Here is a 62344-nt window from a genome sequence, read left to right as displayed (position 1 = left end):
GGAAAGGGCACAGATCTGCAGACTCAAGCCTGTCTGACTTCAAAGCCAGTGCACTTTCCAGTATAATATCCTCTAGTCTTAGAGACACAGGGAACACTCTACCCCCAACCCTTTTGTGTGTGTGTGTGTGTGTAAAATGGGACTGATCCCACTGAGCCTTTGTCTGAGAATGCTAATCACCCATGAGGCTACCTGTGCAACCCTGAGACTGAACGAGGCAAATACTTGCTAGAGTGGGAAGGAGACCTCAAACTTTGGGGTTGTTGTTTATTTATTTTTATTTTATTGGAGGCAAATTACCTTACATTAATATATTGATTGGTTTTGCCATACATTGACATGAATCCGCCACGGGTGTACATGTGTTCTCTTTCTTGAACCCCCTTCCCACCTCCCTCTTCCCCATATCCTCCCTCCATGTCATCCCCGTGCACCAGCCCCAAGCATCCTGTATCATGCGTCGAACCTGGACTGGTAAGTTATGATAATATACATGCTACAATGCCGTTCTCCCCCATCATCCCACCTTCACCCTCTCCCACAGAGTCCCAAAGACTGTTCTATATGCCTATCAATACAGTATACTAACGCATATATATGGAATTTAGAAAGATGGTAACCTGAACCCGGTATACGAGACTGCAAAAGAGACATAGGCATATAGAACAGTCTTTGGGGTTGTTGTTTAGTCGCTAGGTCTTGTTCAACTCTTGTGACCCCCATGGACTGTAGCCCGCCAGAGGCTTGAAGAGGAAGATAATGCGCAGTACCGCCACTCACCAGCAGGGGGCAGGCGAGTCTGCTCTTGTTCTTGTGTAGGATGTAGGACCACTAGAACGTTTTCAGGAACTCTTCAGTTCAGTTCAGTTCAGTCGCTCAGTCGTGTCCGACTCTCTGCGACCCCATGAATCACAGCACGCCAGGTCTCCCTGTCCATCACCAACTCCCGGAGTTCACTCAAACTCATGTCCATCGAGTCGGTGATGCCATCCAGCCATCTCATCCTCTGTCGTCCCCTTCTCCTCCTGCCCCCAACCCCTCCCAGCATCAGAGTCTTTTCCAATGAGTCAACTCGTCGCATGAGGTGGCCGAAGTATTGGCCTTTCAGCTTTAGCATCAGTCCTTCCAAAGAACACCCAGGATTGATCTCCTTTAGAATGGACTAGTTGGATCCCCATCATTTAGGTAGGTTGAAATCATGAAGCATCAACCATGATCTTCTTCCTTCTAGACAGGGATTTAGAGCTGTGAGATCCACAGTGGCCATGTGAAGTGGACTTTGTTGCCCTATTTTACAGAGACTGAGATAGGTTGAGTGGTCTGTCCAAGGTCACATAGCCTTGCATATCCTGGGTCCCCAAATCGAATTAATTTTGCTGCACATCTTGGGCTGTTTCTGGCACATCATAATGGCTCTTTGGTAGATCCGACAATTTTACAAATGTGTATATGACATTTCCACATACAGGTGATGCTGGTGGTAAAGAACTGGTCTGCTAATGTAGGAGACGTAAAGAGCTATGGGTTTGATCCCGGTTAGGAAGATCCCCTGAAGTAGGAAATGGCAACCCACTCCAGTATTCTTGCCTGGGAAATCCCATGGATAGAGGAGTCTGGCGGGCTACAGTCCATGGGGTCACAAAGCGTCGGACACGACTTACTCATTTACCTGTCCAATCCACCAAAGAACTGGCCCTATTTGACATTCCCAGTGATCAGGAGCTTATTACCTCCAAATGCTTTCTTCAGTAGCAGAGGGAACAGTTTTGTAGGGAACTTTCTGGTGTTGCTTCTCCTGAAGGCTGTGGAATTTAGGGAAGATTTTATTTATTCATTTATCAAATAATACGAGATATTTACTAAGTAGTTACAAAGTCCATGTCTTAGTCAATTTGGGCTGTCATAACAAAATACTGCAGACTGGGTGACTTAGCCAATAGATTTTTTTTTTTTTCCTCACAGTTTTGGAGGCTGGAAGTCTGAGATAGTGGTGCTGTTGCAGGAGTGGGGACCCCTTCCCGGGCTCAAGAGTGGGCTAACACTCAAAAATGAATTGTCCAAGGAGACAGACTTTATTGGGAAGGGGTGCCCAGGTGGAGGTGCAGTAGGGTAAAGGAACCCAGAAGGACTGTTCTGCCACATGGCTCACAGTCTTGGGTTTTGTGGTGCTGGGATTCGTTTCCAGTTGTCTTTAGCCAATCATTCTGACTCAGAGGCCTTCCTGATGGTGCACGGATTGCTCAGCCAACATGGATGCCAGCGAGAAGGATTCTGGGAGGTGGTTGGACACATGCTGTCTCCTTTTGACCTTTTCTGAACTCTTCTGGTTAGTGGTGGCTTATTAGTTCTGTGTTCCTTACCAGGACCTCCTGTTGTAAAATAACTCACGTAAGTGGTCACTATTGTGCCTGGCCAGGGTGGGCGGGTTTTGGTCAGTGTGCTTCCCCTAACAGTGCTGCCACGATCAGGTTCTGGGGAGAACTCTCTTCCTGGCTTTCAGCCAGCTACCTTCTTGCTGTGTTCTCTCATGATAGAGAGAGGGAGAGAGAGCCCACCTTTTCTTATAAGGGCACTAATCCCATCACAAAGGCCCTGTCCTCATCCCCTCATCTAAACTTGATTATTTCCTGAAGGCCCCATCTCCAAGTACTGTCACATTGGGAGTTAGGGCTTCAACATTTGAATTTGGAGAGGAGGACTTAATTAAGTCCACAGCTGTTCAGATACCCATTAGTATAATGTTATATTCTGTAACATTGTGATTTATAAGATATATGTGTTTGTTCTTCATTTCTGATTCTGACATAGAGCTCCTAAAAGCTTCGGAATTTCCTGTGATGAGAGCTTTAAACGTATTTTTGCTGTATTAATTAGGGGACTTGCAGAAAGCACCTAAGGTTGGGGGTTGCTTGCCAGTGAAGCAAACCATGTGATTAGAGAGTTAAAACTTTCAGTGCTGCCCCCATCTCTAGGGAGGGTAGAAGGGCTGGAAAATGAGTTCAGTCACCAATGGCCAATGTTTAATCAATCAAGCCTGTGTAATAAAGCCTCCATTGCACAACTGATATTTCTAAAAATAGAACTACCATAAGATCCACTGATCTCACTTCTGAGTATATATCCAGAGAAAACATAATTCAGAAAGATACATGCACTCTGATGCATGCACATCACTATTTACAATAGCCAAGACATGGAAGTAACCTAAATGTCCACTGACAGCAAAATGGATAAAGATGTGGTACATATATACAATGGAATATTCAGTTCAGTTCAGTCGCTCAGTCATGTCCAACTCTTTGCGACCCCTATATATAAAATAGATAACCTCCCAGGGCATATTGTATAGCACAGGGAATTCTCCTCAGTATTCTATAATAACCATATGACTAAAGAATCTGAAAAAGAATGACTATATGTATACGTATCACTGAATCACTTTGTTGTACACCTGAAAACACCACAGCACAGTAAATCAACTGCTGTTTTTGAGTTGATAAGTCCCGTCTGACTCTTTTGCAACCCCATGTACTGTATAGCCCACCAGGCTCCTCTGTCATGGGATTTCCTAGGAAGAATACTGGTTGTCGTTGCTCAGTTGTGTCCAACTCTTTACGACCCTATGGACTGCAGCACGCTAGGTTTTCTTGTCCTCCACCATCTCTTGGAGCTTGCTCAAACTCATGTCCATTGAGTCCGTGGTGGCATCCAACCATCTCATCCTCTGTTGTCCTCTTCTTCTACAACCTTCAATCTTTCCCAGCATCAGGGTCTTTTCTAATGCGTCAGCTGTTTGCATTACGCCTCCAAAGTATTGGAGGTTCAGCATCAGAATCAGTCCTTCCAATGAACATTTAGGGTTGATTTCCTTTCGGATCTCCTTGCAGTCCAAGGTACTCTCAAGAGTCTTCTTCAACAGCGCAGTTCAAAAGCATTAAATTTTTGACGCTCAGCCTTCTTTATGGTACAACTCTCACATCCATACATGACCAATGGAAAAACCATAGCTTTGACTGTGTGGACCTTCGGCAGCAAAGTAATGTCTCTGCTTTTTAATATGCTGTCTAGGTTTGTCACAGCTTTTCTTCCAAGGAGCAAGCATCTTTTAATTTCATAGCTGCAGTCACCATCTGCAGCAATTTGGGAGTCCAAGAAAATAAAGTCTGTCACTGTTTCCATTGTTTCCCCATCTATTGACTATGAAGTGATAGGACCAGATACCATGATCTTCGTTTTTTGAATGTTGAATTTTAAACCAGCTTTTTCATTTTCCTCTTTCACATTCATCAAGAGGTTATTTAATTCCTCTCCACTTTCTGCCATAAGGGTGGTGTTATCTGCATATCTGAGGCTATTCATATTTCTCCCAGCAATCTTGATTCCAGCTTGTGATTCATCCAGCCCAGAATTTCACATGATGTACACTGCATATAAGTTAAATAAGCAGGGTGACAGTATACAGCCTTGATGTACTCCTTTCCCAATTTGGAACCAGTGTGTTGTTCCATGTCTTGTTCTAACTGTTTCTTCTTGACCTGCACACAGCTTTCTCAGGAGCCAGGTAAGGTGGTCTGGTATTCCCATCTCTTGGAGAATTTCCCACAGTTTGTTGTGGTCCACACAGTCAAAGGCTTTGGCATAGTCAATGAAGCAGAAGTAGATATTTTTCTGGAATTCCCTTGCTTTTTCTATGATCCAACAGATGTTGGGAATTTGATCTCTGGTTCCACTTGCCTTTTCTAAATCCAGCTTGAACATCTGGGAGTTTTCCATTCACATACTGCTGAATCCTGGTTTGGAGAATTTTGAGCATTACTTTGCTAGCATGTGAAATGAGTGCAATTGTGTGGTAGTTTAAACAGTCTTTGTCACTGCTCTTCTTTGGGATGAAATGAAGACTGACCTTTTCCAGTCCTGTGGCCACTGCTGAGTTTTTCAAATTTGCTGACATAGTTAATGCAGCACTTTAACAGCATCATCTTTTAGGATTTGGAATAGCTCAACTGGAATTCCATCACCTCCACTAGGTTTGTTCGTAATGATGTTTCCTAAGGCCCACTTGCCTTCGCCCTCTGAAATGTCTGGCTCTAGGTGAATCATTGCACCATTGTGGTTATCTGGGTCATTAAGATCCTTTTGTATAGTTCTTTTGTGTATTCTTGCCACCTCTTCTTTATATCTTCTGCTTTTGTTAGGCCCATATCGTTTCTGTCCTTTATTGTGCCAATCTTTGCATGAAATATTCCCTTGGTATCTCTAATTTTCTTGAAGAGATTTCTAGTTTTTCCCATTCTAAGAATACTGGAGTGGGTTGCCGTTTCCTTCTCAAGGTGATCTTTCTGACCCAGGGGTCGAACCCATCTCTCCTGCATTGCCAGGTAGATTCTTTATCACTGAGCCATCAGGGAAGTAAATCAACTACACTCTAATAAAATAAAATGCCCAGAAGTACTGGCTTTTGGAGAACTTCTGGGTTGGTGAACATGTGGGGATTTCAGAGAGTGGCACACTGGAAAGGGCATGGTAGCTCTGTACCCTTTCCCCATACCTTGCCTTGTGCATCTCCTCTATCTGGCTCTTCTGAGTTACATCTTTTCAAGTAAACCTGTAATCTAGTAAATAAAATGCTTCTCTGAGTTCTGTGAGCCACTCTAGCAAATTATTAGTAGTTGAATCCTACTGGAGGTCATTTAACTTATACGCAGAGTACACCATGAGAAATGCTGGGCTGGATGAAGCACAAGCTGGAGGAATCAATATTGCCAGGAGAAATATCAGTAACCTCAGATATGCAGATGACACCACCCTTATGGCAGAAAGTGAAGAAGAACTGAAGAGCCTCTTGATGAAAGTGAAAGAGGAGAGTGAAAAAGTTGGCTTAAAGCTCAACATTCAGTAAACTAAGATCATGGCATCCGGTCCCATCACTTTATGGGAAATAGAGGGGGAAACAGTGGAAACAGCAGCTGACTTTATTTTTCTGGGCTCCAAATTCACTGCAGATGGTGACTGCAGCCATGAAATTAAAAGACACTTACTCCTTGGAAGGAAAGTTAGGACCAACCTAGACAGCATATTAAAAAGCAGAGACATTACTTTGTCAACAAAGGTCCGTCTAGTCAAGGCTATGGTTTTTCCCGTGGTCATGTATGGATGTGAGAGTTCGACTGTAAAGAAAGCTGATTGCCGAAGAATTGATGCTTCTGAACTGTGGTGTTGGAGAACACTCTTGAGAATCCCTTGGACTGCAAGGAGATCCAAAAGGAGTCCATCCTAAAGGAGATGAGTACTGGGTGTTCATTGGAAGGACTGGTATTGAAGCTGAAACTCCAATACTTTGGCCACCTGATGCGAAGAGCTGACTCATTGGAGAAGACACTGATGCTGGGAAAGATTGAGGGCAGGAGGAGAAGGTGACGACAGAGGATAAGATGGTTGGATGGCATCACTAACTCAATGGACATGGGTTTGGGTGGACTCCGGGAGTTGCTAATGGACAGGGAGGCCTGGCGTGCTGCGGTTCATGGGGTTGCAAAGAGTTGGACACGACTGAGCGACTGAACTGAACTGAACTGGAGGTCATGGGAACCTCCAATCTATAGCATAGGCAACAATCTGTGTGTGTGATTGGCATCTGAAGTGGTGGTAGTATGTCAGTCTTATAGGGTTGACTGTTAACCAGTGAGCTCTGATGCTATTTCCAGATAGATGATGTCAGAATCTTCCCTGGTGGCTCAGATGGTAAAGAATCTGCCTGCAATGTGGGAGACCTGGGTTCAATCCCTGTGTTGGAAAGATCCCCTGGAGAAGGGAACCGCTATCCACTCCAGTATTCTGGAGTGGAGAATTCCATGGACTGCTTAGTCCATGGGCTTGCAAAAAGTCAGACACAGTTGAGTGACTTTCACACACTCACAGTGTCAGAATTGAGTTGTTAGGATACTCGTCTGGTGTCAGAGAATCACTTGGTGGCGTTGGAAAACTCACACATCAGAACTCATGTCAGATGTTAACTCCCTTCTGTTCTTTATATGAATTTGAACTTTCTACCATATATATTTGGACATTTTCTGCTATGCTGTTGGTTAGAAATTGAATTAGTCAGGATAGACTTCACTAGGTAACAAAGCCCTCCAAATTACAGAGTCTTAAAAAGCAGAGACATTACTTTGCCAACAAAGGTCTGTCTAGTCAAGGCTATGGCAAACCACTCTAGTACTCTTGCCTAGAAAATCCCATGGATGGAGGAGCCTGGTGGGCTGCAGTCTGTGGGGTCGCTAAGGGTCAGACATGACTGAGTGACTTCACTTTCACTTTTCACTTTCACACATTGGAGAAGGAAATGGCAACCCACTCCAGTGTTCTTGCCTGGAGAATCTCAGGGATGGGGGAGCCTGGTGGGCTGCCATCTGTGGGGTCACACAGAATCGGACACGACTGAAGTGACTTAGCAGCAGCAGCAGTCAAGGCTATGGTTTTTCCCATGGTCATGTATGGATGTGAGAGTTGGACTGTGAAGAAAGCTGATCGCCAAAGAATTGATGCTTTTGAACTGTGGTGTTGGAGAAGACTCTTGAGAGTCCCTTGTACTGCAAGGAGATCCAACCAGTCCATTTTAAAGGAGATCAATCCTGGGTGTTCCTTGGAAGGACTGATGCTAAAGCTGAAACTCCAATACTTTGGCTACCTCATGCGACGAGTTGACTCACTAGAAAAGACTCTGATGCCAGGAAAGGTTGGGGGCGGGAGGAGAAGGGGACGACAGAGAATGAGATGACTGGATGGCATCACCGACTCTGTGGACATGAGTTTGAGTGTACTCCGGGAGTTGGTGATGGACAGGGAGGCCTGGTGTGCTGTGATTCATGGGGTCGCGGAGAGTCGGACACGACTGAGCGACTGAACTGAACTGAACTGAACTGAATGCAACAAAGTTTGACTTGTCACTCATGGCAAGTCTGGTATGGGTAAGTGTGGACTCTTACTATTCTGTCAGTCAGGGTTATTCTAAGTGATAATCGAACACTAGTATGTGACTAGTGAATAAAACAAACGTATCAATAGGCAAGTAATGCAGACTGGTAAGTGCTAGCATAGAGGTATATGAAGCCCTAAGGTAACATAGGCGAGGGATTGGGGTGTTGAGAAAGTCAACCTAGAAGAATAGGAAGTAACTAGGCGAAGGATCCTGGTGGGCTGCAGTCCATGGGGTCGCTAGAATTCGGACACGACTGAGTGACTTCACTTTCACTTTCATGCATTGGAGAAGGAAATGGCCACCCACTCCACTATTCTTGCCTGGAGAATCCCAGGGACGGGGGAGCCTGGTGGGCTGCGGTCTATGGGGTCTCACAGAGTTGGACACAACTGAAGCGACTTAGCAGCAGCAGGTGAAGGATGAGAAGAGTTCATATGAAACCATCAAGAAAAACCATTGAGTTTCTTGGAATGGGTAGAATTTGACATGATTGGAGCAGAGAGTGAGTAGGATTAGTGTGAGATAGGGCAAGCAGGTGAAAGATGTGGGTGGCCTTCTGAGAGAAGCTAATGAGTTGGGATTAAAGGAAGGGATAGCTCACAATAGAAGTCAAAACACATGTTTAAACTCTTTTGATAAATTAATATTTTTTGAGCACCAACAATGAGCTGGGCACTACATTATTTCATATCATACTTTCCTCTATATTTGAGTGATTATCTTCATTTTGTGATTGAAAAGGAGCTTTGGGGAAATTAAGTGCAGTTCTCTCATACCACATTCAGAATGCTTTCTGCTGTGTCTCACCCCCTGGCCACCAAGATACAAAACACTAGATTAACCAACATCCCTGCCCTATGAAGGTAAAATCTTAGAACAAGCCTGTCAGAGCTGGAGGCACTCTGAGATAAAGTCAACTGTGTTTTTTTAAAGAACGCACCTTGGATCGTCTGAGTGTGAGAATTAATGAAGAGAAGCTTAAATTAAAATAAAGTTATGAGACTACAATTTGGAGCTCCCAGGCCCTGCAACAGCACTGGCGCCCCACTGGAAAAAGAAAAGCTTTCTCTTCTTGCCTGACACTAGTTCAGCCAATGAGAGACTGTCATAACAGCCAATGAAAAGTCACTATATTTTTAACTCTCAGTTCCTCCAATGGATTCTCTTCTGCTATAGCCCTCCCAATTTCCTCTCCCCCCTCTAGAAAAGCGTTTTCCTCTTCTTGCCGTGTGGGGACATGCACGTAGCTTGCTGTGGTTGCAACCTCCAAATGGCAGTTCTTTGCTGATCCTGAATAAACCAAATTTTCCTGGACAAGTAATTGACTTTCTATTTGTTTTAAGTCAATACATATCAGCAATACTGTGGGTAATCTTTAAAATTCAAATTCCTATGTTCCACTTGAGACTCTCTGAGAGGTAAAGGTTGAAAAATCTGTATTTATTATTATCACTTTGGATAAGTTTTGATGAAGGTAAAAGAGGAGAGTGGAAAAAGCTGGCTTAAAACTCAGCATTCAAAAAACGAAGATCATGGCATCTGGTGCCATCACTTCATGGCAAACAGATGGGGAAACAGTGTCAGACTTTGTTTTTTTGGGCTCTGAAATCACTGCAGATGGTGATTGCATCCATGAAATTAAAAGAAGCTTGCTTCTTGGAAGAAAAGCTATGACAAACCTAGACAGCATATTAGAAAGTAGAGACATTACTTTGCTGACAAAAGTCCTTATAGTCAAAGCTAAGATTTCCAGTAGTCATGTATGGATGTGAGAATTGGATCATAAAGAGAGCTGAGTGCCAAAGAATTGATGCTTTTGAACTGTGGTGTTGGAGAAGGCTCTTGAGAGTCCCTTGGACTGCAAGAAGATCAAACAGTCAATCCTAAAGGAAATCAGCCCAATGAATATTCCAACAAATATTCATTGGAAAGACTGATGCTGAAACTGAAGCACCTATACTTTGGCCACCTGATGGGAAGAGCTGATTCATTAGAAAAGACCCTGATGCTGAGAAAGACTGAAGGCAGGAGGAGAAGGGGATGACAGAGGATAAGATGGTTGGATGGTATCACAACTCAGTGGACATGAGTCTGAGCATACTGGGGAGATGGTGATGGACAGGGAAGCCTGGCATGATGCAGTCTATGGGGTCACAAAGAGTAGGACATGACTGAGTAGCTGAACAACAAAGTTTTATGTGCACACAAAGAGTTAGACGTGCAGATCTAGTTTGTCTCTTCTTTTTTACACTTAAGAAATTTACGTTCAGAGATGATACTGAGTGACTTGTATAAGCACACACAGCTTTTTCTTGAATTTGCATTGGGATTTGGATCTTAAATCATCCAGGCCAGTGCTCTAGGTCCAAATGCAGCCTTGAGGAGTGACCTTCGATAAATGAGTTAAACTACTTTGGACTTCAGTTTCATTTACAAAATGGCAATACTTTCCACTCTGTGTACATCGCAGGAGTCAAAGAAGGATATAGCTGTGAAAGTGCTTTGTATATTTTGCCTTTGTTATTGCATTGTTGTGCATATGAAGTCAGAGCTCTGAATATAGAGCAAAAGACCAGGAGAAGAGTAGCCAAAAAAGTAAAAACATTCATAATAAATAGATCCAGGAAAGAAAAGAAAATGATCAGAAAGGCTAAGCTTTAGCATTATGAATGTGTGTATGACCCTCTTTTAATTGTAGTCAATTAAGTTAGATTTTCCTTTCAGCAGAGAATGGGGGCAAAATAGATGGAGTCAGAGGTCATTGCTTCAGAAGAGATGTGTGGGAGTAGTATTAGCATGTTCTAGTAGTGTTCCAGAAATTTCTAGATGTATAAAAATTCTTATAGTTTATTAAAAGAAGGACCCATAAGTCAATGCATTTTGTAAAGTTAGGTTATTCTTGACATCAAAACCAGAGATACGCAATAAAAAAAAATTGCAAGCCAGTTTCTTTTATGTATCAGTTTGGTTCAGTCGCTCAGTCGTGTCCGACTCTCCGCGACCCCATGAATCACAGCACGCCAGGCCTCCCTGTCCATCACCAACTCCTGGAGTTCACTCAAACTCATGTCCACAGAGTCGGTGATGCCATCCAGCCATCTCATTCTCTGTCGTCCCCTTCTCCTCCCGCCCCCAACCTTTTATGTATACAGATACAAAAATCCTAATGAAAATTATTAGTATTCTAAATGCACAAAAATGATATGCAATAACCTGACTTTCACGCCAGGAATATAAATTCCTGTCCATGAATATAGAGAACTCTTATGATTCAACTAGAAAAAGGCAGTCAACCTAGTAAAAAATGGGAAAAATATATGAATAGGCATTTTGTAAGAGAAAACGTCACTGGCCAATAAATATATGAAAAAACTTAGTCTTATTAGTTATGATGCTGATAATCAGCTAACTATATAATTTGAGACATCTAAAAAGCAACAGCAGAATTAACCTAAATTTAAAACCTTAAGATATGCATAAATTGGACTTCCCAGGTGGTACTTGTGGTAAAGAACCTGCCTGCCAAGGTAGGAGCTGCAGGAGACTTGGGTTTGATCCCTGCGTCAGGAAGATCCCCTGGATGGGGACATGGATACCCACTCCAGTATTCTTGCCTGGAGAATTCCATGGACAGTGGAGCTTGGCAGGCCACGGTCCACAGGATTACAAAGAGTCAGACATGACTAAAGCGACTTAGCATGCATGCCTAAATTAGTAACAGTTAAAATGTCTGACAATATCAAGTATTGATAAGGATGTGGAAGAACTGGAACTCTTAGGGTGCCCTAATGGAGATTTAAATTGTAACAACCACTTTGAAGAACAAGTGGCATTGGCAAGAATAAAGTTGAAGATGTATGTAGCCTAAAATCTGGCAATTCTGCCAATTCTACAGAAACTCTTGCACATATAACAAATAAATATGTAATAAAATGTTACAGCAGCATTCTAAAACTTGAAAATAATTCAGTATCATCAACAGTACCATGAATAAATAAAATATAGTGTGCTGTAGCCAAATGTAGAATACTAAACCCCTGGAGGAGGGCATGGCAGTTCACTCCAGTGTTCTTGCCTGGAGAACCCCCATGGACAGAGGAGCCTGGCAGGCTGCATTCCGTGGGGTTGCAAAGAGTCAGACATGACTGAGTGATTAAGCACAGCACAATACAGGATACTATACAGTGATGAAAATCAATGAAAATTAGTTTAAAGCTTCAAAATTGGTGTATCTCAAAAACTTAATATTGAGTGAAATTAGCATATCATAAAAGATAACAAAGTATGAATCCATTTATATAAACAAAGATGTGGTCAAAATGAAGCATATGATTTAGGTATATATTACACATATTGTTAATATTTACTGAAATGATTTTCATAAATTCAAAGTGAGGTGGAATTAGAGGTTGTTACTGGAAAGGGGTACCCAACAGGTTTCCAAACTACTGGTTATTATCTATTTCTTAAGATGTGTGTTGAGTAGATTTTAATTGTTGAGCTATTTGTTTCATTATTATTTTAAGACAGTAACTACACAATACTACCCCTTGAATATGTGAGATATTTAACAATTCTTAAAAAAGAAAACAAAAATACATATTTTTCCCATAAAAAATAACTATAATGCAAGGAGAACAGCTTCATAAAAGTAAGGTGATCTGCCAGATTGCCTGCCAGAACAAAAATTAACAGTCTTCTAGAGAAAGAAAAACCAGAAGCCCCAACATTACTAGATGTAGCTCCACCCACATCCCCCTAAAAAAGTAGATCAAGAATTAACCAGCAGGTAGAGTTAGCAGACTTTAAAGCAGTTAACAATATGATAAAGAATTGATGGGGAAAAAATGGTCAAAATAGGTTATTAGATGTAAATTCTCAGCAGTAAGATGGACTCCTTACAAAAGAAGCAAATGGACATTCTAAAATAAAAAGTACAATATTTGAAATGAAAAAATCCAGCAGATCAGCTTTACTGAATTCAGCAGGAGAATCAGGGAACTTAAAGATCAATGGCTACTCACTCCAGTATTCTTGCCTTGGAAATTTCATAGGCAGAGGAGCCTGGCAGGCTACAGTCCATGGGGTAGCAAAAAGTCAAACACGACTAAGTGACAAAAAAAAAAAAAAAAAATCAATAGAAATTACTCAAACTGAAATAGATGAAAAAGAGAGAATGAATAAAACATAACAGAATGTTTAAGACCTGTGGGATTAGCCAACAACCCAGAAAGAAGGGAAAAGAGGCAGAGGAGAAGGGGAAGAATAAATCTTTTGGGTGATAGGCTAATAAATATTTAAAAAATAATGAAACACATCAAACCACAGATAAAAGAAACCCAGAGAATGCCAATCAGGACAAATACAAAAGAGATGGTGTTTAGCCTATTTTAGTCAAAATTACTGAAAACCAAAGATGAAAAGACCACATTTTAAAAATCAGTCAGAGAAAAGAAAGGCATTACACTCGGGGGAGCGATCACTGATTCTTTTACTTTGTCATCTCGTTTGTTATTGAGCCTATCCAGTGAGATTTATATTTTTCAATTCTAAAATTCATTCTACAATTGGTTATTATATTTTTTTAGTTCTAAAAATTTCTGTGTATGTGTATGCAGGCATGCTCACTCGTGTCCAATTCTTTGCCACCCTATGGACTGTAGCCCACCAGTCTCCTCGTAGCCCACCAGTCTCCTCTATCCATGGGATTTTCCAGGCAAGAAAACTGGAGTGGGTAGCTATGGCCTCCTCCAGAGGGTCTTCCTGACCCAGGAATCGAACCTGGGTCTCCTGCATTGCAGGTAGAGTCTTTACCACTGAGCCATTGGGTATTATCTATTTCTTTGGCAAGACTTTCCATTTTTTTTTTTATTTGTTTCAAGTGTGTTTGTAATTTCCCATTGAAATATTTTTATAATGTAGTCTTTAAAAATCCCTGTCAGATAATCCCTCAATTGGTACCATTTCAGTCTTAGTATCAATAGTATCTTTTCTTGTTCAGGTTGAGCTTTTCCTAGCTCTTGGTATGATGAGTCAGTTTTTATTGTGTGCTAGATATTTTTGGCATTGTGCTATAAGACTCTGGATCTTATTCAAATCTTCTGTTATAGCATGGCTTCCTCTGCTAATACTGTACCACTGAGTTATGGGGGAGTGTTATTTCCTTGCTACTAGGTACAGTTTAAAGTCTAATATTCCCAATCTTTTTCTTCTGAGATGGTTGGTTAAAGTAGGGTGGATATTGTCAAAAAAGAATTTTGCTTTGTGAGAGGTCACCTCTTCTTCAGTCCTTTGAATGGAGAAATCAGATTTTCTTGGGGTTATTTTCTGCCTGCATCTGTTGGCATTTCTTGGTTGCAGACTTTCTAGACCAGTCCCCACCTCCCCAATCAGGAACTTACCACAGTACGAGTCCTAAAGTTCTGAGGAGTCTAGCTACTCTGCCTTCTTCTCTCTACCTTTCAGACTCTGCTTATATTTGGGTTCTATATTGTGCCTAGATATTTTAGTTATGCTAAGTAGGAGCAATAGGGTGAAATGCATCTACTCTATCTCTACAAAACTAAAAGTCCTACTTTCATGAAAATAAAAATAATACAGTAGATGGACTCTAAGACCTTTAAAGTTGCTCCCTCTTTTGATTTCTGTAAGTTATTGTTTTAAAATGATAAAGGTGATGGTGACTTGTCAGGGGACGTTCAGCTTTATCCAACATGTTATTCTTTTCTTTTGTGTGCCGTTTCTCAAGGATTCTCTATTCCTTATCAGTTCCTGGTAAACAGGAACGAGCAGAGCTGCACGCAGCTCTCAGGACTGAGATCATGAGAAAGGGCACCTGCTTGGATTCCTTTCAGTGACTCCCTTAAGTGACCTTACTTAAATGTAATCTATTCAGTTATGCCCCTCTTACTCAGGATATGGAATTCTTTCTGGCCCTTTGAAGACTGCTATTTGCTTGGCTTTGTTTATGCTCAGTTTTTTTACTATCTAAAGCTGCCTTGTATGAAGAAATAGAAACATGCGTTTCTGCAAACAAAGCACCCTTGTTTCACTCGAGACTCGGGTCCCCTGTGTCCTTCTTCTCGTCAACTCCAGTTCCCAGGTCCTGGTCTACAAAGACCGTGACAGTGACTCTATAAATAGAAGAGTTGAAGAGGGATAATTTGTCTTTTTTTTCCCTAGCAGTGACTGGGTAGGGAGGATACCTTGGCTTTTTGAGGCAGCAGGTAGTTGCTTTGAGTAAATCAGTGTTAGCTTTTGCCTTGAGCTCATAGACTTAGGATATGAAATAGGGCCTGAGTTCCTGACCAGACTGATGTTTTACATCTCTTTTGAGGGCTATACAATTAACAGAGCAACAGTCGTTTCTCCCTTGTTAATGGGAATGTACCCTGTGCTTCCTCATGACCTCTCTGGTGCTGGTATTTAACATCTCACACGCTCACACTCTATTTTCTTAAGTTGGCTAAAGCTCTACGAGAGCAAGAAATAGCTCCTCTACTTCTTGTGGTCCCTGCAGGTGCTTAGTAAAAGGTCTCACTCACTGTAGAGGCTCACAGATATCTGATAGGACTACTTTTCCTTCTGTGAGTCGGGGTGACTTGAGTTGCTTCTAATGTGCAGCCACCTACTTTTAGACCTTGAAGACTAGACTACAGATGATGAGAGACAACATCTTCCCAGGGTAGTCTTGTCTTTAAAATTTTTTTTAAATTGGAATATAGTTTGTGTACAATGTTGTATTAGTTTCAGGTGTATAGCAAAGCGATTCAGTTATATGTATATATATACACATTCATTTTTAGATTATTTTCCATTATAGGTTATTGCAAGATATTGAATCTAGTTCCCTGTGCTATACAGTAGGTCCTTGCTGGTTGTCTATTCCATATATAGTAGTGTATATATATTTTAATCCCAAATTACTGATTTATCTCCCTCTTTCCCCTTTGGTAACCATAAGTTTGTTTTCTATGTCTGTGAGTCTATTTCTGTTTTGTAAATAAGTTCATTTGTATCATTTTTAAAGGTTCCATATATAGGTGATATCATATATTTGTCTTTCTCTGCCTGGCTTATTTCACTTAGTATGATAATCTCTAGGTTCATCCATGTTGCTATAAATGGCATCATTTCATTCATTTTGTGGCTGAGTAATATTCCATTGAGTATATATACTACCGGAGAAGGCAATGGCAAGCCACTCCAGTACTATTGCCTAGAAAATCCCATGGATGGAGGAGCCTGGTTGGCTGCAGTCCGTGGGGTCGCTAAGGGTTGGACACGACTGAGTGACTTCAGTTTCTCTTTTCACTTTCACACATTGGAGAAGGAAATGGCAACCCACTCCAGTGTTCTTGCCTGGAGAATCCCAGGGACGGGGGAGCCTGGTGGGCTTCCGTCTATGGGGTCACACAGAGTCGGACACGACTGAAGTGACTTAGCAGCAGCATATATACCACATCTTCTTTATCTATTCATCTGTCAAGGGACACTTAGGCTTCTTCCAAGTCTTAGTTAATGTAAATAGTGCTGCTTTGAACATTAGGATGCGTGTATCTTTTCAAATTATAGTTTTCTCTGGATATATGCCCAGGAATGGGATCCTTGGATCATGCAGTAGTTCCATTTTTACTTTTTTAAGGAACCTCCATACTGTTCTCCATAGTGGCTGTACCAATTTACCTTCCCACCAACACTGTAAAAAGGTTCCTTTTTCCTCACTGACCCCAGCATTTATTTTTTGTAGAATTTTTGATTATGGCCATTCTGATTGGTATGAGGTGGTACCTCCTGGTAGTTTTATTTGTTTTTCTTTAATAATTAGTGATGCTGAGCACCTTTTCATGTGCCTGTTGATCATCAGTATGCCTGCTTGGGAGGCATAGATTAGATCTATGCCTGATTAGATCTTCCGTCCATTTTTTGATTGGGCTGGTTTTTTTTTTTGATATTGAGCTGTATGAACTGTTTGTATATTTGGAAATTAATCCCTTGTTGGTCGCATAGTTTGCAAATACTTCCTCACAGTCTGTAGGTTATTTTTTGTTTTGTTTATGCTTTCTTTTGCTGTGCAAAAGCTTTTAAGTTCAATTAGGTCCCATTTGTTTACATTTGTTTTTATTTCCATTACTCTGCTGCTGCTAAGTTACTTCAGTCATGTCCGACTCTGTGTGACCCCATAGACGGAAGCCCACCAGGCTCTCCCGTCCCTGGGATTCTCCAGGCAAGAACACCTGAGTGTGTTGCCACCTCCTTCTCCAATGTGTGAAAGTGAAAGTCAAGTCGCTCAGTCGTATCCGACCCTTAGCGACCCCACAGACTGCAGCCCACCAGGCTCCTCCATCCATGGGATTTTCTAGGCAAGAGTACTGGAGTGGCTTGCCATTGCCTTCTCCGTCCGTTACTCTAGGAGACGGTTAAAATCCAACATTAAAAAAACTAAGATCATGGCATCCAGTCCCATCACTTCATGGCAAATATATGGGGAAACAATGGAATCAGTGACAGACTATTTTCTCGGGCTCCAAAAGTCACTGCAGATGGTGACTGCAGCCATGAAATTAAAAGACGCTTGCTCCTTGGGAGAAAACTTATGACCAACCTAGACAGCATGTTAAAAAACAGAGACATTACTTTGCCGACAAAGGTCTGTCTAGTCAAAGCTATGATTTTTCCAATAGTCATGTATGAATGTGAGAGTTGGACCATAAAGAAAGCTGAGCGCCACAGAATTGATACCTTTGAACTGTGGTGTTGGAGAGTCTCTTGGACAGCAAGGAGATCGAACCAGTCAATCCTAAAGGAAGTCAGTCCTGAATATTCATTGGAAGGACTGATGCTGAAGCTGAAACTCCAATACTTTGGCTACCTGATGCGAAGAACTGACTCACTGGAAAAGACCCTGATGCTGGGAAAGACTGAAGGCAGGATGAGAAGGAGACGACAGAGGATGAGATGGTTGGATGACATCACTGATTTGATGGACATAAGTTTGAGCAAGCTCTCGGAGTTGATGATGGACAGAGAAGCCTGGCGTGCTGCAGTCCATGGGGGTCACAAAGCATTGGACACAACTGAGCAACTGAATTGAACTGAGGAAATGGTTCCAAGAAAAGATTATTACGATTTATGTCAAAGAGGGTTCTGCCTATATTTTCCTAGGAGCTTTAGACTACCCAGTCTTGCATTTAGATCTTTAATCAATTTTGAGTTTATTTTTGTATATGATGTTAGAGAATGTTCTAGTTTCATTATTTCACACACAGCTGTCCAGTTTTCCCAGCACCACACTTGTTGAAGAGACTGTCTCTTCTCCACTGTATATTCTTCCCTCCATTGTGTAGATTGTGTGCATGCTCAATGTAAATGGAATTATTTTATTCTTTTCTATGGCTGAGTAATATTCCATATATATGTGAGATATATATGTAAGATATATATGTGATATATATATGATATATATATATATATATATATATATATATTACATCTTCTTTATCCATTCATCTGTCAATGGACACTTAGGTTGCTTCCAAATCTTGGCTATTGTAAATAGTGTGACTCTTTGCAACCCTTTAGACTGTGACCTGCCAGGCTCCTCTGTCCATGGGATTTTTCATGTTAAATTTTATCAAAAGCCTTTTTCTGTATCTATTGAGATGATCATATGGTTTTTATTCTTCAATTTGTTAATGTGGTGTATCACATTGTTTGACTTATAGATACTGAAAAATTCTTGCATTCCTGAGATAAATCCCACTTGATTGTGGCATATGGTCCTTTTAATATATTGTTGGAGTTGGTTTGCTAGTATTTTGTTGAGGAATTTTGCATCTATGTTCATTAGTGATACTGATCTATACTTTTTTTTGGTGATATCTTTGTTTGGTTTTGATATTAGGGTGATGGTGGCTTCAGAGAAGCAGTTCGGAAGTATACTTTCCTCTGCAGTTTTTTGGAATAGTTTGGCTTCCCTTGTGGTGCAGGTGGTAAAGAATCTGCCTGCAATGCGGGAGACCTGGGTTCAACCCCTGGGTTGGAAAGATCCCCTGGAGAAGGGAATGGCTATCCACTCCAGTATTCTGGCTTGGAGAATTCTATGGACTGTATAGTCCATGGGGTTACAAAGAGTCAGACACAACCGAGCAATTTTCACTTTTCAGAGGAATAGGTGTTAACTCTTCTCTGAATGTTTTGTAGAATTCATCTGTGAAGATATCTGGTCCTAGACTTCTGTTTGTCGGGAGTTTTAAAATTACTGGTAATTGGTCCGTTGATATTTTCTACTTCTTCTTGGTTCAGTCTTCAGAGATTATACCTTTGTCCAGTTCCCTTGAGGTTGTCCATTTTTATTGGCATATCATTACCCATAGTAGTCTCTTACTTAAAAGAGCATTTATTTGGCTGCATTTGGTCTTCAACTGTGGCACATGTTGCATGAGGGATCTACCAGGGATGGGACCCGAGTCCCTTGCATTGCAAGGCAGTCTTAACCACTGGACCACTAGGAAGTCCCTCCTGTGATGTCTTGTATTTCTGTGGTGTCAGTTGTAACTTCTCCTTTTTCGTTTCTGATTATATTGACTTGGGCTCTCTCTTTTTTATTCTTGGTGAGTTTGGTTAAAGGTTTATGAATTTTGTTCTTTTCAAAGAACCAGTTTTTAGTTACATTGATCTTTTCTTTCTTTCTTTTAGTTTTTATTTATTTCTGCTCTGATCTGTATAATTTCTTTCCTTCTATCTTAGGATTTTCGTTGTTCTTTCTCTAGTTGCTTTGGGAATAGGGCAGCCTCGTCTTAAAAAAAAAAAATCACTGAGCTCAAGGAAGAGACCCATGATTGTTACTGAACCTACCGGGGACTGTTTACTGAAGTCTCTTCCCAGGATTTTTGTGCTTTGGGATCACCTCATGATTTTAAGCCATAAATCAGATAATTCATGTCTTTGGTCCTTGGTTCCCAGCCATTCCTCCCTCCCCTGCTGACTCTCATCTAACCACCCACTCTCCCCCAACAGAATAAATATTGTTGCATGAATGTCCCTGAGGATGAATGGATGGAGAAAAGGAGAAGAATGGGATGGAACGAATGAACTAAGAAGCTGCAAAGATGTCTGGGAACGCAGAAATTCTCATGAATTGCAAATTTATTGACTGAGAAGGTACTGGAATTGGGAGGTAGTTGTATAGAAACCAGGGAGGGAAAACTGCAGAACAAGACGCAGCTTCAGAGCTCAGTGGCTTCTTCTGGTGGATTCAGATGTGAAGGGCTGAGAAACCTCAGGGCAATATCATGAGAGCGGTAAGCCCATCGACGCCCACGGAGAACACCTCCAGCTTCTTCGTCTCCGTGGTGTCCAGGGGGGCCTTACTTGCATGGCCAGGTAGGCGCCTGCTTCTGCTGGGTCTGGTGGCAGACTGGGACGCCCTTGCCGCCCCCGGAACCACCCCCGGAGGAGCCGCCGCCGCAGCCGGAACCGCTGCCGCCCCCGCCGCTAGAGAAGCAGCCGCCGCCCCCGGAGGAGCCTCCCACGCAGGCGGATCCACCGCCGCCCCCACCGCTGGAAAAGCAGCCGCCGCCCCCGGAGGACCCGCCGCCGCAGCCGGCGCCGGATGAGCCCCCTCCGTAGCTCTGCTGGGGCAAGCACGGGGTCTGGGAGGTCTGGGAGGACGAGAAGTATCCGGAGCCGCCCCCGGAGGAGATGCCGCCGCAGCCGGAGCCGCCCCCGGAGGAGATGCCCCCGCAGGCGCTCCCGGAGGAGATGCAGCCGGAGCCGCCCCCGGAGGAGATGCAGCCGGAGCCGCCCCCACTAGAGACGCCGCCGTAGCTCTGGCTCTGGACCTGCTGGCCGGAGGAGCCGCCGCCGCTGGAGTAGCAGCCGCCCCCGGAGGAGCCGCCGCCGCTGGAGTAGCAGCCGCCCCCGGAGGAGCCGCCGCCGCTGGAGTAGCAGACGGTACCGGAGGAGCCGCCGCCGGAGGGGTAGCCTCCGCAGCCGGAGCTGCCGCCGCCCCCGGAATACTTGATACTTCCACCAGAGCCGCCGCCGCCGCCGCCAGAGTAGCCGCCGCCGCAGCCGGAGCTGCCGCCGCCTCCAGAATACTTGACACTTCCACCCGAGCAGCCGCCGCCGCCCCCGGAGCCGCCGCAGCTGCCGGAGCCACCGCCGCCGCCGCTACAGAAGACACCGCCGCCGCCGCCGCCGCCGCCGCCGCCAGAGGTTTTCCCACAGCCCACTGGGGGCTGAGGGGTGGGCTGCTTTTTCTGGTGAGACATCTTGTCTAAGGAGGAACGGAACCCTGGAAGGAGAGCAGAGAGCATCAGTGGACCAGCTGCAAGAGGATGCGGCGGCAGAGGCAGCTGCGTCCCTGGAAACGTCCATCATCCTCTGAGCAGTACTCGGCCAGGCTTGATGCTCTTTCTGATCGGATTGGGAAGAGCACTCAGCTGGGACTCCTGGATTAGTGCTGTTAGAAAAGGGTTTTGTTTCCCCTGCGCAAGTCTTTACCAAGTTTTAAATAGCCCACTTAGTGGTACCCATTTCTCTTTCTTTCCCAGCTTTGCTTCAGGCCTCTGCTGTGTGATCTCCGGGCAAATGACCCACACATTTTCTGTTTCCTCATTTCCTGTAAAATGAGATGGGTCGAGTATTTCACTCCTTAGCTCTCCGATCCCAACACTGAGTGCAAATGGAAAATTGCTACAAACCTCCACGTAGGGTAGGGGATATTATCCACTCCCAGCACAACAGAGGGAGGTTTGTTCCAATGCCAGAGTGCTGTTGCACCCCATTCTTTGCAAAAAATGAATTAGTTTAAACTTTTGGTCTGTTCCACTGACCTCAGCCATGATCACCGACCAGTTACCAGAAAAGGCAGGCTCCCCCATTGTCCTGTCTGGAAACAGGAGAAAGCATCCCTATGATCCTTTGGACCAGCATCTCTGACTTGGAGATATCAAGCTGGGTTAAGGGGACCAAACTAGCAGGAATTATGTCCAGCATCTCACAAGTCATTTCCCTCTCAGAACATCTTGCGTAAAACAGGCAATGGGTTTTTATGACTGCTAAAATCTCCCCATCTGCAGCATCCTCTGAATCATTCTTCCTGAATGTACACTGAAAGTACATTCTGAAAGTACACTCAACCTCTCCTCCTTCTAAGTTCACAGAGTCTATCCAGCCCATCCACAGGCTGTCTGGGACAGTCTCTGCAGAATGCACTTCTGTGCCGGGGACAGGGCATGTCTCTTACAGGGGTGCCAGAGAGACAGGAGATAGTCTTGTCTTTGTGGCATTTACATTTTGGCCAAATCAGAAACACCATCTATACAGTAGTAGCTCAGATCTCTTTCCTGCCTGAGGCCCCTCTGAACATGAATGCAGTTGGAAGAGCAGAGGTCCTGTAGGTCCCAAAGAGGAGAGAGGCCTTGCCCACCTGTCCCCTGGTCCACATAGCCCATGCAAGCCTGGGCAAGACCAACTTGGAAGATGAGAGCCAGTAGAACTCACACTTACCCAAAGCACCAGGAAGGATGAGTGAGGAGAGGAGATGCTGGCTGTGTGAGGAGCACTGGAGCTCCTGAGATTTTATACTCTTATGAGTTCTGACTCATCAGCTATCGATCTGGACCAGCCTCTCATGTTTGGCCTCAGTTACGTGACCTTTGGCTGTCACCCCACCTCCCTGTGATTGTAGTCATGGGTGACCCATTCATGAAGATTTTGGCATTCTTGAGATGGGCAGCCTCCTGTATGACTGGCCCCTTCTCTGATGCAACTGTGAAGCAGGCTGGCTAGCAGGGATGGTCAGTTGGAGTGGATGTTAGACATTGTTTGCAAAACTGGCATGGGGCACATGCCATCACCAGAGGGCTGTGCTTCAGGAATAGGTCTCAGACTCTTCAAGCAACCTAAAAGAGTCCCACTGGAGTTCTTAGTCTCTGGTCCAAGAAGTAGGAACTTTCGCATCCCACTCTTTGGCTCCTGGTCCTATTGCTTGGACCCTCTTAGAATTTTAGAGGGATCCTGTTTCTTCTTTGCCAAGTTTCTCCCCTGGGCTTTCACATGTGCTTCACTGGGATGTTCCTGTCTTGTTTCCTATCTAGAGAGAGTATGTAAGCACCTAGCACCCAGTTCTGGGTTGCACAACATGGACAGCGCCATAAGTAATGGGGCACTGGTAGCAGCTTTGATTTACTCCTAAAGACAATGAATGTCTAAAACTACTGATTTTTCACTGTTGGCTTTCCTTGTAGATAAAGAAGCTAAAGAGATAGACCATGTGGTTCTTCCCACCATGGCCATTCAGCTCTGGGGTCTTGTCTTGCGTGGTAACAGTGACCTCAGTCTAAGAGGCAGCCACGGAATGGAATGGACTTGAGATTAGGTGGCTGGATTTGGGTGCTCCCTGCGCTACTTTCCAGCTGTATCACCTTGGGTAAAGTCACAGCACCTTACGCGGTGCCTACACACCGGAGGCACTTAGCAAGCATTTGTTGATTATTGAACAAACTTTCTGATACTCAGTTACCTTGTCTATCAAATAAGAGTGGTAATAGTTGTTTTGCTGAAGTCGTGAGGGAGTCCACAGATGGCTTGAGGCAAGCTCTTATCTAGGAAAATAACTTGGAAATTCCTGGCTGACCCTGGACCAGCAGCATCAACTCTGTGTATGAGAAACATCATTTTGTCCTCTTCTTTCATCATGGGAGCTCAACTGCTATTGTTTCAGATACCACATCTGAAGTTAGTTCCACCCAGATATGTGTTGAAATGACAGCTCCAATAATAAATTGACAGTTAATTATGGTGGAGTTTTAATGAGCTGCACGATCTGATTAGACTGTGGCCTTCAGAAACTTGTGGCACTAGTTTTAGTTTGGGGAGCATGAACCCAGGTGAACCAGGAGGAGTGCAGGTGCGCCCCTCCTGAGAGAAGAGCCAGCAGGGAGAAGACCGGATCTGTGGGAGAAAGCACGTTTCAACTTGAAGCTGAGGCATCAGAGAGGTTTTGGAGGGAAAGAAAAAGGCTCCAACTAGCTGTGGGTATAATAAAAGATGGCTTTATTTTATTGGGTTCACTGGAAAACAGGAGATGTGGACCACGGTACCCACTGATCTGTGGACCCAAGTTGGCCATTACTGCGTGTACCCTAGTCCTTAGGAAAATGTAAGTGAAAAGATGTCAGCAGGCTGTGGGAAGGAAAGTCTAATTCAGAAATCATGAGCTTCCTACCTTTTTTGGGCATATATTAAGACTTTATTTCTTTTAAAAGTGATGTTGACAAGAGGTCCAAGTTGTTTCTTTCATGTCCTTATTTGTCAAAATGAGAATTTGGCTATCATATTATTTGGTTATCACAGTTTTTTGAGGGAGATGTTACTTCTTTATGAAATTCTAAAGTTTGCGAACCTCAAGTGCAGGTGACTCCAAAGAGCTAATAATCTTGAAATTGCCTGTGTTAGTTTGGAGCATTTATGTTCTTATAAGAAAGGTATGATATTTTCTTTCTATCAGATTTAATATCCTAATGCTTTCTTCATTAATCCAGCCAACTGTTTTGCCAAAAACTTCAACTTTCGTTTCAGGTTTAAAAGATTTGTTAACAAAAGAAACTATTTGTTAAGCACAAATAAACAATTTCAATATTTAATAGAGGATTATCTTACTTTCAATATTCAATCATTAAAAGAAAAGAGAAATAGAAACAGTAGAGAAATGTAATAGCACATACATCACCTAACTGGGACCAAATAGCATCCAGATTCAAACAGTGCTGGGAAGCCCCACGTAACAGCAATCTGGAGTCTCAGTTGGAAAAAGATACTGGACAATGCATCCACCCTACGGGTGAGACTTCAAAATTGCAATTTGGGGGGTCCCGCTTATAATTCCAGGCCACAAACTGATACTGTCATCAGTTTCTGAACAAATTGCAGCTCTGGTTTCACATTAATCTTTTTTTTACAATACTGTTTGTTTTATCTTGTGAGTCAGAGGATTTTGTTAAGCCCCGGGCGTGGTTGGCTAGACCTCCTCCAGGGGCTCAAGAATTCTAAGACCTGCTCCCTGTCTCTTCTATATTGCTGCTGGTTTTACTAGAAAAAATCGGTGCACTCATGAGGAGGCACGTAGTCAGGGCACTGACCAGGCAGGTCAGAAGCAAGGTCAGAGGTCTGCTCTGCTTTCTTGTCTCTGAAGCCTGAACAAGATTACTTCAATTTAATTTCTCTAATACCAACACCAGTGTACTGGGCAGTGTGCTCAGGATTACAGAGGAGTTTTTTAGAGCTGTGCATTTTTTGGGCTCCAAAATCACTGCAGATGCTGATTGCAGCCAGGAAATTGAAAGACGCTTACTCCTTGGAAGGAAAGTTATGACCAACCTAGATAGCATATTAAAAAGCAGAGACATTACTTTGCCAACCAAGGTCCGTCTAGTCAAGGCTATGGTTTTTCCCGTGGTCATGTATGGATGTGAGAGTTGGACTGTGAAGAAAGCTGATCGCTGAAGAATGGATGCTTTTGAACTGTGGTGCTGGAGAAGACTCTTGAGAGTCCCTTGGACTGCATGGAGATCCAACCAGTCCATTCTAGAGGAGGTCAATCCTGGGTGTTCACTGGAAGGACTGATGCTAAAGCTGAAACTCCAATACTTTGGCCACCTCATGCGACGAGTTGACTCACTGGAAAAGAGTCTGATGCTAGGAGGGATTGGGGGTGGGAGGAGACAGGAACGACAGAGAATGAGATGGCTGGATGGCATCACTGACTCGATGGACATGAGTTTGAGTGAACTCTGGGAGCTGGTGATGGACAGGGAGGCCTGGTGTGCTGTGATTCATGGGGTCGCAAAGAGTCGGACACAACTGAGCGACTGAACTGAACTGAACTGAACTGATGGATCCCCTTGGTAGATTTGGGGGAGGGGTACTCCATGCCTGCCTCTGCTACTCTGTATGACTTTTAATAAGGAAAATCTTCTAACTGGTACATCTACTTTGTTAACATGTGGAAGAGGCTGATGCAACATGGTATGGACAGCTGTGCTCGATCTTGAGGCTCTGAGTTAACCTTGCCTCAAGTGTGAGATATGAACCTGGTTCTCCATTTTATCCCTTTCAACCAGAAGTAGGGGGATATCTGTGTGGAAGTGGTTGATGATTACATATTGTCTTTATCAAGGAGGAAATGATGAAAGTTTGCAGAATTATGACACTTAAGTATTTGGAATTTTGCAAGACTTGGCATGTCGGATTTCTGAAATTTGTAGCTTTTAGACACTTAAATCTGCATATGTGCTTGCTAGTACCTCTGGGTTCTTTAGCCTCACAAATGAAGTCATAGTTCCTGCCTATAACTGTATCTTTGGACGGGATGGCCCTTGCAGCAAATGTTTCATAACTAGACATTAGCATGTGCTCAGTAAATACTGATGGTAAATTGAAGGGCATTACTGAGACCCATTGACTGACAGCCCTGTGGGAGGCAGGACCTGGTCCCTGCTCCCAGGCAATCCACAGTGAGAGGGGAGATCACAGCTCTTGAGGTGAGGAACCCCCAATCTGACAGAAGCCTGCTCATCACAATCTTTAAGTACCTAAATCTTCATATTTGCATTCTCATGACTGAGTGTTGACAACCTACCTGAGGAAAAAAAAGGCAATGGATGCTTTGTAAAGAATAAAATGGACACAGGGCAGGGGTTCAGGAGCACTGGCAGGTCAGGCATAGGACTTGCAAGCCCGTGGTGTTGTTTATATTCAATGGGAAAAGTTTTCTCTTGGTCATGGACCAGGAGGCACCTCAGAGCCCCAGACACCCCCCCGGGTTGCCATTTGTCTCCTCTCTCCAGCCCTCCTGGTCAGCAGTTTCTGTTGCTTAGAGATCGGGCAGAAGGACAGCTCCTAGCTGCTGGAATTCCTTCTCCAGGAAGCTTCCCTGGGTTCATCCCAACCACTGTTTCCACCTCTCTTGCCACTTTCCCTTTCCACGGTCCTAAGGAATGATTGTACCTTACAGCCTGCTAATGACAACCAGAAGCCTTGTCCCCTCTGTCAAGTCACAAATCTTGCGATCAGGGTCTCCTTTAGGTCCTGACGGCCCACTGGGACCATCTCAGGACGTGTTTATGCTTGAGATGTATCTCCTTCAGGTGCTCCTGGAGCTCATACTTGCAGGGAGGAGGAGGACCGTGTCTGAGATGTTCTGCCTTCCCAAGGAGCTTGTAGCATGTGGGGTGAGCCGCGCACCTAGGGACTTCCTGTCTGGACAGACTCTTGGGTTTATGGACTGCTGTCACGTGTCATATTCATTTCTCACAACCGTCCTGTGTGCTCAGGGCTATGTTATCTGCATACCCCAGCTAAGGAAGGGCCTCATGGAGGCCAATGCAATTGCTCAAATTCCCAAAGCCGGGATTTGGACTCAGTTCTTTTGATTCTAAACCTTGTGTTCTTTCTAAGCACTGCATACCTCTTCTTCTGGATCAATGTGGGCAGAAAAAAGGGATTGCATCCTCTCTTCCAAGTCAGGCTCAGGGTTTGTGCCCTCTGGGAAGTAGGGGACAGAGGAACCTCACATGGGCTCTCCTAGCTCCCCAAGGACTCTTGGAGGCATTGGTGGATGGCAGCAGCTGGAAGGACAGTGGAGGTCATCCAATCAGCTTCTGTCATTTGTAGAGGTAGATGACAAAGCCAAAGCCCAGAGAGGCTAACCCACTTCCCAAGGCCACTCAGAAGGGCCAAGAGTAGAACCTGGGTCTCTCCTCCCAGCTCCGTACTCCTATTGCAGATCCATGTTGTGACTGTCTGCTTTCTCCTGACAAGAGTACCTCCAGGTGTTGGCAGTGAGACCAGAGAGTTGCTAAAATGACAGTAAAAGTCTTTCAGAGCTAAGCAGACACGTTCAAGGAAGCTGCTGGACCTGGGTGCTCTAGCCTCTGGGCCTGGAAGTTAACTGCTGATGTCATGAAGCCCTTTCACAGGTGGGCAGCTGCTCTGTAGCCTGAGGGCTCAAGGCCTACTTCCTGGGCTTACATATAAAGTTTATAGCGGGGAGGAGCAGTGAGCAGCATTTGTGGGCCCGACCTCCTGCCCTGAGATAGGCAATGTCACTTGACCCCTCTCAGGACTTTCACACATGGTGGTGATAGCAAGTCCAAGCATGCTGGCTCTTTGACCACCTTCTCCACTGGTGTCTGTGGGTGGATAATGCAGGTTGTTTTAACTGAATCCCAAGTCAAATGGAATCTTGGAGATCAATATGACACAGAGGGAAAAGCAAAAGCATTTCAAATCCATAGCCTTAAAGGCTTTTTGGCCTAAAGGTTTAATCCTAGTTTATTCCCTTTGTTTAGATTATTTTTTATTGAAATATACCTGCTTTACAATGTTGTGCTAGTGTCTTACTGTACAGAAAAGTGAATCAGATATATATATATATATATATATATATATATACATGTATATATCTATCTCCCCTCTTTTTTAGATTTTCTTCCCTTTTAGGTCAACACAGAACCCTGAGTAGAGTTCCCTTTTTTATACAGTAGGTTCTCATTGGTTACCTATCTTATGCACTGTAGTGTATATAAGTCAATCCCAATCTTCCAGTTCATCCCCCCAACCCTTGGGTACCCATATATTCTGTACGTCTGTGTCTCTGTTTCTGCTTTGCAGATAAAATAGTCTGTACCATTTTTCTAGATTGCACATACCTATGTTAATATATGATATATGTTTTTCTCTTTCTGACTTACTTTGCTCTGTATAACAGTCTCTAGGTCCATCCATGTCTCTACAGATGACCCAGTTTTGTTCCTTTTTGTGGCTGAGAAATATTGCACTGTATGTTTGGACCGCATCTTCTTTGCCCCTTTAATCCCAGTTTTTCAGGCATGTGCTGCTTTCGGTGACCATGCCAAGGCACTTCTTTTCTGGGGGTCATTGAAAAGCAGGGCAAGGTGAGCGCTCCCTCCACTTTGGTTTTGAATCCTCTTTGGTACTTAGGCGCTGCTTTCAGAACTTGCCTCGTCTGCCCTGGGCTTTGGCTGTAACTTCTCTCTTACTCACAAACAGTTCATAGGATTTACTACTGAAGATCAGAATCTAGATCCAGTCTCTGCCTTGGCCAGGAAAGCTTGTTCCTCAGACTTTCTGGCTATTCTTAATTTTTGTTCATTCTTCCAATGATACTGTTTATTTCAGTAGCTGAACCTGTTGAAATTAGGTGGATGCCTTGGGGCAAATCTTCTCACTGCCTCCAGAGTAGAAAATGGTCAGTTTTGCTGGAGAGTCTCTAGTGACTTCTTTCTTTTGTTTCATCCATGGCTCAGAGAATCCCAAGGTGAGAGACTATAGGCCCATTGTCCACATCTGTGTCGTTCCCAGGGTCTTTCCTTCTGCACTATGAGCACCGTCCAGGCAAGATCCTCCTAAACCTCCAGATCTCTACAAGGCTGGGCCTCAGTGTGAATATTTGATAAATATTTGATCAACCAAGAAGATGATCCCAGGGCTATTATAATCTGATTTATTTTTCCATGGAAAGTAGCTTATATAAATTGGCCATGGCAAACTGCCTCTCCCTTGCCATCCCCCAACTTCCATCCAAGGCACCTCATTGCCCCATTGTCTCCTGCTTCTTATTTTTCAGAATCTCCCTTGGATCATGACTTCCAGAGATCTTGACCACCTATGATCCAGTGGTCAGCTTTCTGGCTGGACCTGAAGCAGTGCCAGGTGACCTGTGAGTTTTGCAGTCTCTGCATGGATGGAGGAGCCTGGTAGGCTGCAGTCCATGGGGTCGCTAAGGGTCGGACACGACTGAGCGACTTCACTTTCACTTTCACACATTGGAGAAGGAAATGGCAACCCACTCCAGTGTTCTTGCCTGGAGAATCCCAGGGACGGGGGAGCCGGGTGGGCTTTCGTCTATGGGGTCACACAGAGTCGGATACGACTGAAGTGACTCAGCAGCAGCAGCAGCAGCAGCTCTGTTCTGAAGGGTAGGGACCAGAAACTTTTCTGAGGACTTGGGATCATGGAGGACCTGTGCTCTAAACCTGGACCAACCACCAGTGACTTGACTTGGGGTCAGGGAGGACCTGTGCTCTAAACCTGGACCAACCACCAGTGACTTGACTTGGGGTCAGGCAGAACCTGTGCTCTAAACCTGGACCAACCACCAGTGACTTGTGAGTCTGGGCCACGCACTATCCCCCAGACCTGTTTCTTCATCCGTGAGGTCAATCTGACTTAGTCCTGTACTGGTTTCCTTTTGGGCAACCTCTCCTTCCCCCACCCCTGGCCAAGTCCACTCTTTGGACAGAGAGGAGGGGAAGATGAGCAGGGTCAGAGGCAGTGATAAGAAAAGAAACTAGATGGAATGACAAGAATCACAGGCCTCTTGGAAAAGAGCATAGAAACTCTCATATCTCCCTGGATGCCAGACTCAGGCTCAAATCAGAGGCATTTTGGGAACTTTTGTCCCCCAAGAGCATTTCGGCCCCTGAGCTGACTATGGAGGAGGAAGAAGGGGGACAGCAGGAGGGCTGGGTGAGGAAAGTTGGCCTGTGTTATGAGTAACATATGCAGCGTATCATTACCCAAAGTGGATGTAATTACACTGGATTAAGAAAGGCATGTGAACACACTGTGTTGCTTTAGAGCCTCCTGCAATTAACATCTATTCTTTTGGGTCTCAGAGGAAGGATTAATTTGGCTCCTCAATGTTCCTTTGCAGTGAATCCCTTGGTGATGGAACTGGCCTTCTTACCCTCTGCTGCTGCTGCTGCTGCTAACTTGCTTCAGTCGTGTCCGACTCTGTGCGACCCCATAGACGGCAGCCCACCAGGCTCCTCCATCCTTGGGATTCTCCAGGCAAGAACACTGGAGTGGGTTGCCATTTCCTTCTCCATCTTACCCTCTAGTAGTGAGTTATTCTGCTGTAAAATACAAATGGAAAAAAAGAAAAAAGCCTCACTACAAATAATTTGAAAACAAAGCAAAGGAAAACAGTCACCTATAATTCCAGTATTCAGATAAAACTGGTGTTAAGGTTTTGGTGATTATTTTTATCTTGCTCTTTTTTCTTTTCATTTATCCTTCCCTTTTATATAAACTCTCAGTTTGGGGTGCTGATTTGCCATGTGACTTTGTTGTCATGCGCATACCATCGTGTTCCTAAAACACCTCTGATCTGAGCCCGAGGCTGGCCCCCAGGGAGATGTGAGAGTTTCTATGCTCTATTCCACGGTCTCTTAACCACTAGTTTTAGTGGCTGTGTTCCACTGCCCATTCTGAGTCTTACCGCTTAGACCGTCCAGCTATCCTGGAACCTCTGAACCCTCGAGACCTCATTACTGAATTTTGTTGGGTCTTGGTTGTCTCCCTGGTGGGCTGGTGGGACTTTATGTGTAGGGTGGCTGCGCAGTCGCTGAGGAGCAGAAAGGTTTGCTGTGTGAGCACCACCCCCCCTTACTTCTCATCGCCCCTGACTCTCCTTGTGCAGGACCCAGTGCCTCAGTTCTCCTGGACTCTGTCTAGCTCCTCTGTATCGCTGTTTCCCTCCAGCGGTTTTCAACTCATCTCCTTCAACGTCATCTTCTCTTCACAGGCTTCTGGGTCATCATTCCCTTGGGAACATGTGATCTGAAACAATGTCTTTTAATGTGTGTGTGAGAGGATACGGGAGGGGAGGCCGTGGGGAGGGCTGAGGAGTATGCATTTGGGAAAAAAGTCACCAGTGTAGTGGGAGCTGAGCGCCTGAGGGGGCCAAGGGAGGCAGAGAAAAGAAGCAGCCGGAAAGTTCTTCTTGGAAGAGGTAAGTTTTGTGTTAGGATCGGAAAGTAGTGACAACTGTAGATAGGTTTCTCCAGATTTAGGCTTTGGGTCTCGTACTGCCTTCGTGTGTGTGTGTGTGTGATATGTGTGCATAAGTCTGTGTGTGTGCCTGTCTCCTCTCCCCGTGCCTGACTCTTTCTTGTAGAACCTGTTCCCTCTCTCCTTGGACAGGATTGTGGGCACTCCTTCTCGGCCCTGAGATTGCTCTCGACCCTCACTTGTTAACCAGCTCCCAGTGTCCGTGACAACAGTATTGTGTGTGTGGGACTGACCCACATCTTGCGTCACAACCTGTTTCTCTAGCCATGGCAGTGGATTTGCTCTATTATGTCATTCTTCTGCTCAAAATCTTCAGTGTCCCCACGTCAGGATGAAGCCTAGGTTTCTTAGTTCAAAGGGCCTTTTGTGGTTCAGTTTCTGCTCAACTCTGACTGTTCCCCTCATACTCACAACTCAGTCACTTCAGTCATGTCCGACTCTTTGCAACCCCATGGACTGTAGCCTTCCAGGCTCCTTGACCATGGGATTTTCCCCTGCAATAATACTGGAGTGGGTTGCCATGTCCTTTCAACATTCTATTACATATCGCTCCTCCAGGAAACCTTCCCCCGCACCCCAGTCTGATGGCGAGAGCACTTCGCCTTGCAGGAACAAGGCCCTGTCTCCCCCTGGACTGCGGGCTCCTTGAAGGGGGTACCAGATCTTGATCACTGTGCTGCACATCAAGCATTCAGCACAGTGTTTGGCACAGTCCACAGGGAATGCGTGTAGAAAGGACGGATGAATGAATGAACTACTCTTCACCTGCCCATCCTGGAACTGTCAGTGGCCTGGATAGTAGCTGTTTTAGCCTGGGTGGGGTGGATGTTAAGTCTTTGTCCTATTTTCACCTCTCCAACAGGATTGTTTGCTCCTGCAGGTCAGGGATGGCATTGTAGCTCTTAGTAAACCTGGAGCCTGTGGACACACTAGGCTCTGAGTCAGTGTTTATTGAAAAGATAAGAAAAAAAGAAAAAGCATGAGGTAGAGAATGGAGGAAAAGAGAGAGAGAAGGGACCACAGGATTGTTTCAGGACTTATAACAATGCTGGTTTGTATCTGATCTGAATGTCTTTCTCTCTCTATCCAAATTTGGGTTCTCTGATCTAATTCTGGCAACTCCAAGAAATTGCATAAGGCCCCTAAAGGGGGAGATAATTGAGATTAGATAGTTTTAGAAGTTTTAAAGTGAATGTCAGGATAGGCTTTTGAATTATTGATGTGATTTCATTATCAATATAGTTAATATATATTAACCTACAAGTATCATCCTTAGAGGTTAATATACTCCTGTGGATGTGAGATAAGTACGAATGTGAGAGTTGGTCTGTAAAGAAGGCTGAGCACTGAAGAATTGATGCTTTCAAACTGTGGTGTTGGAGAAGACTCTTGGAAGTCCCTTGGACTGCAAGGAAATCAAATCTTTAATCCTAAAAGAAAGAAATCAACCCTGAATATTTATTGGAAAGTCTGTTGCTGAAGCTGAAGTTCCAATACTTTGGCCACTTGATGTGAGGAACCGACTCACTGGAAAAGATCCTGATGCTGGGAAAGAGTGAAGGCAAAAGGAGAAGAGGGCAGCAGAGGATGAGATGGTTAGAGGGGGTCACTGACTCAGTGGACATGATTTTGCAAAAAGTCGGACACGACTTAGCGACTGAACAATAACACCACCACTCATCCTTTCTCTTAGAGATAAAATTCTTTCTCCTTCTCTTCCCTTCCTCTTTCCAAACAGGGTAGAGAGAATAATGAGCATCTGGTTGAAGTATGAGATGTTACTCAAGATTACAGAAGGCATTATGGGTGCAAGATAGACACCAGAAGAAAATCTTCTTTTTGTGGAAGAAAATAGTATTTTTCCTATGGGAAGAGGTGAGGTGGTAAGTAGGTGAGTCCTGGGGAAGGAGAGATAGACCAACAGGAAAGAGATTCTAACAGGACTGTGAGTCAAAGCAAGAATACTCAATATCTGTGCCATAAAATTTGCCAATAGAATTAAAAGAATAATTCAAGAATGTGAAAATACTTGCTTGATTTCTGCTTATATTGATGAAAAGATTAGCTTATTGTTGATCAACAGGATAAAATGTTGAGATTGGCTTGAACAACTAGCCTGACTGAAATCAGCTGAGAACAACTAGAAAAACTGGCGAAAATAGAAAAAGACTTGTGTTTGAAGGCACTGGAGAGCTTTCAAGGCAGTGAAGATTTTAGAGCTAAGATCATGGAGAGAAAGAAAGCAAAGTGAGTCCTGTATGCTGTGCCACTTTTCCACTGGGAAATCTAGAAATTAAAGCACCCGCTGAGAATATGATCAGAAAGTGGTGGCTAGGGGACTGAGAAGATGAACAGTCTTTAAGCTTTATCACAGAGCTTGAGGAACAAACATTGGACTTCACAAAGCCAGACACCAAAGTCTATTCTGTATGTTTTCATGGCAGGACTAAACTAAGATGTTGCAAGAAAAGTTTTTCTCTTTGATGAATATGGTGGAGATAGTGATATGGAAGCCTGAGAGCAGCTTTTATTATGTTGGTAATATTTTATTTTTTGATCTATAGGCTACATTACAAAAACATGTTCATGCTGTGATAATTCATTAAGTTTAATAGTTAAGATTTACATACTTTTATGTAAATACATTAACCTTGTACTGAGTGTATTAAAAATAAAATCAATGATATAAAATTTGATTGTCAAAATATTTATATATATTAACATCCGATTAAATTATTCATGTATTTACTTGCTCTCTATGATTCATTATGATGTTTTACTTCTCATAATCTCCACTGGCTCCTATGTGGATTACAGAAGAGTTACATACAGTGAGGTGTGCTTGCCACTGTTGAATCACGTGTTCTCCTTATTTTAGTAGCTGTGCACTATAGTTTTTTCCTCTTAGGAAAATACTGAAGTTTGTGCTAGACTGTGTGTCTGGATACTGAGTTCTTTTCTTACTAATTATGGAATTTGAGGTAAGTCACTTGACTTTACCTTAAAACAAGATATAAAATAATACCAACTTTACAATTATTGGATTAGCATATGAGAAAGCCAAATTCCAACCTTAGACCATGAATGAATTTTGTTTTTTAAACTTTTTATTGGAGTATAATTGACTTAGCCCTCTTCAGTGGCTCAGAATCTGCCTGCAATTCAGCAGACATAGAAGACATGGATTGGATCCCTGGGTCGGGAAGATCCTCTGGAGGAGGAAATGGCAACCTACTCCAGGATTCTGGCTTGGGAAAATCCCATGGACAGAGGAGACTGGCGGGCCACCGTTCATAGCGTTGTAAATTCAAACATGACTGAGAGCACACATACATACACTTAATTGATTTACAATGCTGTGTTAGTTTCAGCTTTACAGCAAAGTAAATCAGTTATACTTATACATATACATACATCCACTCTCTTTTAGTGGAGAAGGAAATAGCAACCAACTCCAGTATTCTTGCCTGGAAAAATCCCATGGACAAAGGTGTCTGGTGGGTTATAGTCCATGGGGTCACAAAGGTTGGACACGACTTGGTGACTAAACCATGTTTTTTTAGATGCTTTTCCCATGTAGGCCATTACAGAGTATTGAGTAGAATTCTGTGTGCATTTTTATTTTTTAAAATTATAAACATTTTTTCTTTAGATCTTTATATAATACCTAGTACCTTATGCAAGTCTACTGGAGATTTTTTCATTCACAGTTGGATGTTTACCTCCAGTTTCTGAATTTCAGAGTCCCTGAGGTGAATGATACATTTCCCTTGGAATTATCTTCCTCCAGGAAATATCAGAATGAACATTCTTAATTGGGAGGAACGATTAGGAAATGGAATCTGGGAATATAAACCACTCAACTGAGTGCTTGCAAAGGAAAAGCAAGAGAAGTACTTTCCCTCCCCGTCCCCATCCCTCCCTTGAAAAAATGACTTATGTTTGAAGATTGTGGGAAGAGGTAGGATATATTTACTATACAGGTATAACTATTTACTATATATTTACTATACAGGTGTAAATATATAACTGGGTGATAATTTGCAGAGAATGAAGAAAATGCTATTTAAATGTTATTTCTGACTTTCAAAAAGATCTTACTGAGCTTAATATTGTCACTTATTTGCTAATATGGATAGATTGTCAAACTAAAATTTTATTTTAATCATTTCTTCATGCCATGAATAGAATGCATAAACGTGATATTTTATAACACTTGATATATTTTCCAGAAATGTTTACAGCCATGTGCTACTTTTAATGTGTATTAGAACAAGCACTTCAGATTTATGACTTTTATGGATATTATTATGGATATCCATATAGTCAAAACTATGGCTTTTCCAGTAGTCATGTCTGGATGTGAGAGTTGGACTAAAAAGAAAACTGAGCACAAAGAATTGATGCTTTTGAACTCTGGTGTTGGGGAAGACTCTTGAGAGTCCATTGGACTGCAAGGAGATCCAACCAGTCCATTCTAAAGGAGATCAGTCCTGAATATTCATTGGAAGGACTGATGCTAAAGCTGAAACTCCAATACTTTGGCCACCTGATGTGAAGAACTGACTCATTGGAAAAGACCCTGATGCTGGGAAAGATTGAAGGCAGGAGGAGAAGGGGACGGCAGAGAATGAGATGGCTGGATGGCATCACCGATTTGATGGACATGAGTTTGAGTGAACTCTGGGAGTTGGTGATGGACAGGGAAGCCTGGCGTGCTGCAGTCCATGGAGTTTCAAAGAGTTGGACACAGCTGAGCAACTGAGCTGAACTGACAGGGAACTAGATCTCACATGCCACAAGAAAAGATTGAGAAGTAGGTGGTAAAGGATGAGATTGTTAGATAGCATCACTGACTCAATGGACATGAGTTTGAGCAAGCTCTGGGAGATGGTGAAGGACAGGGTAGCCTGGCGTGCTGCAGTCCACAGGGTCACAAGAAGTAAGACACAACCGAGCGACCGAACAACAGCAATGGATATCATTGCTTAGAATGAGGAAAGAGAAAGTAATATGCAGTCATATACCTTTTCAAATAAATTTGGCTAAATAAACACAGTGAGTCAGTCCAGAGAAAAGCGTTAATAATACAGATGATGCATGGATATGGGAAAACCTGTGAAGGAGGTACGCAAATTACTGAGGTTTCAGAAACCCTCGACGACTATGTGGACCCTACTGTCTCCATGTGGAGGGTTCCAGACATCCTCCTTGGTTACACAGACTGCGCTGTAGAAGTCCGGTCCCCATGTTTAGTTAAGGACAGAGGGAAGGGTCGGAAGTGTGAGGGCAAGCCCGCCTCCCTCTCTCCTCGACCTGAGGGAGGTGCGGATTCAGGAGGCAGGCCAGGGAAGACACACCTGCATTAGCCGCACCGTGAAGTAGGCTGCGTATCCTCCGGGACCCTGGGCCTACTGCTTGTGACTTGGCTTCTTCTCTTCTGCCTTCAGTTCATTCTCAAAAATGGGTTGTGATGAGACCCTGGGGACTGAATCAGTGTCAGGACATGTGAGGCAGCCTCCCGGTGTCATCACTAGCTGGTTGTGGGACCACACGTAATGTGACTGAATCTCTCCAAGTCTGTCTCCTCATGTGTAAAATGGTTTTGCTCTGCCTGTGTTTTGTGGATGTTGTGAGGATTAAAAAAGATCTATTATTCTGGAAAGCTATTAGAAAATAGTGTTTGATTAAATGTTTGTTGAATTCAAGAAAAGATTGTACAATTCATTTAAATCAAAGTATAGACATCTGATAGTAGTTCAAATGGGTCTTCATTGGGGCACACAGTTTATTAGGATCAGAATTACAGTGGAAAGGATGAAGCTTTTATAGTGAATGTCAGGAGTCCTTGAGAGGATGACAGTGGAAAAGAGATCAAGGGACATCTTTCTGGGCAGATTTTCTCCCTGGGTTTACCTTCCTTAGGGTTGGAGGTTTGACTAGCCAGCCCCTTTGTCCACTTCTCTCCCATGTCCTTCTCTGAGTCACTCATTTAGTACTGAATACTATTATTACCAATCATAGCAACTACTGTTTGTTGAACACATACTATGTGACAAACACCACGTTAAATACTCTAGTGTTTATTAATTTAAACCTCACCACACCCTGACAGACTATTACCCACATTCTACTGATGACAAAAGTGAGGTCTGAGCAGCAAAAAGGCCTTGCTCAAGGTCATACACTCTGAAGTAACTGAGCAGGATTATAGGCAGGTCTGTCTGACTCCAAAACTCAAGCTTTTCAAACTCTTCCATCCTGTGTGACACAATTCTATGTCAACATCTAGCATCAGTATTTTCTGAGAGCTGTCCAGTTGTCTTATACTGCTCTAAACAGGGACAAAATACACATACACAAATCTCCTTTCAGGCCAAGATGTCTGAGAATCCCACAAAACAAGTATCTTTAGAAGCTGGAATTCAGGCTGACTTATTAAGCTTCCATGATAAGATAAGGGAAACCACTGTAGCTCCCTCCAGTTGAGGATGTCCAGGGTTTCAGACCCCAAGTCAACCTGGCTTTGGGTTGGATGGAAAAGAGGTTTTTCAGCCAAGTCAGATATTCAGTTCAGTTCAGTTCAGTCGCTCAGTCGTGTCCGACTTTCCGCGACCCCATGAATCACAGCACGCCAGGCCTCCCTGTCCATCACCAACTCCCAGAGTTCACTCAAACTTATGTCCATCGAGTCGGTGATGCCATCCAGCCATCTCATTCTCTGTCGTCCCCTTCTCCTCCAGCCCCCAATCCTTCCCAGCATCAGAGTCTTTTCCAGTGAGTCAACTCGTCGCATGAGGTGGCCAAAGTATTGGAGTTTCAGCTTTAGCATCAGTCCTTCCAATGAACACCCAGGATTGATCTCCTTTAGGATGGACTGGTTGGATCTCCTTGCAGTCCAAGGGACTCTCAAGAGTCTTCTTCAGCACCACAGTTCAAAAGCATCAATTCTTTGGTGATCAGCTTTCTTCACAGTCAGCCTCTCCTAACACTGCTGCTGCTGCTAAGTCACTTAAGTCGTGTCCGACTCTGTGTGACCCCACAGACGGAAGCCCACCAGGCTCCCCCGTCCCTGGGATTCTCCAGGCAAGAACACTGGAGTGGGTTGCCATTTCCTTCTCCAATGTGTGAAAGTGAAAAAGTGAAGTCGCTCAGTCGTGTCCAACCCTTAGCGACCCCATGGACTGCAGCCTACCAGGCGCCTCCATCCATGGGATTTTCTAGGCAAGAGTACTGGAGTGGCTTGCCATTGCCTTCTCCGTCTCCTAACACTAGGTGCCCCTTTTCTGAACCCCTAGAATATTCTGAGCTTATGATTATTATTTAAAAAAGCATTTTCTATATTGTGTTTCAGTTCAGTTCAGTCATGTCTGTCTCTTTGTGACCCCATGAACCACAGCACCCCAGGCCTCCCTGTTCATCACCGTCTCCCGGAGTCCACCCAAACTCATGTCCATTGAGTCGGTGATGCCATTCAACCACCTCATCATCTGTTATCCCCTTCTCCTCCTGCCCTCAATCTTTCCCAGCATCAGGGTCTTTTCCAATGAGTCAGCTCTTTGCATCAGGTGGCCAAAGTATTGGAGTTTCAGCTTCAACATCAGTCCTTCCAATGAATACCCAGGACTGATCTCCTTTAGGATGGACTGGTTGGATCTCCTTGCAGTCCAAGGGACTCTCAAGAGTCTTCTTCAGCACCACAGTTCAAAAGCATCAATTCTTTGGTGATCAGCTTTCTTCACAGTCAGCCTCTCCTAACACTAGGTGCCCCTTTTCTGAACCCCTAGAATATTCTGAGCTTATGATTATTATTTAAAAAAGCATCTTCTATATTGTGTTTCAGTTCAGTTCAGTTCAGTCATGTCTGTCTCTTTGTGACCCCATGAACCACAGCACCCCAGGCCTCCCTGTTCATCACCGACTCCCGGAGTCCACCCAAACTCATGTCCATTGAGTCGGTGATGCCATTCAACCACCTCATCATCTGTTATCCCCTTCTCCTCCTGCCCTCAATCTTTCCCAGCATCAGGGTCTTTTCCAATGAGTCAGCTCTGTGCATCAGGTGGCCAAAGTATTGGAGTTTCAGCTTCAACATCAGTCCTTCCAATGAATACCCAGGACTGATCTCCTTTAGGATGGACTGGTTCGATCCTTGCAGTTCAAGGGACTCTCAAGAGTCTTCTCCAACACCACAGTTCAAAAGCATCAATTCTTCGGCGATCAGCTTTCTTTATAGTCCAACTCTCACATCCATACATGACTACTGGAGAAACCATAGCCTTGACTAGATGGACCTTTGTTGACAAAGTAATGTCTCTGCTTTTTAATATGCTGTCTAGGTTGGTCCTAACTTTCCTTCCAAGGAGTAAGCGTCTTTTAATTTCATGGCTGCAATCACCATCTGCAGTGATTTTGGAGCCCAGAAAAATAAAGTCAGCCACTGTTTCCACTGTTTCCCCATCTATTTGCCATGAAGTTTTTACACATTGTATTTACACTATATGTTAATATCTGTCTCCCCTGTTGGACTAAGATCTCCTTGAGGGTAGAACTGAAACTTGATCATTGAACCTCCAGTACCTAGCCCAATGTCTGTCATATAGTGGTGCCTTGTAGAGGTGGGTTAAATAAAATGAAGGAAACATCATAACCAAGGTGATTGAACCCAACAGGGAGCAGGTAATCAGTATAAAAGGGAAGAGCAATAATTTTAGGAGATTCTTGCAATTTGTGGCCTGAAGAGGATGCTATTTCATCAGAAGATGAGTTTGTCCTGGTGAGTAGGTCATCCAGTGCTGGTTGGGAGCCTGTAGGCACACCACTAACTTCAGCGTCATTATCAACACCACTTAAGATTTGGCTACAGAAAAACGTATGGAAGCCACACTTCATCCTGAGCCTTGCTTAAGCAAAAAGCCTGTGTGCCACAACTACTGAACCCGAGCTCTAGAGCTGCAGCTACTGAAACCTGCACGCCGAGAGACAGTGCTCTGCAACGAGAAGCCACCGCAATGAGAACCTTGCAAAGCAACCAAGAGTAGCATCCACTCCTGCAACTAGAGAAAGCCCGAGCAAAGCAACGAAGATCCAGTGCAGCCAAAAGTACAATAAATAAAAATTGTTAGGAAAAAAAATCCTGCTTTTCATTATGCCTAAACTCCCAATGACTCAAATGTGAGACAACAGAGATGCTTCTGATGGAATTAACTGGTTCAAGTTCAACGTAATTATTGTCTTGCTGGAATGAGTGTCAGAAATGCCAGTGAGTTCCAGAGATTCCATGGCTGTTGTGGTGGCTCTATTTAGATAGTCTGTTACAGGCACAGTGATTCGTTATTCTTTAAAATATATTGTTTCTGATTCCCAACCCTAATTGGGCACCTTGCTCTCTGTGGCAGAACAGGTTGAGTATCCCTCTGCAGGGCTCAGTGTCTGTGGGGGTGTTCAACAGGTGTGGCTACTGGGGCCTGGCTGCCATCACTGGAATGTGGCCTCACACTCCTACTTGTTGACCTCTCCAGGTAGGAAATGACAGCTAGCAGGACCAGGCTCTCACAGGTCTGGCCAAGGCTTGCCCAGATGGGCTAAGAGACTCTAAGAGCCTACCTTGGCAGACTTACCTTATTTTTCTTCCCATTCTTCTTTCTCTCAGAGGCACATGGGAAATTGTCATAGTGGACAAACCAGAAATAGAACAGACAAGGGAGGCTGAGCTCCAGAACAAACGACTGTGCCTGCGGAGGGATGAATAGAGTCCTATAGACCTGTCTGGGAAGTATCATCCTAGTTGCTGCCCTCATTTCAGTTCACATGCCCTACCCTCTGCTTGTTCTAACCCAAAGGCTGCAGCAAAAATAGGGAGGGATTTTGGTCTCATACACAGGTAATCAGCCCTAGATCTAGATTGATTTTTGCAATGTGCCTAGTTTTAACCTATCACCTCTGTTTTCATTATCTCCAGCCCCATTGCCACCATGTATATAGTGCCATTCTTTTCCATAGGACATCAAATGCCAAATACTATATGTTACCATCTGTTACAAAAGCATCATGTTGCTACATCCCCAGCACTGTGCTCATTCTCACCACCACCACTACTGCCTCCACTAGCTCAGTCACTTCTATCACCTTCACCACTTCTATAACCACCACAGTTACAAGCATGACCACCACCACCTCCACTAATCCTCACCATCACTAGCCTTTCCACCCACTCTGGCACCTTCCTCATCCCCACTGTCACTGCCTCCACTGCCACGGCCCAGACCATATTCAGCACCTTCAGCACTACCCACCCACAGTTCCACCACCGTCATTACCACAACCACTGCCCACCATCCATTCTCTTCTTGTCGCCACTGCCACTGCCATCAGCCTCACCACCACTTCAGCCAGTATGGAGAAGAGAAGACTTAAGGGTTGCTGAATAGCCATGTTCAAACAATTAAAAGAGAAGAATAGTTAAAGTTACTAAGTATGGGTAAATAAGCCAGAGTTAGAAAAATGGATGGAATTAAAAGGAATTATAATGACAGTTGGGTAAATGTCAGCAATTTTTTCATGGACCTAGGGGAGACAACAGAGAAGGCAATGGCAAGCCACTCCAGTACTCTTGCCTAGAAAATCCCATGGATGGAGGAGCCTGGTAGGCTGCGGTCCATGGGGTCGCTAAGGGTCGGACACGATTGAGCAGCAGCAGCAGCAGCAGCAGGGGAGACAAAGCCTTTGACTGTGCGGGTCACAATAAACTGTGGAAAATCTTTCAAGAGGTGGGAATACCAGACCACCTGACCTGCCTCTTGAGAAATCTGTATGCAGATCAGGAAGCAACAGTTAGAACTGGACATGGAACAACAGATTGGTTCCAAATCGAGAAAGGAGTTCGTCAAGGCTATATATTGTCACCTTGCTTATTTAACTTATAGGCAGAGTACATCATGAGAAATGCTGGGCAGGGATGAAGCACAAGCTAAGTCACTTCAGTCGTGTCCGACTCTGTGTGACCCCATAGACGGGAGCCCACCAGGCTCACCAGTCCCTGGGATTCTCCAAGAGTACTGGAGTGGGTTGCCTGAAGAATTGATGCTTTTGAACTGTGGTGTTGGAGAAGACTCTTGAGAGTCCCTTGGACTGCAAGGAGATCCAACCAGTCCATCCTTAAGGAGATCAGTCCTGGGTGTTCATTGGAAGGACTGATGTTGAAGCTGAAACTCCAATACTCTGGCCACCTCATGCGAAGAGTTGACTCATTGGAAAAGACTCTGATGCTGGGAGGGATTGGGGGCAGGAGGAGAAGGGGATGACAGAGGATGAGATAGTTGGATGGCATCACTGACTCAATGGACATGAGTTTGAGCGAACTCCGGGAGTTGGTGATGGACAGGGAGGCCTGGTGTGCTGCAGTCCATGTGGTCACAAAGAGTTGGACATGACTGAGCGACTGAACTGAACTGAGGGGAGACAAGGGGGCTTCCCAGGTGGCACTATTGGTAAAGAACCAGTCTGCCAATGCAAGAGACATAAGGAACTTGGGTTTGATCCCTGGGTTGGGAAGATCCTCTGGAAGAAGGCATGGCAATCCACTCCAGTATTCTTGCCTGGAGAATCCCCATGGACAGAGAAACCTGGTGATATTTCGTAGGGTCACAAAGAGCTGGCCACAACTGAAGAGACTTAGTATGCATGCACACAGGGGTGACATACGGGTGAGAAGCTTTATAATAAAATCTGGAGTTTGATGAGTAATGTGGAGCCCATTGAGTTTGCTTGCCTAAAGTGACAATGAATACTCACTGATAATTGAATCCCTGCTGTAGAATCCCTTAAGAGTTGCAAAGTAAGGTATATATCTTCAATCCTTACAGTATTTGGGGACGCACTTAATCCTGAAACATCTGGTTCCTTCTGACTATTTTTATAAGTTTCTGATCACTCTGCAATACTGAAATAGGTTATCTTTTAAAAATTTAGGACATTTTAGATCAGGATGATATTCTTCCTGGTCATCCTTCCCAGTCCTTGTTCCTAAATCTTTGTTGCCTTTGCACAGACAACCAGAGTTATAATTTGGTATGATTTTTTTGGTAGGTCATTTTCTTGCCATTATATACATATTTAGAAATAATATAAGATTGCATGTACATTTTGCATGAATAGCATGCTTTATGTGTCTTTCTGCCTCTTGCTTTTTTTTTTCACTCAACAATAAATTAGTGGACTAAGAGGATGAACTCTGGTGCCAGACTGCCTGGATTCACATCATAGCTTTGCCACTTGCTATGTGCACTCTCTAAATTATTGCACTCCCTTAGTCTCCAGTTTCCTCCTTTGTTAATTGGGATTATAGCATACCAATACCCATAGAGTTCTTATGAGGATTAAATGAGTTAATTTAATGTAAGCAGTTATTATGTAAGCACAGTCTATTTAACCATTTCTAAGTGGATGGACATAGAAATTGCTCCAATTTTCATTAATGCAAACAAGGCTTTCATGTATATTTTTATATATGCCACTTATACACATGAATGATAGTTTTTCAAAGGGAGAGAAGTAAATTTGCTGTATTTATAATTTTAAAGGCTTCATTAAAAAAACATAATTATAATGAGTAGATAACTGCCTCTTGTTCCTCCCACCTGTTGGTTTTTAGTTCTACTTTCTTGAGCAGCCTGAGCCACACAGCAATTCTGAAGTAGTAGACTTCAGTGGTTAGAACTAATAATCTCAGTTAATCTCAGTTAATCTGAAATTTGGGGTTAGGGTGGCAGCACATTTTGGGGAGGCTTACTAAGTATTTATGTATAATAACTCATTTAATCATTATGATATAAGTATGCTGACCTTTGGGACTTCCCTGGTGGCTCAGAGTAAAGAATCTGCCTGCCAATGCAGGAGAGAAGGGTTCGATCCCTGGGTTAAGGAAGATCTCCTACTGAAGGAAATGGTAACCCGCTCCAGTATTCTTGTCTGGGAAATACTATGGACAGAGGAGTCTGGAAGACTCCAGCCCACGGGGTCGAAAAAGAGTTGGACATGACTTAGTGATTAGAAAACAACAATAACACTGACTCTCCATTTCACTCCTGCAGAAATGGAGTCAAAGAGAAGTGTGACCCCATTATTCTGGGTTGCACTACTACAAGTGGTAGATCCTTTATACCGTTACGAATTCTGAGTCCTCAGTCCACTTCTTAGTATTCTGCTCAGCATAGAGAAAACACTCCACAAGTGTTAGCATTATTCTAGGGTTGACTGGTTTATTATTAAGGCTCAGAATTATTGTTCTCACCATTAACTTCACTGTCCTCAGACTGTGATTGCACTCATCTCTGGAGACTCTTCTTTCATTTGTCTTAACAAAATGATATGAAATTGGGGTTTCAAGCTTTGGCTGACCAGTCTTGCTGATTCTACTCTATAGTCACAGACCACATTATTAACCTTTGAAAGCACTTGCTGAAATTAACCACCACCATGCCCCCACACACTGTGTTTGACCAAAAAGAAGATACTTGCAAATATAGTTAGATGCAAATGTGGGTGCATATAAATATTAATTTGAAATGAAGCAGAAGCTGGTGGATGCGGAGGTGAGTGATGCTAGATGCCCAGGGAAGAAGTGAATGAGAGAAACCCTGTACCTGGGACTTAAGGTCAGCTGGTTTGAAATGTTGGAGGGAGGTGGACTAGAAAAGAAATTTCCTTCTGATCCAGAAGATTGTGCCAGAGCAAGAAGAAATGACATTCACTCACTCACTGAACACTTATTCTGGGGTAGAAGCTGGAGATACAGAAATTAAGAAAGCAGCAGACCCTCCAAGAGCTCACCTGAAGGCACGGAAGGCAGACACGTGGGTGAGTGATTACACTACATGGTGACACACGGGCACACTTTCTAGGGGCGCACGGGGTGCTGGCGTTCAGAGCTCTGATCCTTCAGAATATGTCAGAGGGACGAAAGGGCAGGGGAGGATTCAAGACAGAGGGAAGGACATGTGCGAACGTCTGGGTCTAACACAGCGGAGCACAAGCAAGCCGTCACGGATTTGGGAGGACGACGTGGATGGCGCATGCGCGGATTGGAGGGCGAAGCACCACGGGGTTGCCTCACCGTGGCACCTGAAAGCCTTGTTGAGGACTATTGACTTTTATCTTAAAGGATATGCTGCTGCTGCAGCTGCAAAGTCGCTTCAGTCGTGTCCGACTCTGTGTGATCCCAAAGACGGCAGCCCACCAGGCTCCCCCATCCCTGGCGAGCACCAAAGGATTTTTAGAAAGGAAAGCCGTTTGATTGTATCTTAATTTTATTAGCAAAGTTGTTTCTTCAAATATTGGCACCGAGAGGAAAAGCTGAGCTACGTGGAGGTGGGAGAGGACTTGGAGAAAAACACCGTGCGCAAAGTTCCAGGCAGGGGCTTGGCAGTGGCCCCAGAAAATGTTAGAAGGTGGACCTCGCAATGATGATTGCTTTGACTGACTTCCTTGTTATGTGGAACAAACAAATCAGCAAATACCTTTGCCTTGATCAGTTGTCACAGAGTTGTTTCTTTTAATATTTAACTTGTGATTTTGGCATTGTTATTACTCCCATGGGGCAGCTGAGTAAATGAAGACGCAGGGAGGCTGAGGGAGTTCCTTCAAACCACACAGTGTGTGAGTGCTAGAGTATTCGTTTGGAGCCCTGCACCGGCCAGGAGAAGTGAGTGCAGAGTCTATTGTGCATGAATGCTGATGGATCATAACTGTGTGTTGTTGCAGAAGGCAGTTATGCCCAGGGACGACTGGTTCTGTGGTAAAGCAGTCCCATGGGGCTCCGTTTGGGGTCGGAGGTGATGACCGGATGTTCCGCTAAGGTGGGGCGTGGGGAGGCTCAGAGCGCCCGCGTGTCCTCTGGGCGGCTCCCCTCCCTCCAGGGCAGGGGCAGCAGGGGAGAGACCTCCAGGGTTTGCAAGGAAGGAGGGGCCTGTTTCTTTCATCACAAGGGAAGGGCTAGATCAGCGTCAGTCGTGGCCCCTCAGGTGCCGCCTTTCTTCAGCAAAATTTTGGCGACAAAGAAAAAAAGGATTTCTTAACTGCTCAGCTGTCATAATGAGTGGGTGGAGGGGCAGTGGTGAACTGGGGTATAGCCCTGCCCCACCCTGCAAGATTTCCTGCACATCAAGACCCTGTTTCTGTAACTTGACAGGCAGCCACACCTCTGAGTTGAGAAAAGGGGGAATGGCTTCCACACTGTAATTCTTCAGTTCTTCAGATACTTTCAAGTACTTCACACAGCATGGCAGCCATCTGGACAAGGGTTTCACAAGTAAGACCTGATTTGATCTCCGCAATAACCCTGTGAAGTGGATTCTGATACCTCTCTCAAACAAATAAGAACATGGGATGCACATGATCGTTAATGTCCATTTGATGCCGTCTCCATTGCTGTTCACTGCACACAGAACAGGAGCTGTTCCAGTTGCTGGGGAGACAGCAGAGGACATGGCCACAAGGACCTGGTCACAGTGGTACGGTGCAGGCTGCTTCTAGGAGGGAAAGAGATAGTAGGCTTGAATTTGTTTGAGAAACCGCAAAGTGCTGCCAGCCTCCAGGGACATCCTGGCAGGAATAAAGGCCCAGCACACTGTTAAATTTAGATAACCCTGCGGATTAGAACGGAGAAGGCAATGGCAAGCCACTCCAGTACTCTTGCCTAGAAAATCCCATGGACGGAGGAGCCTGGTAGGCTGCAGTCCGTGGGATCGCTAACGGTCGGACACGACTGAGCGACTTCACTTTCACTTTTCATTTTCACACATTGGAGAAGGAAATGGCAACCCACTCCAGTGTTCTTGCCTGGAGAATCCCAGGGACGGAGGAGCCTGGAGGGCTTCCGTCTAAGGGGTCACACAGAGTCGGACACGACTGAAGTGACTCAGCAGCAGCAGCAGCAGCAGTGGATTAGAAACGGAGAAGGCAATGGCAAACCACTCCAGTACTCTTGCCTGGAAAATCCCATGGACGGAGAAGCCTGGTGGGCTGCAGTCCATGGGGTCGTCACGAGTCAGACATGACTGAGCGACTTCACTTTCACTTTTCACTTTCACACACTGGAGAAGGAAATGGCAACCCACTCCAGGGTTCTTGCCTGGAGAATCCCAGGGACGGGGGAGCCTGGTGGGCTGCTGTCTATGGGGTTGCACAGAGTCGGACACGACTGAAGTGGCTTAGCAGCAGCAGCAGCAGCAGCAGCGGATTAGAAAACCTCAGAGACCCATCACTCACGACTGCCGCACCACAGCACTTCAGCCAGGCTGACGACCATCTTGGCCTGCAAGCTTCTAGGGGTCAGGCAGAGCACTGTTACTGCTTGCCCAGTTTCCACAGGCCGTGAGGGGAAGCCCTGTCGGCCATATTCCAGCTCCCCCACCGTGCCTGCTGGGGCTGGGAGGAGCTCAGCAAAGGCCTGGCGCTCATCCTGGTGTGGCTCTGGGGCCTGCTCCCGACTGCTCTGCCCTGCATGCCTGCTCCCTGGACTTGTGCTCGAAGACCTGAGAAGTACAAGCACTTGGAGCAGCTGGAGGGGCCTCAGGAGCGAACTTCACGGATTGTGATGACCTGTCATCTCCTGTTCCCTCCATGTCTCAGTCACGAGTTGTTTGCTGAATCGTATTTTGTTCATTTGTTTGTTAACACATTGTTCTCCAACCCAGAGCAAGGGGGTACCTTCCTTACACGCTTTGAGACGTAGAAACAGAAATCAGATTTAAGGAAAGGAACACGCGTCAAAGATGAAAATCAAAAAGGATAGGTTTTCTTTATCATTTTAAAGCAAGGAACAGAGTATGCAGCTTGCTGTTACAAAAGCAATGCATGTTTACTCAAAGCATTTGTAAAACGCAGAAAACATCAATAATAAAAGCAATCTATAGGCCTAAATAACATTGTCATGACTTTAGAGTCTATAATTGCAAATTTGTTATTTTTAAGCCTACTTTTTCCCACCTAACAATCATACGCCATTATTTTTCCAGAGCACTTTAATGACTAAATAATAAATATCCTATTGTATATTAATAGGTAAGACTCTAACTGGCCCTCTGTTGCTGATGACTCATATTATTGCCTTTTCCCTTTATAAAAGTAAGATTGTTGCCGTAAGCGTCCTTGCACATCTAAGTTTGGAAATACTGCCAGCTATTTCCCTAGGATGAATTCCTAGAAGCAGAATCCCTCATCCCTCACAGGTAAGGATACAGGCTTGGATGTTAGCCCCCTTGGGACTCACTCTCAGTTCTGCCACCTGCTAACTGAATGAGCTTAGATGATCTCACAGAAAATGGTTTCCTTCCTGATGAATGTGGATAATAACAGTACTTCCTTTATTGAGTTGCTAGGAGATACATGTGTCTCAATACGCATGTAAGGGTCAGCCCTTAGATCATGGCCTAGCCCACGGTGAGCACAGAACTCCTGGCTCTTATTACTGTTATTATTGCTGTTATCATTGCCAATGTGTCCTCTTAAAAATGTCCCAGTTTTAACGCCCACGAGCACTGTATGGGAATGTTCATTTCCACACACCTTTGTCAACACTGGATATTCTCATTTTTCTTTTTATTTTGTTTGCCAGCCTGGTAGGCAAAATGGTTGCTTTAATTTTATTTTTTTGTTTACTAGTGTTGAGAATTTTTTTCATGTCTTTATCGGCATTTGTTTATTCACGAGTGAATTTCCTATTCATGATTTTATTCCTGTTTTGGGTAGTTTGTTCATCTTTTTCTTATGGATTTCTTTAATATATTAAGGATATTAATCTTTTGATGGTCATGTATGTTATAAATGTATCTTTTCCAAATTTTTCTTGTGTTATTTAATTTTGTTTCTATTTGTGGGCACAGAAGTTGTATTTTCCCTCATTGCTTTTGCCTGTACTTTTAGACCGAAAAGACCACCATGATTTATATTACCTATATTTTCCCAATTTAAAATTTTTTATGATGTTTTTACTTTTAACTTTTGAATTCAAATGAAATTAATTTGTAATTTTAATAGTTAACTTTCCCACTTTTTAAAAATTATTTATCAATTAATTATTATAAAACAAATTATACATTCTTGGTCGGTGTTTTGGCTGTCTCCTCTATTCCAATAATCTGCCTTTCTTATGCTTGTTTTTCATTTTTTTGTAGTTTTATTAAATTGTTTAGTATCCGTTAATACAACTCCACTTTCACTAATTTTTAAGGAATATTTTCTTGGCTATTATTATCTGATTATTTCTATAAGCAAACTCTGGAATAATTTTGTCATTTCTAAGGATAATAACAGACTGGTTCCAAATAGGAAAAGGAGTACGTCAAGGCTGTATATTGTCACCTTGCTTATTTAACTTATATGCAGAGTACATCATGAGGAACGCTGGGCTGGAAGAAGCACAAGCTGGAATCAAGATTGCTGGGAGAAATATCAATAACCTCAGATATGCAGATGACACTACCCTTATGGCAGAAAGTGAAGAGGAACTCAAAAGCCTCTTGATGAAAGTGAAAGAGGAGAGTGAAAAGGTTGGCTTGAAGCTCAACATTCAGAAAACAAAGATCATGGCATCTGGTCCCATCACTTCATGGGAAATAGATGGAAAAGCAGTGGAAACAGTGTCAGACTTTGTTTTTTTGGGCTCCAAAATCACTGCAGATGCTGATTGCAGCCATGAAATTAAAAGACGCTTGCTCCTTGGAAGGAAAGTTATGACCAACCTTGATAGTATATTAAAAAGCAGAGACATTACTTTGCCGACCAAGGTCCGTCTAGTCAAGGCAATGGTTTTTCCCGTGGTCATGTATGGATGTGAGAGTTGGACTGTGAAGAAAGCTGATCGCCGAAGAATCGATGCTTTTGAACTGTGGTGTTGGAGAAGACTCTTGAGAGTCCCTTATACTGCAAGGAGATCCAACCAGTCCATTCTAAAGGAGATCAATCCTGGATGTTCATCGGAGGGACTGATGCTAAAGCTGAAACTCCAATACTTTGGCCACCTCATGAGACGAGTTGACTCACTGGAAAAGACTCTGATGCTGGGAAAGGTTGGGGGCGGGAGGAGAAGGGGACGACGGAGAATGAGATGACTGGATGGCATCACCGACTCTGTGGACATGAGTTTGAGTGTACTCCGGGAGTTGGTGATGGACAGGGAGGCCTGGCGTGCTGTGATTCATGGGGTCGCGGAGAGTCGGACATGACTGAGCGACTGAACTGAACTGAACTGAAGGATAATATCAATTTTGATTAGAATTGCACTCATTTTATAAATTTATCTGGGGAGAATTGATATTTTTACTGCTTTGCACTTTCTTACCTAGAAACATAGAAGTTGTTTCTGATTAAACAAGATATTGTAAAAATGAAATTAATTTTAGAATAGTTTTATAGTTACAGAACGTGTAAAATAGGCTACAAGAGTGTATTGTACAAAACAGCACAGGGAATATAGCCAATATTTTACAATAACAATAAACAGAGTATAACTTTTTAAAAAGAAATTCAAACATGTTCTACTACTGTATTTGGGCTTCCCTGGTGGCTCAGCAGTAAAGAGTTTGCTTGCAATGCAAGAGACCAAATGCATTGCAGGAGACACTGGGTTCTGTCCCTGGGTCAGGAAAGATCTCTGGAAGAGGAAATGGCAACCCACTCCAGTATTCTTGACTGGTAATCCCATGGACGGAGTGGCCTGGCAGGCTAAGTCCTTGGAATCCCAAAAGTCAGACACTACTTAGCGACTAAACCACCAACACCCACTGCTGTATTTATTTTATTAGGCCATGCCCACAGCTTGCAGGATCTTTTTTCCCTGACCAGGGATTGAAGTTGGGTCCCCTGCATTAGGTGCCTGGAATCTTAACCACTGGACCTCCAGGGAAATCCCTGACTGTAACTTTTAAAAATTGTATATATATAAAAAATAGAGTTACAGGAAAACTGCAAAGATGGTATAACTTTCTTGTGCACCCAGTTTTTCCTGTTAACATCCTACTTTATCATAGTACATTTGTCATATCTAATGTTACTAATATCAATATGTTATTATTAACTAACATCTATCCTTTATTTGAATTTCATTAGTTTCCTCCCAGTGTACTTTTTCTGTCCTGACATCCCATTCAGGACACCACATTAGTTGTCATATCTCCTTAGGCTACTTTAAATTGTTACAGTATCTCAAACTTTGCTTGCTTTTGAGGATTTCGATAGTTTGAAGAGTCAGGTACTTTCTAGAACATTCCTCAATTTAGTTTTGTCTGATTTTTTCCATGATCACATTAAATATTGTTTTCTAGATCATGGTAGTTAGAGCAGAAAGTCAGATAGTTACGGAGCTCTTGTCTGCCTCAAAGGAGACTTTTTTAAAAAAAGAAATGTCTCTCAGTGGGACCTCATAGAAAAGGCATTGGGTAAATTGAAGCACTCAGTCTTTATCCAGAGGGTGGACACAAACAGAAATAGTTTCTCATGGCCTCCATTCATTAAGATCTGCATAAAATCCCAGGTCAGCACACGAAATTTCATTCCAAGGAAGGTCAATTTTTTTTTAACGCATTGGACTATTTAGCCTTAGGAGAAGGAAATGGCAACCCACTCCAGTATTCTTGCCTGGAAAATTCCATGGACAGATGAGCCTGGTGGATTACAGTCCATGGTATTGCAAAGAGTTGGACACGACTGAGTACGCACGCATTTAGCCTTATATTTGTCTAACTTGTGCCCCAGATAGAACCTAGAGGGGAGGAGTGGTTAGGTAGCAACTTCCTCAGACTACCTTTGCAGGGTTTAGGTGTAAGGACTCAAAGTCGGGCTCACTGGGTGCCAGTGCTGGCTCCACCTCCTCCCTAGAGTGCTGATGCGACTTCTTCGGGGAGTCCTGATCTCACAGGGAAGAAATGCCAGATCGCACAGTGGGGAGCTGTGGGATGGGTCAGATGGGATGACAGTCCTCACAAACGGGCACCAGTGCTGGTTATGGCCATCGTGACTGTTCTCTCCAGGTGAGCTTTCCGATGGGTTCTGGACCCCTGAGCTTAGAAGATACACATTCAGACACACATCTGAGATGCTGGTGACTGTACTTCTGGATTTAGAAACTGGAAGAGTAGGGAGCAAGCTTGATCATCTCTTATGAAAACTGAGAAGTCCAACCAGAGCGGGAAGCTAAGTGGAAGGGTGCCTGCTTCTGTGTGGAGCCAGGCTTTGGGGCCACCTACAGGTGAGATTTTGTCTAGGAAGCAGCTTGGGTCAGCTCTTAACCTTCCAGAGGTCCTTGACTGAGTCTCAGGTCTTCTGTCTCACAGTTCAAGCAGAATTATTTGTCCTGAAAACAGAAAGTTTGATTACAGAAATACCTTAGCAAGGTATTGAGCTGATTCTAAGCTGACTGGTTTCTCTCAAGATCCCTTTGTTTTGAATTAGCTGCAAAATGGTCTCCCATCAACATCTTCACTGCCAGCCCTTTGAGGACAATGTAAAAACTGGTTTCAAGGAATTGTTGAGTCAACTGAAAGAGGACCATTTTCAGTAATGTTCAATTAATCTTGATCTATATTCTCTGGTGGGCTTCCCAGGGGACACAGTGGTAAAGAATCTGCTTGCCAATGCAGGAGACATAAGAGCTGCAGGTTCGATCTTTGGGTTGGGAAGATCCCCTGGAGTAGGAAATGGCAACTCGCTTCAATATTCTTGCCTGGAAAACTCATGGACAGAGGTGCCTGGCAGGTGACAGTCCATAGGATTGCAGAGTTAGACACTGCTGAGTGACTGAGCACGCACACATGCATATTCTCCGGCAACAGCTGGATTCGAGGACCTAGGGTCTTCTGGCTTTACCTGAACCATGATGTAGAACTACATAATCCATCTTCCAGTTTTGTGTGGCCTGACGGCCCAGGTTCATTACATCCAAAAGTGTTATTACACTATTAGTGTAGTTTGAAGGGGGTGCAAAAACATGGCCATATTTACTAATATTTGGATGTGTCATACACCTAAAAATTGTACTCATATTGAGATTTGAGTGCTACCAAACATTAAGTACTGAGCATTTACTTTAATTGGAGAAGGAAATGGCAACCCATTCCAGTATTCTTGTCTGGAGAATCCCATGGACAGAGGAACCTGGAAGGCTACAGTCCATGGGGTTGCAAGAATTGGACACAACTTAGTGACTAAACCACCACTGCCACCACTTACTTTAAACTTATTTGGTATCTGAGCTTATGGCTGATTTTAACCTGTAGAACCCGAATCATATTTGGGTTTCTGGGTCCACTCCTGCGCTTGGAGTCATTGTCTTGATTCACTGATATTCAGACTGTATCAGCTGACAGAAGCTTCGTGGGCACGTACTTCAGTACCTTCATTTTATAAACCGAGGCGCTGAGAGCACAAGTGACTTCCACGTAGGTAAGAAGGACCAGGAGTTAAGAGATCAAGCTGAAGCTAGGGTCTCAGGCCCAGTTTTTTAAAAATGTTATATCTCTACTTTTGTGATTGAACTTCCTCACCCACCTGGGCTGGGTTGCTCCCTCCCACCCATGGCCGTATTTTAAGCCAGGTGTTTTTCTAACATTGAACTTCTTTCGTCCTATTTCAGCTTTTTCTGTTTTTGTGTTTGCCTTACCCAGTAGACTTTGAGCCTTTGGAGGTATCAACTATGTCGTATTTTTAAAATAAATTCCTAGGGCCTGGCTCATCACCATCACAGAAGGCTCCCATGAGATGCCTACTGAACAATGCCCACTGTTTACTGGAACAGATGAATGGGCACGCCATGTCAATGTCATATGAGTTACCTTTGTACTCACAGTTGGCTGCCAAGCATTCTTTATACCAGGGATATACCACTAGTCTGCAGTGTGTGGAGTTGGAGATTGGACCCTTTCTCTTGGGATCTTGTGCTCTTTAGCACAAGAAGGCAAAGGGGGATTTAAAAAGTTTTTTTAAACTTTTTATTTTATATTAGAGTATAGCCAGTTAGCAATGTTGTGATAGTTTCAGGTGGACAGCAAAGGACTTAGCCTCACATATGTATGCATCCAATTTCCCTCAGGCTACCCTTCAATTCAGGCTGCCACATAACATTGAGCAGAGTCCCCAGTGCTATACAGTAGATGGGACTTGTGCTCTGGGGAATTAGGTATTCTGGATTCTCACATTGTTTCTTATAAGCATGTGTGATTTCCCTCTCCAGGGTTCCCCCTGACTCCTACTTAGAACTGCTGAATGTCCAGGGTAGAAAGGACCTGAAAAGACTTCAGGTAAGGGGGCTAGACAGGCTTTATATCCCTGGCTCTTGTAGCAACCTGCCCCAGAGCTAAACCAGAGGGCAAGTAGATGGGACTGATGATCTGATTTTGGATAAAATTGAAACAGAGTGATTCCTTTATACTATTTGAAGATGTGGGTGGAATAGTCAATGAGACCCACCTGCTTTAAGCTTTAGCAATCTGTGGGGTTGTGGACACCAAGGTGGATTTGTCATCTGGAGATTCTAGTAGGAGCAGTGATAATTATCATCTGGTCCTTCTTGCTGCCTCACATCCGGCCCCTCCTCAGAGTCTGTCAAAACACACCTTGCACAATTGTCCTCTTCTTTCAAATTCACTTGGGGTGACTCATTCTGAGTCAGCTCCACTGAGTAGCCTCATCACTCGAGTGGCTGTGGCCTCAAGAGGGTCACCTGGAGTCTAGAGAGCTGAGGCAGGGTGGAGAATAGAAGCATGGTGGCCCTGATGAAGACTTTGCTGGGATGCGTGACCACAGGCCCCCATTCTGGGCTGCTTGGCACCATCCTTGGTTCTTGACCACCGCTCCATCTTTGATACAAAAATTCTTGCATTTAAAGTTGGGTCAGATTTAAAATATGGGTGATGGTGTTGATGATAGACTTATTAAACTGCAGTGAAATAAGGCTACGAGTGTCAGAATCAATGTTTCAACCACAGACTGGCCTCGAACACAGTGGAATGGATATGTTAATACATGGATGGGAAAGCATTAGCCATGTTTTGAACAGGGATCTTTAAATATGAAAAGAGTTTTTTTTTTTTTTCATTTATTTTTTTATACCATATCTTCTAACGACCAAAGTTTGGAAAGTGTGAAGATAAAGGTGTGTGAGATGAGTCTTCGCAAACATTGTAGAACATGAGCACACGGGGGTCTTCTGAGGCCAGGGACTTTTCCTTTCCCCTCAAACTGGGTGTGGCCTGAAGGCCAAGATTATGTCTCTCCAATTATTAGGGAGGGTCCAGAGGGAAAGGCTGGAGGGTTGTCCCCAAGATTCAGCTCAGTTCAGTTCAGTTGCTCAGTTGTGTCTGACTTTTTGTGACCCCATGAACTGCAGCACATCAGGCTTCCCTGTCTATCACCAACTCCCGGAGCCTGCTCAAACTCATGGCCATTGAGTTGGTGATGCCATCCAACCATCTCGTCCTCTGTCATCCCCTTCTCCTCCCACCTTCAATCTTTCCCAGCTTCAGGGTCTTTTCCAGTGAGTCAGTTCTTTGCATCAGGTGCCCCAAGTATTGGAGCTTCAGCTTCAGCTTCAGCATCAGTCCTTCCAATAAATATTCAGGACTGATTTCCTCTAGGATTGACTGGTTGGATCTTGTTGCAGTCCAAGGGACTCTCAAGAGTCTTCTCCAACACCACAGTTCAAAAGCATTAAATCTTTTGAAATGATTCTTAAAAGCTCAGTTTTCTTTCTAGTCTAACTCTCACATCCATACGTGACTACTGAAAAAAACATAGCTTTGACTAGATGGACCTTTGTTGGCAACGTAATGTCTCTGCTTTTTAATATGCTGTCTAGGGTGGTCACTGTTTCCATTGTTTCCCCATCTATTTACCATGAAGTGATGTGACCGGATGCCATGATCTTAATCTTCTGAATGTTGAGTTTTAAGGCAGATTTTTCACTCTCCTTTTTCACTTTCATCAAGAGGCTCCTCAGTTCCTTTTCTCTTTCTGCCATAAGGGTGGTGTCATCTGCACATCTGAGGTTATTGATATTTCTCCTGGCATTCTTGATTCCAGCTTGTGCTTCATCCAGCCCAGCATTTCTCATGATTTATTCTGCATATAAGTTAAATAAGCAGGGTGACAATATACAGCCTTGACATACTCCTTTCCTGATTTGGAACCAGTCGGTTGTTCCATGTCTGGTTCTAAGTGTTCCTTCCTGATCTCCATATATTTTTCAGGAGGCAGGTAATGTGGTCTGGTATTCCCATCTCTTGAAGAATTTTCTACAGTTTGTTGTGATCCACACAGTTGAAGGCTTTGGCATAGTCAATTAAGCAGAAGTAGATGCTTTTCTGGAATCTTGCTTTTTCTATGATCCAACAGATGTTGGCAATTTGATCTCTGGTTCCTCTGCCTTTTCTAAATCCAGCTTGAACATCTGGAAGTTCTTGGTTCATGTACTGTTGAAGCCGCACTTGGAGAATTTCAAGCATTGGTTTGCTAGCATGTGCTGCTGCTGCTGCTGCTGAGTCACTTCAGTCGTGTCCGACTCTGTGTGACCCCATAGACGGCAGCCCACCAGGCTCCCCCGTCCCTGGAGATGAGAGTAATTGTGCGGTAGTCCCCAAGATTAGCTGTGTCCTATCTTCAGATTGGGGGTCCTTGACCATCAGGGCTGGATCATCAGATGGGATATTTTTCCAACACCAGCTGAAATCTAGGGCCACTCAGGCCTCAGGTGAAGGATCTGTGATGGACACAAATGGCAGAGATCCATTTTCCAACCGCAGAACTATCGATTTTCTTCTGCCTCTGTGGCCAACAAGGCCTGTGCTTTATCCAAAAGGCTCTGGCACCCAGAGCCGCCTGCACTGGCTCAGGATTGGGGGCCTCTGTGTGTGTGTATTTTGTATGCATGCACGTGCGTGTGCATATATGTTGTGTGGTGTGTGTTGTGGAGGGCATATGTGTATGTGTATGTGGGATATGGTGTGAGGGGTGCAGTGTTCAACCTCACGAGTTTGTGAAGCTCTGGAGGGTAAGGAGGAGGAGCCCCCTATTCTAGGAGGAGATGTTAGAGGCAAAGAGGAGGGTGTGAGCTGGGTGGACTCTGCAGTGCAGTCCCACATGGAGTCTGATTGCCGCCTGAAGCATGAATGCCATTTGGACCCGCTTCAGCTTCTGTGGTGGGAAAGGCCCAGGTGGGGCCGCCTCCATAACAGGGGTGCAGCGTTCATACAAGTGCCAAGTCCAGCCCTGGAAGCCCTATAAATGGGAACCCAGGCTTCAGTGTTGGCTTGTCCCTGGTTTGGGCAAGCGGATGCCCAGCCCTGCTTCTGCCCCGTGACCTGCCCATGCCTGACACCTGCAGCCAGACATCCTTCATTAAAGTCTCTGTTGTCCCAAGGGAGTTCTGGTCTGGGACTTTCTCTGAACTGCAAACCAATGCAGTCAAGTCCAGAGGCCCTACATTTGGCACCACTGTGCTGGGCTCCATTCTGACCTTTAGGATGCAGGGAAGAAAACAATAGGCCCTGCTCTCTGGGCATACAGCCTGATAGGGGAGACAGTCATGCCAAGAAATGCACAGCATCCAGTGGGGTCACCTCCAAGGGATGGCGTGTGTGTAAACGGGTGAACTGGGAGCAGAAGGTAGATGAGAAGAGGTCAGGGTATCAGGAGAAGCTGTCGCACAGAGGCTATGACACTAGGCTGAGACGTGAAGGTGTTTGCCCGGCAGACAAGTAGAGAAAAGACCAGCCCAGCAGAGGGAAGAACATACGCACAGTCTAGTATCTAGTATCTGCACAGATATCTCATTTGAATCCGAGGGTAGCTGTCTGGAAGTATGGGTGAATGACTGACATTTCAATTTTACAGGTGTAGAAGCTGAGGCTGGGAGATTTGCCCAAGGTCATGCAGCAACTGAGTAAACCAAGGCTCCATTATACAAAAATTTCCAGAGAGCATGCTGGTCCACTGAGGCTTCATAAAACCATCCTTTGGGACCAGAAAAAAATTTTTTTTTTCTTTTCCCCCATATTTATCTCATCCTTTAAATAGTCTACATTTTGCGTTTGTTTTCTAACTTATATGATGTTAGAATGATAGTGCATATTGATTGCTTATAAATGATATATATGTATTACATGATGAATTCAAATAAGACTAACAGACTTTTCATTAAATTATACATCTGAAAAAATGCAAATATCATGAGTGCACAGTTCAGTGAATCTTCACAAACTAAATACACAAAAGTAAGCAGCAGTCAGATCATGAAAATGAATATTCCCTTCTGCTCCTTTCCATTTGTTATCATGCTGCCCCTAACTCCTGTAACCTCTGTCCTGGTCTCTGCAACCCAGATTTGCTTTGCCAAATCTTGTATGTTATCTGAATAATAAATGGACAGCGTGTCTTATGTTGAGCCACACAGAATTGTCAGTATTCAAGTTTTTCATCTCTATAAAGCTAATTTTATATGGTTCATCTTAATATTTTGTGTGTGTTTCCTTTACTGCTCACTTAGTTTATATTTGTGAGAATTAGCTATGTTGAGGTGTGTAGCTGCACATCATTCAAACACATCACTGTATCATATTGTGTGATTATTGTTTATATTCATTGTTGGGCATTTTGTTTATATTCAAAATTTGTATTCATCGATGGGCATTTTGGAAGTTTCTGATATCTGGCTATTACGAGTGATACTAGAATGAACATTTTCATATTTGATTTTTAGTGACTAAATGCAGAGTATATGCCTGGGAGAGGAGCTGCTCAGTCACTGGCTCTCCAGACATTTGGCTTCAGTAATTGGAGCCAAAGAGCTTTCCCAAGTGGTTGCACTGGTGTGTGCTCTCACAGCCTCTCATCTCTGCATACGCTGCCTTTTTAATTTTAGCCCTTCCAGTGGGTGTGCTGTTGAGGTTTTAATTTGTATTTCTCTGACAAATAATGAGGTGAACATGCCTTTTTCATGTATTCATTGGTTATTAAGTGCAAATATTTTGTCGTGCAACAAAAAGAGGTAGTGCAACATAAAGAGGTTCTAGACAGGGCGAGTAGGATATTTTCCCTAAGAACTGGGACTGCCTTTTTCTCAGGCTGCCGTGGGGGAGGAAGTCCCCATCTTCTGGTGCTGTGACAGGGGGAAGGGAGCATGCATTGACCAAGAGGGAACACAAGGACTTGCCTTCTCCTCACACACCAGGGTTGGTCCTGGGTATGAGAAGCTTGTTCTGTAGCTAGCAGTCAGTTTTCTGCCCTGATGTGGTGTGTTCCCAGTCCCGGGGCTGGGGGCAGATGTCTTCAGTGACTGGCTGACAGAGGCTGTTTTCCCTACCTTCAGAGCAACCTGTTAAGAACTTGAGTGTAAGTTAAAAGGCTAATAAAATATTGAGTCCAAACGTCTATAACCTTCTGGGCTAGTCACTGGCCTCTTCTTGCATACTTTCAATAATGGCAAACTCACTACTGCATGGGCAGTCGTTTTCATTGCTGGGACATTTTATTCCTGAAACGAGCAGAAATCTGCCATCCTGGACCCTGAATTCACCCATGCTCTTTCCTCTGGGATCACATTTGAAGGTCTGAAGACAGACATCCTGTGTCCCCTAAGACTTCTCATCTTTGTGTGAAATGCCCCTATTTCTCACTCAGGGCTCCTGTGACAAGAGGCCTCACCCTTCTGCTCACATTCGCTTGGATGGACTAAAATTTGGTCAGTGTTGATCTTCAACTGCAGTGTCCACAGGAGACTCCAGAGGCTACCCAGCTCCCTTGCAGATGCTGCTCTCTCTGTGCTCACACTCCTTCCCATCCTCCACATGGCTGGCTCCTTCAGATCATTCACATTGCCACTCAGACCTCGCCTGCTAAGGCAGGCTTTTCCAGACGACCTGGCTAAAAAGACCGCCTCGATAGATATTGTCTCCTCACCCTATTTTGTTTTCTATATTTTCTTATTTATACATTTGCTTAGTTGCCTTTTGTCTGTCTTCTTCCATTCATGTAAGCTCTGGGAAGCAGAATCTCTAATTCATCACTGTATATCCAGTGCTTGGAACAGTAGTGGCCCGTACAAGTTCCTCAGAAAATTTTTTAAAGGAAAAGAAATAGTGGGGTCCAAATTTAAATCCCTGCAATCTGAGTCCTGAGCTTATGTTCTGAACCATCATGCACTTTAACCCCACACATTATTTAACTTTTTTCTTGCACATTTAGCCTTCCTCCCATCTCTGTGCTCTTGCCTCTGCTCAGCAGACTGGCTGGCTGGGCCCCAGTGTGAGTGGGCCCCGGCGTGAGCAGCCATCTCTGACTCAGGCGCAGTGCCTGCATGGCCAGTAGATGGTGCTGTTGGGAAGAGAAAGGGACTTCTAAAGGCAGGCCAGGTGTTATGAGACTGCTGGAGAGGAGGAGAGATGGGGACCTTCAGGTTAGATGGCCCTGCCAGCCTTCCTGCCTTTACTTCTAGCCATTTTCAAGTGTGAAGTCAGTGTCTGTGGGAGAGAAGGAAGAGGAGTGGGCAAGTCCAGACCTATTTCCCATTGACTGAGATGTCCTGGGGCTAATGATGGTAGTGGGGATGGAGTGGGAAGATGTGGGATACCCCCCAACTATTCTCTGAGCCAGGACCTGCCAGTTTGTGTTTATCCAGGCCTGGCCTGGGCACCCGCCTGTTTTTAGTGTCCCCTTCACTTTCACTTTCACACATTGGAGAAGGAAATGGCAACCCACTCCAGTGTTCTTGCCTGGAGAATCCCAGGGACGGAGGAGCCTGGTGGGCTTCTGTCTATGGAGTCACACAGAGTCGGACACGACTGAAACGACTTAGCAGCAGCAGCAGCAGTAGCCAACACACACACACACCCAGTAGGGCTAGAGAGAGGTGTGGGCAGGCAGTAGACACTAAGTCTTCTGGGCTTGCAATTTTTCTGGGAGGTTTTCCTATTCCCAGCTTGGGCTGCGAACTTCTCCAACATGGGGAGTCATATCTTCTCTCCATCTACACTCCTGTATCATTAGAAGGAGTGTCTTGTACGTGCAGGTACCTGGTTAGGTTGATAAGCTTGTCTTGGTTCCTGGGGGACTTTCCCAATGTTAAGACCAAAGCCCTGCATCTTGGGAACCTCCTCCAGTTCCAGGACAGCCAGGATGATTTTGGTCACCCTAACAATAAAAGAAGCCTCCTTCATCTCTGCCTCAAAGGACATGGTGGTTGGATGACTCTGACAGTGCCTAAGACCTCTGTGTGGTTGGTCCAGTGAAGAGAGGCAAAGAACACAGCTAAACTCATGGGCCATCATCTGGGGCTCTCATACTGACAGGAGTTAGAGGCCAGTCGCATGCAAGGCAGCTGCAAGGGGCCACAGACCCCTAGGGACCAGTGTGGGTGCATGGCACCCAGGCTGAAGTGTTGCAGAAGTCTCCCTGTACATTTAGGAAGCAGACTTGACATCATGGAAGGCTTCCTGGAGA

At 44.2% G+C, this 62344-nt stretch overlaps 1 protein-coding gene across 1 annotated transcript; it reads right to left on the bottom strand.

Annotated features, from left to right (window-relative positions):
• Positions 1-20091: 20091 nt before the first annotated feature.
• On the bottom strand, positions 20092-22611 carry LORICRIN (loricrin cornified envelope precursor protein). Its single transcript, XM_055403260.2, has 2 exons — positions 22493-22611; positions 20092-21275 (listed from the first exon to the last, which is right to left on the bottom strand). The coding sequence occupies exon 2, from the start codon at positions 21250-21252 to the stop codon at positions 20347-20349; it is 906 nt and encodes a 301-aa protein (XP_055259235.2). The 5' UTR covers positions 21253-21275; positions 22493-22611; the 3' UTR covers positions 20092-20346.
• Positions 22612-62344: the final 39733 nt, after the last annotated feature.

This window comes from Moschus berezovskii, chromosome 4 (assembly GCF_049115385.1).
Source record: "Moschus berezovskii isolate FMDL1 chromosome 4, NW_MosBer_1.0, whole genome shotgun sequence".
NCBI classification, from domain to species: Eukaryota; Metazoa; Chordata; class Mammalia; order Artiodactyla; family Moschidae; genus Moschus; species Moschus berezovskii.
Note: the sequence above shows the minus strand (reverse complement) of the source record. Positions and strands in the feature narration are given on the sequence as shown.

Coding starts and splice junctions, on each gene's coding strand:
- LORICRIN (XM_055403260.2), bottom strand. CDS start 21,252: ATGTCTCACCAGAAAAAGCAGCCCACCCCTCAGCCCCCAGTGGGCTGT.